Source organism: Adiantum capillus-veneris, chromosome 18, assembly GCF_014529385.1.
Source record: "Adiantum capillus-veneris isolate H3 chromosome 18, ASM1452938v2, whole genome shotgun sequence".
In the NCBI taxonomy this organism is placed as follows: domain Eukaryota; kingdom Viridiplantae; phylum Streptophyta; class Polypodiopsida; order Polypodiales; family Pteridaceae; genus Adiantum; species Adiantum capillus-veneris.
In genome coordinates, this window is record NC_140948.1 from 80,245,621 (window position 1) to 80,317,426 (window position 71,806).

At 44.3% G+C, this 71,806-nt stretch overlaps 2 protein-coding genes across 3 annotated transcripts; both read left to right on the forward strand.

Annotated features, from left to right (window-relative positions):
* Positions 1 to 3,205: 3,205 nt before the first annotated feature.
* Positions 3,206 to 41,640, forward strand: LOC147435932 (uncharacterized). 2 transcript variants are annotated; one of them, XM_086488834.1, is made up of 7 exons: positions 3,206 to 3,575; positions 39,242 to 39,316; positions 39,797 to 39,860; positions 39,952 to 40,153; positions 41,038 to 41,062; positions 41,245 to 41,298; positions 41,456 to 41,640. In XM_086488834.1, the coding sequence occupies exons 1-7, from the start codon at positions 3,295 to 3,297 to the stop codon at positions 41,553 to 41,555; spliced, it is 801 nt and encodes a 266-aa protein (XP_086344960.1). In that variant the 5' UTR covers positions 3,206 to 3,294; the 3' UTR covers positions 41,556 to 41,640. The 2 variants fall into 2 exon arrangements, 1 of the variants encoding a protein (XP_086344960.1); XR_015185133.1 differs by lacking the exon at positions 41,456 to 41,640 and having other exon boundaries at positions 3,214 to 3,575; positions 41,038 to 41,165; positions 41,240 to 41,438.
* Positions 41,641 to 65,729: 24,089 nt separating this feature from the next.
* LOC147435933 (uncharacterized) lies at positions 65,730 to 67,304 on the forward strand. Its single transcript, XM_086488835.1, has 3 exons — positions 65,730 to 66,730; positions 66,780 to 66,832; positions 67,041 to 67,304. Exons 1-3 carry the CDS (start codon positions 65,837 to 65,839, stop codon positions 67,186 to 67,188), a joined length of 1,095 nt encoding a protein of 364 aa, XP_086344961.1. The 5' UTR covers positions 65,730 to 65,836; the 3' UTR covers positions 67,189 to 67,304.
* Positions 67,305 to 71,806: the final 4,502 nt, after the last annotated feature.

The window sequence follows — 71,806 nt, forward strand, 5'->3', positions numbered from 1 at the left end:
TTACCATCGACAATGGGTACCTACTCCATAAGGGGAGAGTTTGTGTACCCACGGCACAAACATTCGGTGCCAAATTCTTTATGAATGTCATGAAAGTCCAAGTGCAGGGCACCCGAGTATTAGAAAGACTTATGCTCTTGTACGACGACAATTTTATTGGCCAAGTTTACATGGCTTTGTGTCTTGCATTGCAAAAAATGTCAAGTCAACAAAGCTGAGCGCTTGAAAGTAGGAGGACTCTTACATCCTTTGGAGATTCCCAATGGTAAATGGAAAAGTATCTCTATGGATTTTATTGTGGGTGTACCAACCACTGTATGAGGTCATGACTCAGTATGGGTGGTCGTAGACCGGTTGACTAAACTAGGTAAGTTTATTTCAACCAAATCGACAATTAAGACTCCAGAATTAGCCAACTTATTTGTGGATAACCTATACAAGTTGTATGGCTTGCCAAGTAATATTATCAGTGATCGTGATCCCAAGTTTAACACTCATTTTTGGAGGGTTTTGTTTAAATGATTGGGTACACAACTAAACCTCAGTACAGCCGATCATCCAAAAACGGATGATCAAACTGAACGAGTTAACCAAGTTCTAGAGGATATGCTACGCGCATACGTTAGCAAGAAACAAACAGACTGGGAAGAATATCTACCTCTTCTTGAGTTTGCTTACAACAGTGCTAAGCATGTCACGATTGGATTTAGTCCTTTCATACTCATGTATGGTTTTCAACCTAGGTCACCTGTACGGTGGGGTTGGTAATCGAAAAACTCCAATAGGTTAAGGATTTTCTCAAAGACCATATGGATATGCTGAAACTCGCTTGTTAGAATGTCTGACAAGCGCAAGATCGATATAAGAAGTATGCTGATAAGAAATGTCGGCAAGTTACCTTCACGGAAGGGGAAGAGGTCTTTTTACGTATGCTAGAGCATTCAAAAGGTCTAAAGACTGGGCCTACACCCAAATTATCTCCATGTTATTGTGGGCCATTCAAGATACTCAAGCGAGTTGGTGATAGGGCCTACAAACTTGAGTTACCTGGCACTCTTGTATCCATCCGGTATTTCATGTAAGTCATTTACGTAAACGCTTACATGGGGACGACGATGTTATCGACCATCAAATATTGGTTGATTTCACTGAACCTCCCACTCAACCGCATGAACCTGAACGCATTTTAGATTTTCATGAACTCCGTACTCGTCATCATGTATGTAGTCAAGCTTTAGTCAAGTGGAAAGATCGACCTGAGGAAGGTGCCACTTGGGAAAACATTAGTGTTCTTAAGAAGAAATTCCCCACTTTTGTTTTTGAGGACGAAAACGCTTCTCCAAGGGGGGAGTAATGTCAGGCCAAGGGCCAAACTGCGGGGTCACGGACTCGGCCAAGGGCCGGCTGCCAATGGGAAGGGGTTCAAAAGAGGCAAGAGCCTATAAAATGGGAGGTTGGGCGGATGAACCGTCATGTGGCAGTCCCGTGGTTTGAGAAAGAAGGACAAAGGTAGTAGTACCAATAGTAGTTCAAAGTCCAAAGCATCGACTCATGTAGCATAAGAAATTCAAGGAGAAAAGGATGTTGGCAAAAACGATCATGGTTTCTGCAACTATGGACATAATGACATTCTTTAGCTTTCTTTTAGCTTTTACCTCTTGTAGTGTATTCTTGTTGGAGATTTTTTGGCGTAGCATGGTCTTAGTCTTGCATACATTTGTTTGAGGGGAAGTATCTTGTAAATTATCTATGGGATTAGAGATGTTTCTTGTCTCTTGGATTGGGGATTTTATTTGCTCTTGAATTGGAGTGTACTCTTTGGTTATGTCACTTATCATAGACCAAACCCAAAGAGGATAAGTGTTAGGTTATGTGAGATTTAGCTTATGTTGTATGCTTCTTGGTGTATACCACAACTTGTCTACATGGACCTTCTCTGGCATTGAGTTATGTGCCTAGTCCTAGGTGTACTTGAGGACATATGAGGTGTGTGCCACACAAGGACAAGTTATAGAGGGCCAAGCTAAGTTGGAAACATTGTACTTGCCACAACAAAAGTTAACAATTGGCCACGAAGGTATGTTAGTAGGGTAGCCTCACTTGCCCGCCTATCTTTTGACGTAGGAGACCAACTACAAAAGTACAATTGAGAAAGGCGATCACTAGGCTTGAACACTAGCTCTCAACATCCGCTCTATCGCCTAGCATCACCATTTCAGTGAATAAAAAGAGTAGCTTAAGTATCATATACTTGTGTGACACAAAACGGTGGCCACATTTTGAAAATGGAACCGGGTGCCTATCTTAGGGTGATAAGGGCCTTAGGAATATTTGTAGTGCCTTCTCTAACCCTTTTTAAAGGTGTTACCAAGTAGAGTTTCATCTAGTGTTTACTCTCTCTCTTGGTGCATGTGTTGATTAAATGTATATTTAATCTCTAATGCCTATTATGGGTAAGTGATGAATGCCACTTTGGTCTTCCCACACCATAGCCTTCAAAGAGCTCCCAAGCATTCTTCTGACCAACCAATACACATGCAAGTAGCTACCCCACCAGGGCATATTCAATTCTTCATAAAGTAAGCATGATAGGTTGAGTTCGCTAACCCTTCTTGCTTACAATATCTATTGCTTTGCATAAACAAAGTCAAATTTTCAACAAGCTATGCCACTTTGCAACTAGAGTATGCAAGGTTTTGCAAGCTGAGTTACTAATCTAAGTCCCCCATTTCCTTGTACATAACAAGGTTTTGGAACATATGTTTCAAAAATTTGGAGTTTCATGAAGAGTTAAATCTTCTAGGCCACCCACCATGCTACTCTATACAAGTTAACAAGGCCACCCTCGTCACGATATGACATGGGTCCCTCCCTAGCGAGGATCTATGGCTACCATTACTCACACATGACGGGAAAAATCTGGGCCGTCAGATCTTTCAAGGGTGAACTAGGATTGAACTACGTGTAAACTAGGTGGGAGGGCACTAAGGGTAAACTAGGGAGTAAAGTGACGTAGGATTATGTGGGTAATCGACACCTTCCATGGCATGATGCACATGAGCCCCCCGCCGCCCTGCAACATGGGGTCCATGGGTTCAAATCCTTGGGGGGGAAGTGGATGGTGAACTAGGTGTGAAGGGCACCCCTAGTTCACTCAATGATCAAACGATGTAGATCGTTCCCACTTCGCGCCAAGAGCCCTAGCCCATGCTCGAGCAATTTCACACTCGTAATTTTAGCGAATGCTATGGGTGTGCCAAAAGATTAAACCATACCTGATGGGATAACGCGGTGATGGAGGTGGTGGCGTCAAGCTTGCATGTGTCTCCTTTAGCAGGTTCAACATGGCGAGCCACCGTACACGCAGATAAAAACCGCATTCCTGTGCGCGCCAGACAAGGGCCTGCTGTGAAAGCTAAATGGCCTTTTGCTTTGGTGTTGGGGGTTGCTGTGCTTCTTCATCCGGGGCCTGACTCTTCTGATGATTTGGCCCTTGCTTTTGACTGGTTTGGAAACTCCTCTTCTTCCATTCAGAAGGATCCCGTCGAGCCCTTCACCCTATACGGCAGCGTTTTGTAGGTATCGACCATAGAGAGAGAGAGAGAGAGAGAGAGAGAGAGAGAGAGAGAGAGAGAGAGAGTTCACGTGTGCTTCAAGCTTTATGCTAGCTTCTTGGCTCTTCTAATTTCTTGTATAACCAACCTGGCTACGGCTATTTGTGGCTCATTTGTCGACTTGCTTTTTAACAACAGCCTTCTCGGAAAAAATGTGCTAGGGGGACAAGGGAGATGAGCCCCTCTTTGCTGGGAATGGGGATAGGTAATGTGTTTATCATCTATTTGGACGGAGCTGGCAGTGCCGCCGTATCTTATAGCGCGTGCATATCTTAGGGAGCGTGTGGTTATGCCTGGCCTATGTGAGGTTGTAGGATCAAGGTGGGTGCAAGAGTGTAGAATTCATGGTGCACGTGTGTGTGTGTACACAAAGGGAGAGAGGCTCAATGTAGACTCAAAAGTAAGGCTTGATTGTTCAATAAGAAAATAGAGATGCCATAGAGTGACATCAAGGCTATTTCATCGGTTGAAACCTCACCCTACACATCTGTCATCATTATCCTAAGTGGAAAGTAGGCACATGCTATCACATGGCATATCACATGATCCTTGCCACATTGGCATTTTAGTAGACTAGAGAAGGTACACACGAACAACGTACAAAGCACAAGACAAATCCCATAAATCCAAACAACCCTCTCCTTGGGTGTTTGGACTATGACTAGTGACAAGTTCTTGGATCTGTTGAGCTGCTCTCACTGTCTTGTCCAACCATGCCATTGTAGGGAATTCAGGTAGAGGAGCGAGACAGTCTGGCAAGGGTAAGCCTCTAGTCGTTCGGCTTCGCCTGAAATCGTGTCGCTCCCTATTGCGTCTCTCTTTCTCTTCTTCGTACCTTTCAAGCCATCGGCTCTGAATTTAGTATACAGAACTTCATGATCTTTTCTCGCATGCCGTCGTTCATTTTGTTCGGCACCCAAGACCACTAGAACCCACAAGAACCCAAGACTTCAGTGTAAGGTCATCACTCGAAGCAGAATGGATACCAAGACTTCAGTGTAAGGTCATCACTCGAAGCGGAATGGATACTTCGCTTGGAGGTGATGAGCATGAGAGAGGCGAAGAAGAATTTTCCCCACCAGGAGGTTTTTCCGACCCTCCCCCTTCCCATCTACGTCAAGGATTGCACTAACTCGTATGAAGGAGTTGCCGCAGTTGTTTATGGACAAGAAGCTAGACCGAAAAGCAGAAATAGAGCGTGAACACGAAGAACAGATGGAAGTCATAGAGCGTCCATACACAGAAAGAGTGGCAGCCGTCCCCAAAGAGTTGGTCTAACGGTAAGGCTTTGGCCTCTCAACCTATGGGTTGTGGGTTCAAATCCCCCGTTGGGTCACACTCTAGAGGGACACCTTGTGCTCACCTGGTGTTCACGTTGCTAGGGCTCTTACCCTTGGACACTCGAGTGCATCCTCCTCCTGGGGTGGGTCACCCGAGGAGGAGGTTCCTAGCTGGTTGCTACGAGTTCTCTCCGCCGTTCCCAACATGTGGTGCATCAATTAGGTGGCCATGGTGATGCCTACGCGAGGCTCTTGCCCGATGGTACGCGGCCCTTGCCCGACCATGTAACATGGCTAATATTTGGAAGGGATAAGCACCTCCCCCTGTGGGCCCTATGGTGTGTCGAAAAAAAGAAAGAAAGAGTGACAGCCATACATCGCGAGAACAAAGAAAGACAAGCCAAATTGGATCGCGAGAACAAAGCAAGACAAGCAAAATTTGATCGCGCGAACAAAGCCATCAAAGAGGAGAGCGATCAACACATGAAAGAATTCTTGCAACTCTTTTCTCAAGTTCAGGCACAGATGCAAGAGATTCGAGAAAAGGAGACTCTCTCAGTCTCTTCTTCTCCAAAGCAAGACACACATGATTTGCATGATGATTTGAATGATAATGATGAGCATGATGATTTGCATGATCAAGATGTGATTTCTCACAAGCATGATGATTTGCATGAAGATGACGTGATTGTTCACAAGGATGATGTGTAAGGTGCAGCGGAATGAATGTTGTATTTTCTCAAGATTAGTGATCTTTATTGTTCAAGGTTCCTTTAAGTTCTTAGGGAAAGAGAGAGCTTTCCGTCTTATGGAGAGTGCTATGATCACGAACAAAGTGAGTGGATATTGAGCGTGCAAGTGAATGAGAGTGAGAGAAGGAGAGAGAAGAGATACGACACCCGAGAGTTTGTAAAACCCTCCTCCGAAGGCCCCACTCTCGTTGGCGAGAGTGGTCTACTTTGATTGCACAAAGGTGTACAATGCGTATGCAATGGACTGATGCAATGGGACTATGTCGATGACGACGACGACGACGACTTGATGGCTGAAATCTGTGATCTTCTAATCGCTGAATTTGGGGACTGTTTCGATGGCTGAAAATGACTTTTGGCTGCGCTTTTATGGCTGAAAATGGGGGAACATCTGCAACCGATCTGGGGCTGATCTGCTACTGTATCTAAGGCTGGAATCATTGTGGATCTGATGTGGTTTAGGGCTGAAAATCGAAACGCTGGCTGAAACTGTACCTTGCCAAAAACGCTAGGCTGATCTGCATCTTCAAAGCAAAAACGCTGATTGGGCTGCTGGTCTGCAATCCCAAAAACGCTAGGATGATCTGCATCTTCAATGCAAAAACGCTGATTGGGCTGCTGGTCTGCAATCCCAAAAACGCTAGTCCTTTGGGGTTGCTGCTGTAGGTCAAAAACGCTAAGGGCTGAGACTGATCAACAGGGGAACCAAGCGCCAGAAGGGGGAAACTGGATGGCGACATGATGCTAAGAAAACGCTAGGGGTGGGAACTTGCCCGGCGAGGATGGGATCCAAAACGCTGGGGGTGCTGGGGGGTACTGCTGAGAAGTTGCCTGTTGAGCGGGAAGCTTCTGCTGCCTCTTGTGCCAGAAAGTGCTAACTTGGGTTTGCTTATATATTAACTTAGCAAAATTGCCCTACCTACTTTTGTTGGAAAGTCACTTAAAAATAATAAGTGAAAATAACCAAAAAATAGGAAATTAGGCTAAATGCACTGGAAAATATTCCTAATTGATGCTAATGGATTCTGATGGGAATTCTGATGATCATGCTGTGTGCAACCGGAGGATATGCATCTACGCTAAGTGACTGGGCATGCACGGTCTACGAATAGACTCACAAAAGTGCAAGATCACTGCTAATCTAGACTGACTGGACTGGTTGAACCCTACTGTGGTATAGCTTGTCCGCAGACACATAGGGTTGGGATGTGTCACGTGACATCCCCTCCTTTTCAAAGTGAGGTACTGGTACCGAATTGTATGGCGTTGAGGGAGATTGCCAACAGCATTCGGAATCTTGGAAGGGACTCTTCGCCGGTCCACTCTGATGTGTGGGCCGTGCGCTACTTGAACTTCATAAAGGTCTGCAATGCTTGCTTCTTTGGGCCGCGTCGAAAGCGACTCAAAGTCTTTTGTTGTTCCTTTGATGATTTAACTTCGTCTAGAGTCTTGCTTCTTTCGTCTTCAAGAATCTCCATGGCTGAAAATTCCTGAAACCATCTTCAACACAAAACCATGAACATACCCATTCCATGTAAAGTGAAGGAAAAAAATCTTGTCTCCTCTAAAGACTGTGTATGCAATGTAGATGAACAAATAGACGGAGTGACAACCCGTTCATCAAACACATGCAAACAATGAGATCGAATCTTTTCTGTTTGATCGAAATCAATCAACTGTGGCAATCCCAATGGAAATGCCCATGCTTGGTGCTCATACTATCATGTGCTCTTTCGGAAAGTGTGTCATGCCAAGGAAGAGACATGAAATGCGACTTCCTTACATAAAAACTTTTCAGCTTTTCACGAAAAATCCGCATACATTCGTGCTCATCCATGAGAGAAACGTGCTCAACATACAATATGTCATGCCTAGGAAAAGGGATCACATAACGATGCTGACTAAAATACAGGAAACCGTCACGAATGAAACACTCGAACAATGCGTGCGTATCAATCATGCGAACACACAATACTTCCTGTGAGGGTTCTTTGGACCAAGGCTCGAGAGCCAAGATCGCTTCTTCAGGATCTATCGAATCTTCTTGTGGGGGATCTGTGGACCTCGACTCGAAAGCCAAGATCGATTCTTGGTGATTGATCGAATCTACAACGAGATTAGCTTCGCTAGAAAAAGCATCAACTAACAAATCATCCTTGTGAACAATCACATCTTGTTCATGCAATTCATCATGCTTGTCTTTATCATCCAAATCATGGTCAATCAAATCATCATCATGCTTCACACAATCATGCAAATCCTGTGTGTCCTGCTGTGGAGAAAAAAAGACTGAAGAGTCTCCTTATTTCGAATCCTTTCAACCTTGTCTTGCATATTAGCAATGAGAGATGGAGGAGGAGCAGTGTCTACTCCATGAAAGATAGTAGGAGAATCACTTTTGACATTGAGAGTTAAAGTGTTAGCCTCAAAGTCAATGAGAGCGTTAGTCTCACAAAACCATTGAATGCCCAAAATCATATCACATCTTGAGAGAGGAGAAACAACAAATCTTTTAGTGAAAGCAGTCTGTTGAATTGCAAACAATACATCAAGGCACTCCTCTGTGATGAGAGCGTCCATACCAGGACGAAAGCCAGAGACCTCGTTAGGAGATCTCGGACTAACTCGGGCTCTCTCAACAAGAGAGGAACTGATCACATCATGCATACTACTTGGGTCAAACAATATGACAAAACGGTGCCCCGACGTACGACCATAACATTTAATGAGAGAATCATCAATGGGAGGGTCCTGAGAAACTTGGGGCACACTCGTGTTATCATTCATTGCATTGACAGATGTAGTGGGTGCTGTGGGTTCTTTAGATTCATTCGATTCAAGCTTAGGACATGTTCTTTTTATGTGACCCTTAATGTGACAATGAAAACAACGACCTTCCTTAGAATAAGTGCTTTGTTCTTTCGAAGTGATGTATCCTCCTATACTTCCTTGTGCTACCTTTTCATCTGGAGTAAGCTTAGGTTTAGCAATTGTGTTAGTCTTATCCTTAGATTCATTGGAAGAATTCTATGATGCGAGACTGTTGGAAGATTGGTTAGAAGAGTTATTATTCTTACCATTCTTATTGTTCTAAGGAGTTTGCGAAGTCTGTGAGGTACTTGTGGAAGTCTTGTTCTCCTTAGGCTTTCCCTTGTTGTGCTTCATCTCCTGTGCGAGAGCAATCGCTACCGCCTTGTTGAGATCGATTGGATCGAGTACCTCGACATCGTACTTGATATACTCGTCCAATCCAAAGAGAAAAGCCTCTTTGCGCTCATCATCCGACATGCGAAGTTGGGTACCTAGCTGCAAAACACGATTAGAAAAAGACATAACCGGCATACCATTTTGCTTGAGAGCGCGTCAATCGTCCTTCAATCATGCAAGGTATTGAGGTGGCATAAACCGCGCCTTGAGCTTGTCTTGGAAATCAGCCCAACTAAAAGAGGGGTGTGAAATTGTCGGCTGCCTCTAGGTGCGCGGCTAGCTGTGCCTCTTGCCATGCGTGGTACCAATTAATGGCATCACCGGCAAGGTACATAGCTGCCGTCAAAACTTTGCTATTTTCTGTCTTCTTAGTTATCGCAAAATAAGCATTAAATTGATGCAACCAAGAATGAATAACTGTAGCATCCATCTTACCGTCATACTTACTTAAAGTCAACTTCTCTGTGACTGGATGGTTGGAATCCGCATCGTGGCTTGCGCCACTTGACGAACTTCTACGATCTTTGGGTGGTTCAGTCTTCGAGGCTAGGATGTGGGAAATAAATTCTTCATGACGAATCTCCCTTTGAGCCTCTCGTTCATCGCGCTCGCGTTCGAAAGCAAGCCAATTTTCTTCTTGTTTTGCGGCAAGAGCAATGCGCTCACGTTCCTGAGCAAGGCACTCACGGTCTTGAGCAAGGCGACTTGCTTCTTGTCTATCCATCATGGCCATCATCTGCTTGACCACTGCCTCCAGAGGGTTTGGCGTAGATGGCGAAGGGGGAGGGTTGAAGAAATCATCTCCGGGTGGGGACGAGTGTCCGTCGCCTCTCTCATGCTCATCACCTGTATGCGAAGTATCCATTCCGCTTCGGGTGACGACCATGCACTATAATCTTGGATCTTAAGCTCGCGAGGAACTTGGGTTCTTGAGGGTCTTGAGGTTCTTGAGGTCCTTGATTCGTGAGAATCTTGGGTTCTTGAGAGTCTTGAGGTTCTTGAGTCTTGAGGGTCTTGGGTTCTTGAGGTTTTCTTTCGCTTACAAATCGCGTTGGAGAAGGATCTTCTCTTCACCCGAGTTCTACTCCTTTCTGTGGGCGCACCCCTTGGCGGCCTTGCGCTCACACCAAGGTTGCTTTTTCCCACCTCACGTCGATTGGCCGGCCGCTAAGTGCACGGTCCGCTCTCAATGAGTGAAAAGAGACACAAGGGGCGGCTGGACAAGCCCTTCTTTCTTGGGATTCCTGTCACTCTTCAACAAAACACGATTAGGAATCGCCACGCCCAAGTAAACTTGGGTTCGTGCGATTGCAACAAGCAAAAAAATTCTTGTGACGTTCTTGTGGTTCTTTCCTTGAGTAATGCAGAACACTTCCAAAGCTCTGATACCAATGTAAGGTGCAGCGGAATGAATGTTGTATTTTCTCAAGATTAGTGATCTTTATTGCTCAAGGTTCCTTTTAGTTCTTAGGGAAAGAGAGAGCTTTCCGTCTTATGGAGAGTGCTATGATCACGAACAAAGTGAGTGGATATTGAGCGTGCAAGTGAATGAGAGTGAGAGAAGGAGAGAGAAGAGATACGACATCCGAGAGTTTGTAAAACCCTCCTCCGAAGGCCCCACTCTCGTCGGCGAGAGTGGTCTACTTTGATTGCACAAAGGTGTACAATGCGTATGCAATGGACTGATGCAATGAGACTATGCGGATGACGACGACGGTGATGACGACGACGACTTGATGGCTGAAATCTGTGATCTTCTAATCGCTGAATTCGGGGACTGTTTCGGTGGCTGAAAATGACTGTTTTGGCTTGCGTTTTTATGGCTGAAAATGACTGTTTTGGCTGCATTTTTATGGCTGAAAATGGGGGAACATCTGCAACCGATCTGGGGCTGATGTGCTATTGTATCTAAGGCTGAAATCGCTGTGGATCTGATGTGGTTTAGGGATGAAAACCAAAACGTTGGCTGAAACTGTACCTTGCCAAAAACGCTAGGCTGATCTGCATCTTCAAAGCAAAAACGCTGATTGGGCTGCTGGTCTGCAATCCCAAAAACGCTAGTCCTTTGGGGCTGCTGCTGTAGGTCAAAAACGCTAAGGGCTGAGGCTGATCTGCAGGGGAACCAAGTGCCAGAAGGGGGAAACTGGATGGCGACATGATGCTGAGAAAACGCTAGGGGTGGGAACTTGCCCGGCGAGGATGGGATCCAAAACGCTGGGGGTGCTAGGGGGTACTGCTGAGAAGTTGCCTGTTGAGCGGGAAGCTCCTGCTGCCTCTTGTGCCAGAAAGTGCTAACTTGGGTTTGCTTATATATTAACTTAGCAAAATTGCCCTACCTACTTTTGTTGGAAAGTCACTTAAAAATAATAAGTGAAAATAACCAAAAAATAGGAAATTAGGCTAAATGCAGTGGAAAATTCCCCTAATTGATGCTAATGGATTCTGATGGGAATTCCGATGATCATGCTGTGTGCAACCGGAGGATATGCGTCTATGCTAAGTGAATGGGCATGCACGGTCTACGAATAGACTCACAAAAGTGCCAGATCACTGCTAATCTAGATTGACTGAACCCTGTTGTGGTATTGCTTGTCCACGGACACATAGGGTTGGGATGTGTCACGTGACATGATGAGTTAGTTGATGCTTTTTCTAGCGAAGCTAACCTCGTTGCAGATTCGATCAATCACGAAGAACCGATCTTGGCTCTCGAGCCTAGGTCCAACGAACCCCTTCAGGAAGAACCGATCTCGACTCTTGGGCCTCGGTCCAAAGAACCATTACAGGAAGTATTATGTGTTCGCATGATTCATAGCACGCATTGTCCGAGTGTTTCATTCGTGATCGTTTCCTGTATTTTCATCAACGTCTTTATGTGATCCCTTTTACTATGCGTGACATATTGTACGTTGAGCATGTTTCACTCATGAATGAGCATGAATGTATGCGGATTGTTCATGAAAATTTGAAAAGTATGCATTCAAGGACGTCACATTCCATGTCTCTTCCTTGGCATGACATATTCGTAGGAAAAGCACATGAAAGTATGAGCACCAAGCATGGGCATTTCCGTTGTGAATTGCCATAGTTGATCGATTTAGATCAGTACGACAAGATTCGATCTCATTGTCTGCGAGTGTGTGGTGAACAATTTGGCACTCCGTTTCTTTGTTCATCTACATTGCATACACAATCTTTGAGGAAGACAAGATTTTTTCCACTCACTTTACATGGAATGGGTATGTTCACGTTTTTGTGTTGGAAGTGGTTTCAGGAATTTTCAGCCGTGGAGATTCTTGAAGAAGAAAGAAGCAGGCCTCTAGACGAAGTTGAAGTATCGAAGGAGCCACAGAAGACTTTGTGTCGCTTTCAGCGCGGCCCAAAAAAGCAAGCGTTGCAGACCTTTATGAAGTTCAAGTATCGCATGATCCACACCTCAAAGTGGGCCGGCGAAGAGTCCTTCCCAAGATTCCGGATGCTATTGGCGATCTCCCTCGACGCCATACAGTTCGGTACCAGTACCTCACTTTGAAAAGGAGGGGATGTCACGTGACACATCCAACCCTATGTGTCCGTGGACAAGCTACTTCATAACAAGGGTTCCGTCAGTCCAGTCAGTCTAGATTAGAAGTGTTCTGGCACTGTTGTGAGTTGTTCGCAGACCGTGCATGTCCAGACACTTAGTGTAGATGCATATCCTGAGTCCTCTGGTTGCACACAGCATGATCATAAGCATTCCCATCAGAATCCATCAGAATCCTTCAGGGAATTTTCCAGTGTATTTGACCTATTTTTCCTATTTTTGACATTTTCGCTTATTATTTTTAAGTGACTTTTGTTGGAAAGTAGGTAGGGCAAATTGAGTAAGTTTGTATATAAGCAAACCAAGGCTAGCACTATTTGGCAGAAGAGGCAGCAGGAGCACCTTGCTCAACAGACAACTTCTCAGCAAGACCAACCCCCGCGACAGCTTTGGCGTTTTCTCTCAACAGAAGGCCTAGCGTTTTTGCACCAGATCAGCCAACGTTTTTGCCCTTGCAGATTCCCGGCGGCTGTAGACAGCAGATCAGCCCTAGCGTTAGCAGATTTCCCCGAAACATCAGAATTCATCCCTATCGTTTTTGGTTTGCAGAACAACCCTAGCGTTTTTGCAGATCATCGCGACGAAACATCAAGAACCACCAGCGTTTTCAGCCCTTAGACATCGTAGATCAAGTCCCGAACCTCGCAGATCTCACCTTCCTGCAGCAGATCCTCGCCGCACGGTCTGATCCTGCAAGGTTTACAGTCTCAGCCCGGAAAACGCAGATTTCAGCATCTGCGTTTTCAGCACGTCGTCGTCGCATCGTCGCCATCGACATCGTCCGACATAGAGTCAGAATTCAGCAGATAAAGATTTGCAGATTTCAGCCCTTAGCGTTTCCAGATTTCAGCCCGTCTCGTCGTCATCCTCATCATCGTTGACATCGTCGGCAAGTCCAAGCATTGTAGAGATTTGTGCAATCATAAGTAGACCGCTCTCGCCATAGAGAGTGGGGCCTTCGGAGGAGGGTTTTACGTCGTCTCTGGTGTCGTATTCTCTTCTCTATCTCAGTTTCATGCACTTCCATTCACTGTGTCCATTCACTTTGTTTGTCCATTGCACTCTCTCACTAAAGGAACGGAAGGCTCTCCCTTCTGTAAGAAAAAGGAACCTCGAGCACTGTTCAGAGCACTCATCTTGAGCAAAGCTCAAACATTCATTCCGCTGCACCTTACACTTGATGAGACATTTGAAGTAGATATAATTGCAACATGGTCTGGTCTCAAGATGTACCCTTCGAACACTCTTTCAATACACAACCAAAGTTTTTTGGACGCCTATCTGCCAATTTCCACCTTTCGAGACATTACGTTTGTTGAACAGATTGAGAAGTACAGTGTAGGCCTACCTTTTCTACTGCAAGACTACTGTATAGGAAAAGTAGTCTCAAATATACGACAGCTTATGTCACATGCAAGAGTGGGCTATCGCCAAGAGATCTCCATGGTAAAGGACCGTTATGAGCAGTGTAGCAAATTGCTGTACTTCCCCGATACAGGGTGAAGATACTGCGTGAAGGTCCCGAATTGAGTGTGAAAACAATTCCTTGTCGTAAAAGAAGTGTCGATACACCTGCAAGTGTCCTGTCCAACAGGATCTGTGGTGTGTGTAGTGAAACCGTCTTGAGAAAATGGGCAAGCCCAGGAATTGTCATGAGAATGACCGGAAGCCTGTCAATGCACGAACCTAAAACCTAGTGTGGCCAGGTGGCTAAGCTGTGTAAAACTCAGGGGCCAGATGTAGCAATCTGCACCGTAAACGTCCTTCGAAACAAGGAAAGCCAGACTAAACAGTCTGCAGCGTAGAAGCTACCGTAAGTTGGAGCCGTCATCGATAGACCGCAGGGGCCACCACCGGATGGTGTCCTATCGGTAGGTAGGGTAATCCAAGATGAGGGGAAAGCCAGACTCAACAGTTTGCGCTGTGGAGGGAAGTGGCCAGACCAAGATGTCTGCGTCGTCTTCCCTGTATCTCCTACCTCCAATCCTCCAGTGCCAACCAAAACAGAATCTGCGCCAACAAAGCAACCAAACCGCAAATCGGTGTGGCGCTCAATGTTAATGAGCTGGGAGTGTCCTACTGCCCAGGCCAGGGATTAAGTCTGCTATAAGGTTATCGAGGGTGAGTGTAAGCAAATCTAAAGGTAGCAATCCAAATGATTAGGAGTGTAGAGGAGCGAGTGCACTACCATCCAAGCCAAGCTTCGAGTGAATCCGGATGTGGTCGCGGGATGCCTTATCTCCCGCATCTTGCGGGTAAACTCTTTAACAGAGTCCAAAGTACTGAAGTTTGTAGATCCAAGCAATGAACCTGTCCAACAAGAGATCCAAGATCCTCTCCCTAAGTCCATGTAGATGCTCCTGTGTAAGCAAGTGATCCAACGTTCAACGTTGGTGCAGCCAAAGTTGGTCCAAGCTAAAAGTGTGCAATGCTAGGCTAGGGCTGCAGGCAGGGTAAGTGCAAAAGGCTAGAGCAAGTATGAAATCCCTGGGCAGACTAGTGGCAGCGGGAATGTATGCCAGGTGCGGCTTTTTAGGCCAAGGAGGCTCCAGAATGGGCTAGTTGGGATGGCAGGTTTAAGTGTCCAAAGAGCTCTATCAGTGTCCTGGAATGAAGTGTTCGATGTTCTGTAGAAGCCGGTCCAGGCGACTCGTCAAACGGAGCCCCCATACGCAAGATACTGAAGCTCAAAGTTAGAAGGTTTTGCAGATGCCCAACGGACAGGGCAGTGGGGACAGATGGCTAGAGCGATGACAGCAGATAGATGTGTAAAGCTCGAATTATGGAGCATGCTTGACTTTCCGGATTGCGGATCGGAGTTCTGAATAGCAAGTTATGGCCTCTTGAAGTTTTGCCGGGAGCCAGTTATGGGCCAGGTTGATCGCATGGGGAGTCGTGCCACTTGGCGTTTTTTGAACCTCGACAAAGCTCAAGAAGGTGGTGAAAAATGCATGAAGCTAGCTGGAACTGACCGCTTGGCAAACGGATGCACGATGATCGAGTTATGGCCTGGTAAAGTTGGGAGTATTTGGTGATGGGGAGTATGCAGATGATTCTCTTGGTATTCTACACCCTTAATTTGTGGGCTCGGAGGAGTCAAAAAGGGGTGAGGTTTGCATGGTTTGGAGCCGACACGGTGGAGCTTTGGCACGGCTTGGCGGCTCGAGATTCGGGCCATTGGGCAGGACATGGGAGCCGGGGGAAGGAGGCACAAAAAAAGTTTTTTTTATATATGCCTTGTGGGGATTTTTGTGAGGCTTGAGGGGCCATGGAGCCAATGACTGCCACGTGGCCGGCATAAGCCCATATGCGCAAGACGGGATAATTCACGCAGGGTATTTAGGCCAAACCGTGGCCCATTTGGGGCGTGTACAAGGAGAGAGCTCCAAGGCTATGGCGGGGGCTGTCGGAAGCGCTCCGGACGTTGTGTGAGCGGGCTTGGCGGTATTTTGGTTGTGGACGCTGATGGCGGCGGGTGCGCCAACTGTGGGTGGCCGACGGCGGTTCTAGTGGCATCACATTGATGACGTGGCACGCGTAAGGGCTGTGTCCCGCGGTCCCTTAGGAGTCCAACTTTCGAAGCTTGAGGAGGAGGTTGCTAGTGCCTCCCCTATATAAGAGAGAAAGCAAGAGATGAGAGAGAGGGAGAGGATCTCCTGACAAGAGAGAGAGAGTGGAAGATTTAAAGTTGAAGGCCGGTCGGAGCGGCTCTAAAGGAAACCGGACAAAGCGGGTGCAGGGGAGCCCATGTGAGAGAGAGAAAGGGAGAGAGCCCAAAGGGCTGTCAAAGAGGGCAGGTCAAAGCAAGCCGAGAGGCAATTGAGAGAGAGAGAGAGAATTCAAAGGATCCAAGCCCAAGAGGGCAGTTAAGAGCCGACCAAGGTGGGCTGATGGACCAAATTCAAGGGTAAAAGGAGGTAAGGTTAGGAAAAGAAATAAATGAATAAAAAATAAAATTAAAAATGCCTAGGGGCACTAGCGATGTCGCTAGTGCACCTCCCCTCAAGGGTAGTCAAAGAGGGCAGTTAGAGAGCAGATGAAAGTAAGGCGGATCCCTCCTTCCAAAAAATGCCAAATTAAGGTGCTAGATGGGCCAATCAGAAAGCAATTTCCAAAGTTGAAGACCTCCCATTATAAAAGCCAATTTTTTTTGTCGCGTGACACATCCAACCCTATGTGTCCGTGGACAAGCTATAGCATGACCAGGGTTCAGTTCAGTCAAGTCAATCTAGAATAGGAAGTGATCTGGCACTTTTGTGAGTCTGTTCGCAGACTGTGCATGTCCAGGCAATTAGATTGATGCATATCCTCTAGTTGCACACAGCATGATCATCAGATTCCCATCAGAATCCATCAAGAGCATTTTTCAATGCACAGAACCTATTTTCCCTATTTTTGACATTTTTCATTTATTATTTTAAGTGACTTTTGTTGGAAACTGGGTAGGGCAATTTTGCTAAAGTAACATATAAGCAAACCTAGGGCTAGGCTAATCTGGCAGAAGAGGAGAAGGAGCATCATCAGCGTTTTCACACAAGATCACCTGACGATTTCAGCCCATGACCTTGGTGATCTTCAACAGCATTATACGGCGCTTTTGCAACCTCTGCACCGGTGTTATTGACCCAGCCAGGCTAGCGTTTTTACAGCCCTGCAGATCAGCGTTTACAGCCATACAGATCAGCATTTTTGGTACTCTCAGACCAGCGTTTTGCATGCAGTAAACCAGCGATTGAAAACTAGCAAAAGGCAGCGTTTTCAATGCAGCAGATTCAACGTTTTCAAGATAGCAAATTCAGCGAATAAAGGGCAGCAGATCCAACGTTTTTAAGACAGTAGATTCAGCCGTCATAGTCGACAGTTGCAGATTCGCAAGCATTCCCAAGCATTCAGTTTTCAGCCCTAGTCTCGTCATCGTTGGCACCACCGTCGGCCTCGACATAGCATCACTTAGTTTTGCATCAACATCTTGTACCAGATTGTGCAATCAATAGTAGACCACTTTCGCCATCGAGAGTGGGGCCCTCGGAGGAGGGTTTGACAGCTTCCCGGTGTCGTATTCTCTTCTCTCGTTCTCTCTCAGTCTTAGCACCTTCATTCACAGTGTTCATCACTTTGTTTGTGTCCATTGCACTCTCTCACTAAGGAACGGAAGGCTCTCCCTTCCGTAAGTAAAAGGAACCCTTGAGCACAGTTCGGAGTACTCATCTTGAGCAAAGTTCAACATTCACTTCTGTTGCACCTTACATTGGTATCAGAGCTTTGGCAGTGTTCTGTATCACTCATGGAAAGAACCATTCTTTTGCTTGTTGCAGTCGCACGTAACCCAAGTTCTCTTGGGCGTGTCGATTCCTAATGGTGTTTTTGAAGAGTGATAGGTAATCCAAGAAAGAAGGGCTTGTCCAGCCTCCCCTTGTGCCTCTTTTCACTCATTGAGAGCGGACCGTATTCCTGCTAAGAGTTATGGCATCTCTCTAGATTCGTCCACTTGATCTCAGTTTTTCTGTCACAAAGTGATGACGTGGCGGATAGCAAAAACCCTACTTTCTGCCAAAAACCCTAAAAAAACCTGCAAACCCTAATTTTTGCCACAGACTCTAATTTTCGGAAATCGCGGAAGCTAATTTTTTTATTTATTTTTTTAAGATGAGCGACGCGAATATTGCTTTTTCTCTACGCAATGAGAAAGAGAGAGAGAATGCTTTTGCTTTCAAGTTTTGACTCTCTGTGAGAGAGAGAGAGCAGTTGCTTTTGATTTGAAGCTTTTGGGCATCCCTTGTAACCTTAAAATTAGTGTTGAGGGCCTCACTTCTCAGAGCATCTGGACGCAGAGTCTGAGAGTGAATCCCGACCCACTCTCTTGTACTTTGGGCGCCAGTCTTTGGGGCCATTATCTCTAGGCACGGAACTCCGCCGGGCCAGTGCTAATCTATTGTGATCTGTGAATTGTTTTGAAGTGGTTATTTGGTGCTGTCGCGATTGATTCTTGACTTGGAGTGTCCAAGTCTGTTACAGTGGTATCAGAGCACGGCCGATTTCTCTTCTACGGGAAATCCGATCTCCAATTTTTGTTCCGCGGCACCTATGGCTTCACGCAAGGATCAGTTGACTCCCTTTGCATATGGAGATGCGGGCAGGGATCACAACGAAGATTCTGGCAGAGAGTATGGCCCGCCTCGGCCTACTCAAGCGGAGCGGCGAGAGATGGAGCGTCGCCAGTTGATCGGCGATGCAACGAAGATGATGCTCAATTTTGCGAAGGATCCAAAATTTGCAAATATATGAGCGAGACTTCTTTTCAGGAAGTGCATGAGCAGTGGTAGAAAACCACTACACCCACTCTCAAGAAACCTTATGCTCACAAGAAATATTCAGAGAAGGAATTAGAAGAGGTGGTTGATGCACGGATTGCTCAGCTTTTTGACGCGCAAAAGAAAGCCAAAAAGCACGGCAAAAAGCAGAAAAGGCACTGACTTCCCAGGATATTTGGGTCGTCAGTCGACTTTTGACAATGCAAAGAAACAGAAGAAGCGTGTTCGATTTGAAGGAGTACCCAGTTCTTCTTCTTCTTCTTCTTTTGACAGTTCTTCTAGCTCCTCAGATTCGAGCGAAGAAGACAGAAAAGGTAAAAAGCGAAGCAAAAAACAAAGTTCAGAAAGGGCAAGAAAAAGGCAAAGAAGGCTAAATCTCGCCCAGAGACTGACAGTTCTACTGAGGACTCGTCTACAGACAGCTCAGATTCTGATGATGGAAACTTTTATGCGAACAAGAAGAATTTTTACAAAGCTCGAAGATAACAGCAAGAAAGTCCGAGAGTTTAAGGAAGGTGGCCACTCGATGAAGTTTGATACTTTTTCAGGATACTCAGATGCTTCGAAGGCTTTTTCTTTTATATAGTAGTTTGATATCGCTTTCGCAGGAGGACGCTACTCAGAGCACTCCAAGATTCGGAGAGCTGCCTCTTACTTTAAGGGGAATGCTTATACTTGGTGGTCCACGCTTCTTTTAAACAAGACTGCGCCAGTTAAATGGCTGAAATTAAAAAAAAGCTTTTTATTTCTTCTTGGTTGACGCAAGAATATGAATGAGATATACGAGCTGCTTTGAACCATCTTCGGATGACCAAGAAAGATACAATCAATGCTTACTGTGAAAGATTCTGGAGCTCTTTTCTACCCGCCTCTTCATTCAAGAAGATCTCGTTCAGAGAACAGATTGAGCGGTTTACCTTGGGTCTATCTATAGAGATCCGAGATCACTGCTTGGAACAGAAGTCAGCTTCTACTCAGGAGTTGATGAGTCATGCGAAGCGGGGCTTTGCCATTCACTCTGGCAGTCTGACCTACCGCACAGATGAGGCCATGACACAACGAGCCGAACAGACTTCTGGGAATGAAAGTATAAAGAAAAAGAGCAACCCAGAGAAAAAGGATGCACGACCCAAGCTTACTCCCGAGGAGAGAGCTCGCTTCATCAGAGAGGGGAAGTGCTTTGGATGCAGGGAATGTGGACATACCTCCGCGAAGTGCCCTAAAAAGGCACAGAAAGAACAGAATGATAAAGACGACGACAGATCTGAGAGTTCGAGAGCAGTTGAGGAACGTGGCAGAAAAAGCAGATAGAAAAGCAGAACTGGTACCACATGTCGTGGGACGTGCACCGAATCTAATGAATGAAAGTACAAACTTTGCCGCTTTTGGGGCAAAGTGAAGGATCAGGAAGCTCTTTTGAAGGAGCCAAGGCCAACTTCTTTTCACTTGGAATTGGCTTCTCGATTTGGAAATTACGCCCGACAGACTGACGCCACAGGCAGAGGTAGTTCGACTGGCACCCGGGTGGGATGTTGCCATTACACCGAGCATTGGCAAACTTCGTTTGCAATGACAGGGGTGTTCAGGGCACGCGAGTGACGTTCTACTCAGGATCCCTTGGTACTACAAGAACTACGCCGTGGTTGACTACCGGGCCGAGAAAGCGACTTTGATAAATGAAGGGCTTAGAGATTGTACTTGATGAACTTCAGTTTCTTACTCATTCTTTTGGGAGAGAACTGAACGATGGATAAAGGTTGAACATGTTTTGACCTGATCAAAAGAACGCCAAGATTTTTCTCCACACTCATGCCGATTGCTTTTCAGAGGGCCTGAAGATCAAACAATTGATATGATACTTGGAAGCACGCCACCGAACCGGCCACCTTACTGTGTGAGCCGAGTACAGAATGAAAAGATTATGAACCCAGTGAAAGACCTCTTGGAAAAGGGTCTTGTCCAGCATAGTACTTCACCGTATTACTCTCCATTGTTGTTGGATTTGAAGAAAGACGGATCTTGGAGAATGTGCATTGAGTATAGAGCTCTCAACAAAATCACGAGCAAGAACAGATTTCCGATTCCTAGGATCGATGATATACTCGACAGGTTACAGGGATCCTCGTGCTTTAGCAAGATTGATCTGAAGAGTGGATATCATCAGATCCGAATCGCGACGGGAGACATCTACAAGACAGCCTTCCGGACTACTTTTGGATTATTTGAATTTTTTTGGTGATGCGTTTTGGCTTAACCAATGCTCCTTTGACATTTAACTGGATGATGGACAGGATTTTTCGAGAGTACAGGCTATTTGTTGGCACTTTCTTTGACGATATCATTGTTTTCTCCAAGAATGAGGCAGAACACAGAGATCATCTGCTTCAAGTCTTTCAGGCATTACAAGATCACAAGTTAGTGATTAATGCAAAGAAAAGTGAATTTTTCCTACCAGAGATACACTTTTTGGGACACATTGTGTTAGCAGGAGTGCAAATGGACCCGGCCAAGATAGAGACTATTCGTGATTGGCCCGATTTGAGGAATGTCCATGAAGTTAGAAGCTTCTTGGGACTGTGTTCGTACTACAGACGGTTCATACGAAAGTTTGCAGAGGTTGCTTCCCCTTTGCATATCTTGACACAGAAAGGAGTACCTTTCTCGTGGGGACCCACAGAGGTGACTGCCTTTCAGACATTGAAAGAGAAATGGACTACAGGACCTATTTTGACTTTGCCGGACTTGCAGAAGTCATTTAAAGTATATTGTGATGCTTGTGGTCGTAGTCTGGGTGCGGTCTTGATGCAAGAAGGCCATGTCATAGCTTACGAGAGCCGTTTGTTCTCTAGGCCGGAGATGACAGCACATATTTATGAGAAAAAGCTTTTGGCGGTTATCCATGCTCTTACTCAATGGCGGCATTACCTACTCGAAGCGGATTTTAGTGTCTTTACAGACCATCAGAGTTTGCGCTACTTCTTGCCACAGAAGGAGCTTTCGGAAAAGCAGATGCAGTTTGGCGAACATCTTGTCACAGTTTCACTTCCAGATTGTCCATGTGCAGGGGTAGAAGAATGTGGTGGCAGATGCTTTGTCTCGGAAGCCGTTGGTTCTGGCTATTTCCGCGATACATCATATGAGCTTCGAGGATATGGTCGATCAGTATGCCACAGATACAGATTTTGCAGATATTTTCACACGGATACGGGATGGGGAGACAGTAGATGGATACTCCCTTCGGGAAGGCTACTTGATGAGAAAGACTATGTTGTGCGTTACACAACCGTTGCGGGAAAAGGTTATGACTGAATGCCACTGTCCACCTTTTACGGGTCACCGCGGCATTGCTACCACCATGAAGGGGTAGAGAGATACTTCTTTTGGCCGAGACTCAAAAAGGATGCGGAAGAGTTTGTGCGCAGTATGCCAGAAGGTCAAGTTTGACAGGCATAAGGCATAGGAATTGTTAGAGCCTTTACCCATACCCACCCGCCCCTGGGAAAATATTGAAATCGATTTTCTCCCGAGAACACAGAATGATCATGATGATTTTCTGATTACATGGCACGATTGTCTCCGACAGAGACCCCAGATTTATGAGTTTGTTTTGGAAGGCAATTTGGGAGAACATTGGCAGGCGGTTGCAGTTCTCGTCATCGTTCCACTTGCAGACTGACGGGCAATCTGAGATTGCCAATTCAGTGGTTTGAGATTTATTGAAGTCTTGTATCTCGAATTAGAAGACTCAATGGGAAAAGAACTTGCCTTTGGTGGAATTTGCCTACAATAACAAGATACACTCTTCGACGGGGAAGACGCCACTTGAGATTGTTGAAAGTGCTGCGAAGGTTCCATCCTTGCTGAGCACGAAAGATTAGATATATGAAGCGGATGAATATTCACGAGATTTGGATACGGCTTTTGCCAAGATTCGCGAGACTTTGCAGAAGTCTCAAGAACGACAAAAAAAGGCAGCGGATCGCCATCGTCGCGACTTGGAACTGAAGGAGGATGATTGGATGCTCTTACGTTTTGAGAAGGCACGCCTAAGAAAGAAAAAGGGAAAAGAGAGGCTTTTTCCAAAGCTTAGTATGCGATACTACGGACCTTTCCAGATAACTGAAAAGATAAATGATGTCTCCTTCCGATTGAAACTGCTAGATACTTGGAGGATTCACAATGCATTGCATGTGAGTCTCTTGAAACCTGTTAAGGGTGATGTGCCTGATGATGGCGAGCCTGATGAGCAACCTGAAGTGGAAGAAAACGAGGAGATCCTTGTTCCTGAACAGATTTTGGCACATAACGATATGAAGAAAGGTAAAGTCCGAAGGCGGTTCTTGGTTAAGTTCAAGAACTTTCCTGCATTTGATGCGAAGTGGATGGAGGAGGAGGACCTAGCAGATACTCCTCGATTGTGAAACTTTACCTCGATGTTTTGGTTTAGCATAGTCTACTCCAAACGGAACCCATAAATTTAGCTTGGCCGGAGATCTGGTGCAGTGGGATGCACAAGAGGGGAGTTACTCCGCTCCCTTGTCAACAGATGCCTTGATTTTGATACTAAAGTCACTGATGTCTCTTTGAGCTTCAGGGATACTGAGAGTTGACGGTATTCTGCTGGATGACTTTATGAAATGGAATTCCTGATAATGATACTGATTTGTTCTTGACTTCTTTTGAGTGCAGGAACTGATAGCCGAAATGACTGCAGCATTTTGGTCTGATTGATCTCGAATAGACATGGTTGCAATAGGGGTTAGTCAATCGGACATCGATGAGGTCCCGATTGGACCTATATGTGATTGCTAGCTACATTGCCGATAAATCATGGTCTAAGATCTGAATGAATGTTGAATGTCATGTGATGTCCGTTGATGTCCTGTGATGTCGTGTGATGTGATTGTCGATTTTGTACATGTGCTAGATGTGTGTTCCTAGTATGTAGGTACTAACAATCAGTGTCTGCTAAGATGTTTTATGGCTTTTGTCGGTTTTGCAAGCGTAATCGCGGTCAATTACAAAGCTTTCAAGAGGGGGTATGTCACAAAGTGATGACCTGGCGGATATCAGAAACCCTAAAAAAACCTGCAAACCCTAATTTCTACCACATACCCTAATTTCTGAAAATCGCGGAGGCTTTAAAATAAATAAATAAATAATTTTATAATGATGAGCGATGCGAATCTTGCTTTTTCTCTACGCAATGAGAAAGAGAGAGAGAATGCTTTTGCTTTCAAGTTTTGACTCTCTGTGAGAGAGAGAGAGCAGTTGCATTTGATTTGAAGCTTTTGGGGCTCTGCTTTTGGGCATCCCTTGTAACCTTTAAATTAGTGGTGAGGGCCTCACTTCTCAGAGCATGTGGACGCAGAGTCTGAGAGTGAATCCCGACCCACTCTCTTGTACTTTGAATTGATTAAAAGAAATACCGAAAGGGGCGCCAGTCTTTGGGGCCAATATCTCTAGGCACGGAACTCTGCCGGGCCAGTGCAAATCTACTGTGATCTGTGAATTGTTTTGAAGTGGTTATTTGGTGCTGTCGCGATTGATTCTTGACTTGGAGTGTCCCAGTCTGTTACATTTTCCCCAGGGACAGGTGATAGAGAGTGAGGATTGTTTTGTGGCTGTGCCTGACCGGAGTAAGGTTGTTTTCTTGTGTCGGGTTATATTTAGCCATATTTAGCTCGGGGTTTTTGGCTTGTATCCATGGCAAGTAGTCTCGTGCAAGCTGGGAATATTTTTTCTATCCTTGCCAGATTTTCTCCATAGCCCTATTGGGCTTCCAGTGCCTTGCTCTCCCACTTTCCCAGTAATAGGCCCGTGAGGGCTGATTCTTGTATGGCCAACCAACATGTTTGTGAGTATTTATTTGTGGGCAGGGCTTAGGGAGAGAGTGTGTGCATTGCCTTGTACTGTAGGGCGTCCCCTTGTAACAGACTTGGACACCCCAAGTTGAGAATCTGGCATGACACACGAGAGAATCGCTTAAAAACACTTAACAAACTTTATCACATTTCAATAGAGTCGACACGGCCTGACGTAATTCTATGCCCAGAGGTCTTGGCCCCAAAGTCTGGCGCCCCTTTCGGTATTTATTTTTATATTAATGCTTGAGCAAAGTTACAATTTCCTCGGGCCCTCTCTGCTCAGTCCTCGTGAGCAAACTGGATGCAGGAGGCCCTCTCGGTACAAATTTAAAGGCCCATGGCCTCTTTAAAGCAGAAAAGCAAAATCATCATATCCCAAAAGCTGGCGCTCCAAGCCACCAATGCAATTTGCGGGAATTCCATACGGTGCCACGTCAGCAGTCAGCGTAAAACGCGAGGCTGCCCGTACGGCCTGCCACGCTAGCAGCCTCCCCGCGAGTTGCTTCTTTTTAATTGTCTAGTGGATCCCTTGGGCCTCGTCGGAAGGTAGCCATAAGTTGGACAACTTTAAAAGTCATTTTTCATCTGCTAGGTGGTCATGCCATGTCATCACTTTGTGACATACCCCCTCTTGGAAGAATTGTTATCGCCCTTGATTACAGTTGCAAATCAGACATAAGCCATAAGAAGACAATCACTGAACATCAAATCACATTCAAATCAAATCACATAGAATCCATCGAGATCTAGGACCATGATCTCTCGGCAACCTGTTTAACAATCGTATCTAGATTCACACCGGACCTCACTCATGTTGGATTAACTAATTCTTAGTGTGATCATGTCCATAGAATTTCAAGACCGACATGTTGCAGTCATTTGATCTTTCAAACCTGCACTCACCATAACCACATGAGTGAGCACACATAAATCAGATTCATTTCCGGGAATTCCCATTTCAAAGTACTTCATTCATAAAGTCATAAAGCAGAATACTGTCAGCACATCAGTATCCTTGAAATCCAATGGAAAATCCAACAGGAAATCAATGACTTCATTCCATCTGGGTAATCTGCGACAAAGGAGCGGAGTAACTCCCCTCTTGTGCAGTCCCGTCTGCACCATATTCAACCCTGCTGATCTGCGGGATCTCTCGGAATAGACGCAGCTAGACCAAAAGCCTCAAGGTAAAGTTCCAATATCTGAGGAGTATCCGCTAGGTCCTCCTCCTCCATCCATTTCGCATCCAATGCTGGATAGTTCTTGAATTTCACTAAGAACTGTCGTATCACATTACCTCTCACTTTACTTTCCTTGTGAGCGAGAGTCTGTTCAAGAACGAGTATCTCTTTGCTCTCTTCTACTTCAGGTTGTTCCTTAGGCTCCTTGTCGACTGACACTTCACCCTTAAAAGGTTTCAAGAGACTCACATGAAAAGCGTTGTGAATCTTCCAAGTATCTGGCAACTTCAGTCTGAAGGATACATCATTTATCTTTTCTTGAATCTGGAAAGGCCATAATATCTCCTACTTAGCTTTAGAAAAAGGTGCTCCTTTCCTAAGGCGTGCCTTCTCAAATCTAAGAGCACCCAATGATCTTCCTTCAAGTGCAAGTCGCGTCGATGTTTATCAACTGCCTTCTTATGCAGTGCTTGAGACTTCTCAAGAGCCTCACGAACCTTGGAAAAAGCAGTATCCAAATCTGATCCGCTTCAAAGATCTTGGCTTTGGTACTTAGAAATGGAGGAACCTTCTTAGCATCCTCGATTACTTCAAATGGCACCTTTCCCATCGATGAATGAACTGTGTCGTTGTAGGCAAATTCCACCAAGGGCAAGTATTTTTCCCATTGAGTCTTTGTTAGGTGCAGCGGAATGAATGTTTGCGCTTTGCTCAAGATGAGTGCTCCGAACTGTGCTCAAGGTTCCTTTTGTTCTTATGGAAGGGAGAGCCTTCCGTTCTTAATGAGAGAATGCCATGATCACAAACAAAGTGAATGGACACTGTGCGTGCAAGTATGAGACTGAGAGATAGAGAGAGAAGAGAGATACGACACCAGAGACGACGTAAAACCCTCCTCCGAAGGCCCCACTCTCGTTGGTGAGAGTGGTCTACTATTGATTGCACAAAGTGGTCCAAATGGAATGCATGAGATTGATGCAAGTCTAGGCTATGTCGACGATGATGACGGTGATGACGAAGTCGACCTAAGGGCTGAAATTTGCAATCTTTCTACTGTTGTCCGAAAACGCTATGGGCTGAAATCTGCGAATGTTCTATCTGCTGAATTCTAACTCTATGTCGGTGACGATGTCGTAGACGACGATGCGACGACGACGCGCTGAAAACGCAGATGCTGAAATCTGCGTTTTCTATGCTGAAACTGTAAAGCAGTGTAAACCTTGCGGAAACTGACCGTGCGGCAAGGAACTGCTGTGGGAAGGTGAGATTTGCGAGGTTCGGGGCTTGATCTGCGGGTCTGAAAACTGAAAACGCCGATGGCTCTTGAGTTTCCGTCGCGATGATCTACAAAAAGGTTGAGGTGGTGCTGCAAATAAAAAACGCTAGGGGTTGAAATTGGTCTTTCTGTCGCCGTGGTTCTGCAAATGCAAAAAATGCTAGGTTGATCTGCTGTGGTCTTGTCGCCAAGGATCTGCAAGAGCAAAACGCTGGCTGATCAGCGGTGGTCTTGTCCAAAAACGCTAGCAAAGCTGTTGTGAAGCAAAAATGCTAGAAGTCCTTGGGTTCTGTTGAGAAGTTGCCTGTTGAGCAAGGTGCTCTTGCTGCCTCTTCTGCCATTTAGTGCTAGCTCTAGTTTGCTTATATACAAACTTAACAAAATTGCCCTACCTACTTTTGTTGGGAAGTCACTTAAATTAATAAGTGAAAAATGTCAAAAATAGGAAAAATAGGCTAAAATCATTGGAAAATTCCCCTGACTGATTCTGATGGATTTTGATGGGAATGCTTATGATCATGTTGTGTGCAACCAGAGGATATGCATCTAATCTAAGTGACTGGGCATGCACGGTCTACGAATAGACTCACAAAAGTGTCAGATCACTTCTAAATCTAGACTGATTGGATTGACTGAACCTTGATCATGCTGTAGCTTGTCCACGGACACATAGGGTTGGATGTGTTACGTGACATCCCCTCCTTTTCAAAGTGAGGTACTGGTACCGAACTGTATGGTGTCGAGAGAGATCGCCAATAGCATCCGGAATCCTGGAAGGGACTCTTCGCCGGCCCACTCTGATGTGTGGGTCGTGCGGTACTTGAACTTCATAAAGGTTTGCAACGCTTGCCTCTTTGGGCCGTGCCGAAAGCGACACAAAGTCTTGCGTGGCTCCTTTGATGCTTCAACTTTGTCTAGAGTCATGCTTCTTCCTTCTTCAAGAATCTCGATGGCTGAAAATTCCTGAAACCATTTCCAACACAAAACCATGAGTATACCTATTCCATGTAAAGTGAGTGGAAAAAATCTTGTCTTCCTCAAAGACTGTGCATGCAATGTAGATGAACAAAGAGACGGAATGACAACCCGTTCATCAAACACATGCAAACAATGAGATCGAATCTTTTCTGTTTGATCGAAATCAATCAACTGTGGCAAATCACAATGGAAATGCCCATGCTTGGTGCTCATACTTTCATGTGCTCTTTCTACAACTGTGTCATGCCAAGGAAGAGACATGGAATGTAACTTCCTTACATACATACCTTTCAGCTTTTCATGAAAAATACGCATACATTCGTGCTCATCCATGAGAGAAACGTGCTCAACATACAATATGTCATGCCTTGGAAAAGGGATCACATAAAGACGCTGACTAAAATACAGGAATCGATCATGAATGAAACATTCGACAATGTGTGCGTATCAATCATGCGAACACATAATACTTCCTGTGAGGGTTCGTTGGACCTAGGCTCGAGAGCCAAGATCAGTTCTTCTTGAGTAATCGAATCGTGCTGTGGGGGTTCTTTGGACCTCGACTCGAAAGCCAAGATTGGTTCTTTGTGATTGATCGAATCTACAACGAGGTGAGCTTCGCTAAAAAAAGCATCCACTAACACATCATCCTTGTGAACAATCACATCTTCTTCATGCAACTCATCATGCTTGTGAGAAATCACATCTTGATCATGCAAATCATCATGCTCATGAGAAATCACATCTTGATCATGCAAATCATCATGCTTGTCTTTATCATCCAAATCATCATGCTGATCATTGTCAATCAAATCATCATCATGCAAATCATTGTCATTCAAATCATCATGTTGCTCACAATCATGCAAATCCTGTGTGTCATGCTTTGGAGAAGAAGAGACTGAGAGAGTCTCCGTCTCCTGAATCTCTTGCATCTATGCTGGCACTTGAGAAAAGAGTCGCAAGAAGTCTTGCATGCGTCGATCGCTCTGTTCTTGTCTTGCCTTTCTTTCTGCTTTGTCTTCTGCGTGTCTCCGTTTCATTTTTGCCATTCTTGGTGCATTTCTTGCTTCGCGTTCTAAATTCTGTTCCAAAAACATCAGCTCCAACTCCTCCATAGAAGTTAGTGCAATCGTTGTCGTAGATGGGGAAGGGTCAAAAAAACCTCCTGGTGGGTAAAATTCTTCTTCGCCTCTCTCATGCGCATCACCTCCAAGCGAAGTATCCATTCCGCTTTGAGTGATGGCCATTGTGAAGTCTTGGGTTCTTGTGGGTTCTTGTGGTCTTGGGTTCTCAAGTTCACGAGGAACTTGAGTTCTTGAGGGTCTTGGTTCTTGAGGTTTTCTTTCCTTGCAAACCGTGTTTGAGAAGGATCTTCTCTTCCCCGAGTTCTACTCCTTTCTGCGGGCGCACCCCTTGGCGGCCTTGCGCTCACACCAAGGTTGCTTTTTCCCACCTCACGTCGATTGGTTGGCCGCTAAGTGCACGGTCCGCTCTCAATGAGTGAAAAGAGACACAAGGGGAGGTTGGACAAGCCCTTCTTTCTTGGGATTTCTGTCACTCTTCAAAAAACACGATTAGGAATCGACATGCCCAAGCGAACTTGGGTTCGTGCAACCGCAACAAGCAAAAAAATTCTTGTGATTCTTGTGGTTCTTTCCTTGAGTGATACAGAACACCGTCAAAGCTGTGATACCAATGTTAGATGCAGCGGAATGAATGTTTGCGCTTTGCTCAAGATGAGTGCTCCGAACTGTGCTCAAGGTTCCTTTTGTTCTTATGGAAGGGAGAGCCTTCCGTTCTTAATGAGAGAATGCTATGATCACAAACAAAGTGAATGGACACCGTGCGTGCAAGTGTATGAGACTGAAAGATAGAGAGAGAAGAGAGATACGACACCAGAGACGTTGTAAAACCCTCCTCCGAAGGCCCCACTCTTGTCGGCGAGAGTGGTCTACTATTGACTGCACAAAGTGGTACAAATGGAATGGATGAGACTGATGCAAGTCTAGGCTATGTCGACGATGACGACGGTGATAACGAAGTCGACCTAAGGGCTGAAATCTGCAATCTTTCTACTGCTTTCCGAAAACGCTATGGGCTGAAATCTGCGAATGTTCTATCTCTTGAATTCTGACTCTATGTCGGTGACGATGTCGCTGACGACGATGTGACGACAACGTGCTGAAAACGCAGATGCTGAAATCTGCGTTTTCTGGGCTGAAACTGTAAACCTTGCGGAAACTGACCGTGCGGCGAGGAACTGCTGCGGGAAGGTGAGATCTGCGAGGTTCGGGGCTTGATCTGCGGGTACTAACTGCTGAAAACTGAAAACGCTGATGGTTCTTGAGTTTCCGTCGCGATGATCTACAAAAACGCTGAGGTGGTGCTGCAAATAAAAAACGCTAGGGGCTGAAATTGGTCTTTCTGTTGCCGTGGTTCTGCAAATGCAAAATAGCTAGGCTGATCTGCTGTGGTCTTGTTGCCAAGGATCTGCAAGAGCAAAACACTGGCTGATCAGCGGTGGTCTTGTCCAAAAACGCTAGCAAAGCTGTTGTGAAGCAAAAACGCTAGAAGTCCTTGGGTTCTGCTGAGAAGTTGCCTGTTGAGCAAGGTGCTCTTGTTGCCTCTTCTGCCATTTAGTGCTAGCTCTAGTTTGCTTATATACAAACTTAGCAAAATTGCCCTACCTACTTTTGTTGGGAAGTCACTTAAATTAATAAGTGAAAAATGTCAAAAATAGGAAAAATAGGCTAAAATTACTGGAAAATTCCCCTGACTGATTCTGATGGATTCTGATGGGAATGCTTATGATCATGTTGTGTGCAACCAGAGGATATGCATCTAATCTAAGTGACTGGGCATGCACGGTCTACGAATAGACTCACAAAAGTGCCAGATCACTTCTAAATCTAGACTGACTGGACTGACTGAACCTTGATCATGCTGTAGCTTGTCCACGGACACAGGGTTGGATGTGTCACGTGACAGTCTTCTGATCCGAAATGTAAGACTATAATAAATCCAAAACCTCTGAATTTGCTATTTCAGAGTGTCCGTTTGTGTGTGGGTGGAATGAGGACAAGAACTGCAACCACGTGCCAATGTTACCTCAAATTGCCCTCCAAAACAAACTTGTGAACCGGGGTCTCTGTCCGAAACTATGGACTCATGCATGCCATGTAACCTAAAAATCTGTGAAACAAACAGTCTCGCCAAATGATAAGGCTTTGCGGTCTTCTTTACCGGAATGAAGTGGGCCTGCTTGCTAAATTTGTCAATGACTGTCCAAATTCCATCATGCCCACTTTGGGTCTTGGGAAGATAAAAAATGAAATCCGTAGCAATGCTTTTCCAAAGGCAGGAGGTATGGGTAAAGGCTGTAGAAGTCTTGGTGCCAGTAAAAGTAACACTCAACTCTCTTCAACTATGCCGCAATGGCCCGAAAAGGTGAACAATGATACTCTGCTAAAACCTTCTCCCTCAAAGGCTGTGTAACACACAACATTGTTTTGCGCATCAAATAGCCGTCCCGTATGGAATAGCTTGCAACTGTTTTACCACTCTGTATCCGATGAAAGATGTCTGCAAAGTCAGGATATGTGGCATACTGATCTACCATATCCTCCAAGCTTCGATGATGTATTGCGGAAATAGCTAGAACCAAGGGCTTTTGAGACAATGCATCTGCCACTAAGTTCTTGTGTCCCTGAACATGTACTATCTGGAAGTGGAACTGTGACAATATGTTAGTCCACTGCATTTGATTTTTTGAGAGCTGCTTCTGCGACAAGAAGTAGCATAAACTATGATGATCTGTGAAGATGGTAAAATCAGATCCGAGTAGATAGTGTTGCCATTGCATAAGAGCATGGATAACTGCCAATAGCTCTTTCTCGTAGATCTGTGCAGCCAACTCAGAACGTGAAAACATCCTGCTCTCTTAAGCAATGACATGGCCTTCTTGTATCAAAATTTCTCCCAGACTGCGACCACAAGCATCACAATAAACTTTGAATGGCTTTTGCAAGTCTGGCAAGGCCAACACTTAGTCAACATTTTTTGAGAGTCTGAAAAGCGGTAATCTCTGTCGGTCCCCAAGTAAAAGGAGCCCCTTTCTGAGTGAGCATATGCAAAGGCGAAGCTGCCTCTGCAAATTTTTGAATGCTCTCGTAAGCAATGACATGGCCTTCTTGTATCAAAATTTCTCCCAAACTGCGACCAGAAGCATCACAATAAACTTTGAATGGCTTTTGCAAGTCTGGCAAGGCCAACACTTAGTCAACGTTTTTTGAGAGTCTGAAAAGCGGTAATCTCTGTCGGTCCCCAAGTAAAAGGAGCCCCTTTTTGAGTGAGCATATGCAAAGGCGAAGCTGCCTCTGCAAATTTTTGAATGAACCGCCGATAATATGAACACAAGCCTAGAAAGCTTCGAACTTCGTGAACATTCTTTAAATCAGGCTAATCACGAATAGTCTCAATTTTGGCCAGATCCATCTTTACCCCTTCTGCTGAGACGACGTGTCCCAATAAGTGTATCCCATGCAACAAAAATACGCTCTTTTTCGCATTCATTACCAATTTATGCTTTCGCAGTGCTTGAAAGACCTGCAACAGGTGGTGTCTGTGTTCTGTTTCATTCTTGGAGAAGACGATAATGTCGATACTCTCTGAAAGTCCTAGGAGCGTTCGTAAGGCCAAATGGCATAACCAAACATTCGTACAAACCAAAAGTTGTCCTGAAAGCTATCTTGTAGACATCCCCATGAGCAATTTGAATCTGATGATATCCACTCTTCATATCAATTTTGCTAAAACAAGAGGACCCCTGAAGTCTATTAAGTATATCATCGATCCTTGGAATAGGGAATTTATTCTTGATGGTGATATTATCGAGAGCTCTATAGTCAATGCACATTCTCCAAGATCCATCTTTCTTTCTTTAGTACTAGCAACACGGGTGACTAGAAAGGTGAAGTGCTAGGTTGGATGAGACCCTTTTCAAGAAGTTCTTATACTTGGCTTATTATTTCTTCATTTTGGGCTCGGCTAACTCGATAAGGTGGTCGGTTCTATGGTGTACTATCGGGAATCAAATCAATCATGTGATCCTCAGGACGAGGTGGTAACTCGTTTGGTAGGTCTTCATAGAAACAGTCAGCTTGTGCGTATGGAAATTATTGTCGTTCCTTTTCTAAATCATACATATTTGACCTATGTTCATCATTCAGTTCCTTCAAGAAGATTGAGTAAACAAAAAGATTGGATTTCATTAATTTGGAAATGGCCGAAGCCGATACAAGTGGGACGGACTCGCCCTTCAGATTTGCATCAAGTACAATCTCTCTTCCCTTCTCTTTCTTCAAAGTCACTTTCTTGGACCTATAATCGACCACGACACTGTTCTTGTGGAACCAAGTGATTCCTAGGAGGAGGTCACACCCTTCCAAAGGCATGATGTAAAATTCCTCGTGCCCTAAATACCCCTAACAATGCAAATAAAGTTTGCCAACGATAGGTGTAATGGCAACATCCCGTCCGGGTGCCGCTAGAACAGCCTCCGCATGTGGCCCCATTTGCTCGGACGTAATTCCAAGTCGAGCTGCCAATTCAAGTGAAATAAAGTTGGCCTTGGCTCCTCCATCAAAGAAGATGAGGGCTTCTTGATCTCATACTTTGCCCCATGCCCTGCAAAGTTCAGTGCATTCATCCATCTGATCTAGGTCGGTCTCCACATAATTTGGTACCAGTCCTACTTCCTTCTCTTTTGCGTTGTTCTCTGGCCTACAGTCCATATTTACATGGGACGGCGGGTCGGGGTCGGGAATGGGGACGAGGACGGGGACGGGACGGCAAAAGTCAGGAAACGGGGACGGGGGTCGGGACGGCAAAAAAAAATTTAGAGTTTTTTTTGCATTTTTTGACCTATACACATGCCACACACATAGAGCATCACTTTGACCACAAATTTACACTAAATAGACCAAAGAACATGAGTCATATAGACGCAAATGTGCTAATAAAACATCGAGAAATGAGGACCCAAAGGGTGGCTTTTATAGCCATTGGGGTGCTTCAAAGTTCAAACATATGGCTATTAGAGAGAAACTAGCATCTAGAAATGAGCAGGTTTTCAAATTTTAAAAAAAGTCCCCTCCCATCCCCTGCCGTCCCCTCCGTCCCCTGCCGTCCCCGAGACGTTTTGCCTGCGTTCCCACTTGGCAGCCATTTTTCCGTCCGTCCCCTACCGTCCCCACCTGTTCCCGTCCCGGAAATGGGCGTCCCCCGTCCCTAGGGTCCGTCCCCTCCGTCCCGTGTAACTATGCTACCGTCTGATTGTCCACTGCCAGCACCGTGTGGATATATGTCCTTGTTCCTCACAGTCAAAACGCTTCCCCGCTTTGAGGTACTCGGATTTCTGTTCCTCTATCAATCGGGACGTGTATCTTTCTTTTTCTTTTTTTTTCGAGAAAAAGATCCTTCTATTAGTTAATGAAAACTGCCCATAGGGCTACATCCACCTCTGCGAGAGAGGGCTACAACAAGCATGATGGGGAGACTCTCCCAATGAAAAAACAGCATATATACAATGAGGCTAAATCAAGAGATGGGAGGAGGGAAGAGCCACACAGGTGGACAGTAGTGCCATCTGAGCACCCCCTGGACTATGGTGTAGAAAGGCCCAGGGCGCCAGAGTCGAAGAAAAGCCTCGCGGCGCTCCCGCATGCGGTCGGAGCTGCCCTGTAGTCCCTCAAGCTGTCCTCTGAGAGTATGGATCAGCTCTAGCCAAAAGTCACGAACAGTCTCTGCTGGTGGCACAGGACGAGCCTCAAAGATGCGGAAACAGCGGGCCTGCCAGATGAACCAGAGAGCTAGGCCGCTGATGAGCTCCCAACACTCCTCTCTCTCACTGCACCACTCCTGTGGAGTAATCTCTGTAGCAGGCTGGAGTGTAGGTCGCCCCCCTTGTATCACTATCATCCTGCTAGTGGAAGATAGCTCAAACTGAAGTGCTGGGCCCGTGAGGGTGGACCAAGCCGCTGCCCCCCAAGTGTACTGTCGAGCCGTTGAGAGGGCAGGCATCAGCCGAAGAACACGTAGCCACACCTGCTGGGCCGAGGGACAGTCCCAAAGACAGTGACGCTGACTCTCCACCAACTGGTCACAGGCTGCACATTCGGCCGAGAGACCACTATGCACCAGCCAGCTCCCTACTGCTGTGGCTCTGTGTGCAACCAGCCACTGGAACAAGGTGACTCGCCTCGGCTGTCTGGAGTCCCACAGCCTCTGCCAAAAAGCTGCCAAGAACTCGACTGTGAGGCCCTCCTCCTGCCAATGATGTGCTGTAGCGGGGCGGGCCTCTCTCTGTGCTGCAAGTATATGACGTCCAAGCTGAACAGTGTACTGAAAGAAGGGGATTCCTGGGCGGTCGGCAGAAGAGAAGGGGTCCCTCCATAGCCTCTCACCAGGATCCCACTGTACTCGTGCCAGTGGACAACACTCCCAAGCCCATAGCCTCCAGTGTCCAGTCTCAAGAGCTGCTGGGTCAAGGTCTATGACGCAAGTCCTCCCACAGATGCCCACAACTCGGATCCTCTGGAAACAGCACTCTGCTACCTGCGGGGCCTCTACTGCAACTCGCTGTAATCGTCCCCTACCCTGAAGCTCGAAGAACAGGGTTGGGATAGTCTCTGAGCAAGCCCTGACTGAAATGAGAACCTCCAGTCGTGTGAAGGCTCCCATCCACCGGGGTGCTACTGGCTCGAGAGGCGTGAGCCACTCAGCTGGACCTGACTCTGAGATGTCCTGACACATGCTCTGCGCCCCTCTCATGCCCTGCAGCTGGACAGCCTGCACCTCCTCTGACAAACCTGTGAACTCTAGCCAGTCACCTAGAGAACGCGCTGGACCTGCCGCCATGGGAACCCAAGAAACATGAGGCCGACTCCCAACCAAGTGGCCTCTCTGAGTGCTAACCATGGGGTTCCAGACGAGGGGTTGCCGTAGGCGCTCCTCCGTGCACGTCGGCTGTCTCTGCTCTAGGCCACGCCGTAAGAGCTCCCAAGATCGAAGCAAACTCACAGCGAATCTGTCCTCCAGTCTCCTGCTCAAACCAACTCGACGCAGCTCTAAAAAGATCCATCTGGTCGAAGGTTGCCAAGGACCTCCTGACTGAGGCACCCTGGCACGAAGCCTCTGCAACAAGAATTCCTTCCAGGGCTCCTCGCCTGGAAGAAGTCCTCTGACGACAAACTTCCCAAGAAGGGCTCTGCTCTGCTGTGCAGGATCAATGATCCCAAGCCCTCCCTGAGAACAAGGAAGTGTGATGACCGACCAAGCCACCTTGGCTCGGGCAATCTGAGTATCGCGACCTGACCAAAGGAAGTTCCTGATCAGCCTCTCTACCTGGCTGATACAAGAACTCGAGAAGATCCAGCAAGAAGTGATGTACCACATAGTCGCCAACAACACCTGTATCTTTCTTTTTTTGAAACTTCCCTTTTCTTTTGTTATCATTTGTCGAATTTTGTCCGATCTGCGGCGTCAAAAGTTGATTGGTTGGATAAGTTAGGTTACCCGAATGCATAGCAAACCCTTGCTTAGCATGTCACATGAGTTATTATATGGACTTGGACTTTTGTATGGACTTTGACTCTATAGTAAGCAGTAATCTGGGATCTCTTTTGAAAGTCCACAATAAGATCGCTCGATTTGCTGCTTAAAGGTGATCTGTTTAAAAGAAGAGGCAAGTAGAAAAGCATCCCAAAATCTCTCGCAATAAATATCCAAAATATCTCCCTTGGTCATCAATGATTCCAAGCGGTAATCACATCACGTTCGTACTCGTGAGTGAGCCACGAGGAAATAAGAATTCGCTTGAACTTTAGCCACTTTGTCGGTGCTTCTTTTTGTAACAGAAGAGTGGACCACCTGGCACCATGCGTGTGCATTTCCTTTCAAATAGGATGCTGCCCTCCTAATCTTAGTGTTTTGAGTAGCGGCCTTCAAAAAAAGCTATGTCAAACTGTTGAATAAAAGCGAGGGCCTTGTGAGCATCTCGAAAACGTGAAAAGGTATCAAATTTTAGTGCTTGTCCACCCTCCTTAAATTCTTTGGTCTTCTTGCTCTTATCCTCGAGAAAGTAGTATTGATTGGCTCTATAAAAGTGCTTCCTCTTTGAATAAAACATGTGGTCATCAAAGTCCGAACTCTCAGAATAGGATGTATCCTCAGAATTATTAGAAGATTTTCGAGTTCTTCGGTGGGATTTTCTTTTTTTGGCCTTCTTGTTCTTACCGTGTGTCTGAGTCTTTCTTCGCTTCCTCCTTTTTCGGTCCTCATCACTTGAATCGGAGGAGCTATTTGAACTGTCAGAAGAGGACAAGGATGAACTGGAAACACCCTCAAAACGTACGCGCTTCTTTGGCTTTCGTGCATTTGCAAAAGAAGACTGACGACGGTGGTCTGCTGCTCAGTTGTGTCTCTTTGAATGCTTCGTGGCCCTCAATATTTGGTTGACTCGTCGTTCTATCACATCATCAAGTTCATCTTCAATGTATACCCTCGGTGTAGGTGGTTTCTTCAATGCCTACTTTAAAGGTGAGTTGATGGTTGTACACCACCAAGTATGCATTTTGTTGATCGGATGCCTCGTCAAAAATTTGCATACTGGAGATCCTTCAAATCTTGGAGCATCTGCTTAGCACAAGCATCAACCTGCTGTTGACGTTGCATCTCCATTCATTCATACTCCGTGGGCTGTGGTGGCCGGTACTCCTTCCGAATTGTCAGGATCTGTTCATTGCCCATCTGAATTTTCCGTGCTCGTACCCGACTTTGAATTGTCAGGATGTGTATCGCGACCAAAGGGATCGGATTCTCCGTAGGAGGAAAATCAATTGAGGTTTGATACCACTGTAACAGACTTGGACACCCTAAGTCGGGAATCTGGCACGACACACGAGAGAATCACTTACAAACACTTCACAAACTTTATCACAATTCAATAGAGTCGACATGGCCTGGTGTAATTCCATGCCTAGAGGTATTGGCCCCAAAGTCTGGGCCCCTTTCGGTATTTATTTTTATATTAATGCTTTAGCGAAGTTACAATTTCCGCGAGGCCTCTCTGCTCAATGCTCGTTAGCAAATTGGATGCAAGAGGCCCTCTTGGTACAAATTTAAAGGCCCATGGCCTCTCAAAAGCAGTACATGAAAAGCTTTAAACTCAATGCAAGAGGCCCTCTTGGTACAAATTTAAAGGCCCATGGCCTCTCAAAAGCAGTACATGAAAAGCTTCTAACTCAAAGCATCTTATCCCAAAAGCTGGCCCTCCAAGCCACCAGCGCGATTTGCGGGAATTCCATACGCTGCCACATCAGCAATCAGCGTAACACGCGGGGCTGTCCGTATGGCCTGCCACGTCAGCAGCCTCCACGCGAGTTGCTTCTTTTCAATTGTCTAGTGTTCCTTGGGCCCCGTCGGAAGGTAGCCACAAGTTGGAACAACATGCGCTAGGTGGCCATGCCACATCATCACTTTGTGACATCCCTAGTGGGCAGCCCTAGAGGTGATCAAGAGGGCAGGGGGGAGCATGTGCAATGGTTTTAGCAGCCCCCAACGTTTTTCTTCTGCAGCCCTTGCGGCTTTCTTCACCAGCAGTATGGCAGCACCACTGGCAGTTGTCATGGGCAGGAGGGAGTTCCTCCTTGCATTTTTCTTCTCAAGGCATCTATACCGAGACGATGTGATCGTCCAGATGCCGAGTACCACATCTGAGGTGAAGGTAGTGGAGAGGAGATGTTCCATGCTCTCTAGCTGGCAGGCTGGCAGCCATGCCTTGAGACACATCTCTCTCCCTTCAGATCAGTTCTCTTGCTAGGAGATCCATCAGAGCCTTTGCTTTCATAGGAGGCTAGGGTAAGCCACAAACAACCTTTCTACTTTCACAAACCAAGAGATTCTGCCAATCCCTTTGGAAGTCGATTCGATATGTTATTGCAACTTTTCAAGAGGTTGTGCCAATCCCTAATTATCACATCTAGCCACTTTGGCTGTGTATGCTTGTGGCTTCAATTTGTGAGGGTTTTAACTATAATCTCATGCTTTATTTGTCGCTATGCAGTTAAAGATTTTGTAGCTGTTAAAGTGCTTTGAATCTCCTCCCTCATCCTTTGTTGTTTGCTGTGCAGCAAAAAGTACCTCATTGAAAATATTGTGGAGGGAAAGGTTGTGTCTAGAAGGAAAGGTTTTACTTCTACCGCATGGTAAGATTTACTTTGTATTCTGACACATTTATCTCTTTGGTTCAAAAATAGATTTAGACAATTAAACGGTCTTGGAATTAGACACTCAATCTTGAAGGTTGTGCTGATTTAGATAGGCCATTTTTAGCTTTGATTAGTGTAAGCAGTACACATAATCATTAACTTTTCTTTGGGGTGGGAGGCATGACACAAAACTACTCAATGAAAGTTGCTTATATCACGCGCGTCATGTAATGGCCCTCACCCTTCTCTAATGTATACATAAAGTACATATTTTTATCCTATGATACATGTTTTGAAAAGTGACTGCCCCATGCACAAAAAATTCACGTCTATTTTCTCGCATGTTTCTGAGGGGGCTTTGTTGAATACTTTGTCATTCTTCCTTCAGTTCCCCACCTGTGCCCCTTATTATTGAGGTTTTGAAACTATGTTAGTCTTGTTAGGCTTTGTTTCTGGAATCTAATAAGTTGGGTGTAGTGTAAATGCTTTGGATGCTGACAAGGAGACGCCTGAGCTACAGGGAATCCTGGCTGGTTTGAAGGTTAGAAAATATTTTGAAATGAAGCTTTACTCTGTGATTTGATCCACTTTTTCCCTCTTATCTATGTGGGTGACTTTCCAATCTTCTGCAGGTAATTATTATAGGTGAACCTAAGTGCGCAAAGAGTGAGGGACAATCTAGAGAAGAAACCTGTTTCCCTTCTTGTAAGGTCGCATGTAGACGGGCCATTGAACAACACCTGGCTGAAGTCACAAAGGAAACAGGCTATGTACTTGATTCGAAGGACAAGGCTAAGGTGATAGAATCTTGTGGCAATCAGTGCGCAAATGAGTGTAAGTTGCGGTTGAAGAATGACTATCTGATTTCAGTGTGATTGGCTGTCCTCAGCATGTATAGAGAACGGGTTTTTTTCATTGGTGTGAGCGCACTGACGCTTTTAGATGTATTGGTTTCTGCTACACCATAAAGTGTGTTTTCTATAGGCGGGTCTTCATGTTTGTGTTTAACACCATACTTAGGTATGTCACCTACTAAAATGGCAACTGTCCATACCTAATCACTGTCTCTCTATTGGTTCTCTTGGAAAAATTATTAATTGGAGACATTCCTGTAGACCAAGGTCTAGAGTGAAATGAAAGATTTATCTTCCATGTTCTGGAGGAGGTGCAGGAGGAAGGGAATTTAATGCTTCTGCTGCTGCTTCTGGCTCTAGTCTACCTGGGCACCTCACCCCGTCGTCCTCTGCCGCTTTGGATGATCCGCTATCGCTTCTGCACGTCGTCCTCTATGAGATCCCCCAAGCTCCTGCACGAGGATGCTGTTGACCAGCGAGTTGGGGGCTGAAGTGGAGGAAACCCTCCAAATCGTACTTTCTTTAGTTTTTGTTGATTTTTCCATTCTAAACAAACTAGGGCACCCTGTATTGTTGTCATACATACTTTCAACAGATTCTTATATACGTCTTTATAGATTGACATGCAAGCCTCTTCCTGTGAATCACTGATGAATTCTCTACACGAAGAAAATAAGCACTCATTAAGCTGCCCAAAACAAGAACACTGCATGAAGAAACCTCCGTTTTTATAGATATTGTGAAAGACATGGTAACTATGATTGCTGAAGTCTGCTTATTGTTGTTGATGACACGTAAAAGTTTACAAGTATTGGTCTGCATTTTTGTTGATAATGTCCAGTACTTGGGTATCTGTTGCTGCAGGTTTGAAGCCGGGCAAGACAACGTCGTTCATTTATCCATTTCGACCAAGCAGATAGTCTTTTCGTGGATGAGGTTCTTCGAAGGTGCCACATGATTATGCTATGATCTCTTCCAGCAGCCATCCATAGGTGTATTATTTGGCTTCTATGCTCGACTTACAGTTTTACCATCATACTTCATGGAAACTTTTGTGTGTATTCAGTGAAGTCAAAGTAGCACATCAGATGTCTGCTCAAGAAGCGTATTGGCTCTGCTGTATAGGTGTGGATGCTTAACCTCTCTTTTGGCTCTTTTCTCCCTTTTATGGGTGATTTAGAGCTCTTTCATTGTAATAAGTCGATAATTCATAAGCTAGTATTCAGCTTATTCATGGAAATGTAAAATCTCCTTTGTCATCTCAACTTTTTCCTCTGGTCAGAGTGCTTGCATTTGTTCCTGGTGTAAAGTGGTTACCCTCTTCTGAACGTCCCTTACCTTGCAAGGCAATTCAGATGTTCAAGGAGTATATCAAGTACTGAAGATTGTATCCAATTCTTTGGGGTTTCTTCGGTTGTTAAACAGGAAATGTAAAATGCAAATGTCAAGTGGTCCAGTTTATATCAATGGACTCATCGGAAACTTGGAAAGTGGAAAGTTGAGATCATGTGAAAAGGGATAAAGGGCACTTGAGGTTCTTGATCGTCATGACGTGATGTCATGATGATGGATTTGGGATGTAAAATGTCTTTCAAAAATATGCATTCATAAAGAGTCTATAAATAGCCGACTTTTCACATCCTCTCTGTTTTGTTCTTTCATTACCTTTAGTTTCTCTGTTTTATTCACATTGTTTCTAATGCTTTAGGGTATAGTTCTTCTATTTATAGGTGAGCTATTATTAGACATATATTCACTTGGTTACAAAGGTAAACATGCTAGACTTAAAATCTGTTCGGTTTCAAGGGTTATCGGTTCAACTAGTCAAGTATCAGTATCTTATTTTGATGGTAAAGAATGCAATTGTGTGGACTGTTGCATATTTAGACTAGGTATCTTACTCTAATGGCAAGGCAAGCAATAGTTTGGTACAAACAACTTGTATTTATTCACCTTTTTGTTCTTAGATGCAACATTGCCAATGGCTTAGTATATGAAACCCAAGTGCATGGTGTGCAGTTTGGACTTGATTGAGAACCTTGAGCTCCCTTTTAACCTTAGATAAGCTCCTTGCATCTTGAGAGGTGAAAAAGGTTTTCAGATGTTTCCTTTTGGAGGAAAATTCCTGCAACTTTCTTTTGTTGGTATAACCCCAAGAATGGAGCGAAGCCTAATCCTCTGAACAGACAGAGTAAGGAAATAGTTGGCTATAAGAAGGGCACCATTCCAAAAGAATGGCATGCAATCCTTCAAAGAGAGATTGGAGCAAAATAGAGAAGGAAGTAAGCACTTAACCAAGTAATGATGTAACAATATCGACAAAGTAGCTTCAAATTGTTGCATTTATTCATTTATAGGCTCCATGTTCTGATTATAGTTATATGGAGTATGAGTAACTTGTCTAGGAGATTGAAACATGCATGAAAGGGTACATATGTGGACTTCATTACGATTTGAAATTTTGTTGTTGATCCTTGATGTCCTAGTCGTAATTAAGCGATGCCTTGTCATTGCAATGGAGAATACCTTGTGACTAGTATGTAAGGCTATCAGTAGGGACTTCTTTTTTCACCTTTTTGATAGCTAACATGCCCTTTGCTATTTGAAGCTTTTCCTTTGCAATCCTTTACCTTGTCATCCGTCAATCTTGTGCTTGTAGCTAGAACAAGGCCATTTGAACTGCAAAATTGATCGCCTTTTTAATTTTTATATGTGGCAAACTATGCTTGCATCAACTAGTTTTTTAGGATTGTGCCCACACCCCACACCCGCATGTTGCAAGGGTTGAACCATTGTAGACCCGCTTAGAGCTCCTTGCAACCTACCGCTAAGCCAACACCCCTTGACCTTTTGTGTGCATATTTAAATTGCCAAGAGATTTGAAGCTTAGTTTGTATTCCAAACTTCAATTTTGAAACTATTTGTTTCGCTTTACATCAAGTTTGTTCATCTAGAATAAAAAGTTTTGACCCTAAATTGTCAGTGAACGGTCCTTAGAATGCTTGTTTGATATGGATACTACCTTATGGGTTTCATATGAGAGTTTAAAAGCTACCAAACATGCAAAATGTGCTTGCTCATTGCATGGTGTCTCTCTATAAGTTGTTGAGGACTAACCATTCTTGTTAGCTTCCCAATATGCTTTTATCCATAACATCAACACAATCTTCTCATAAGGATCTCTATAGCAACGACTATGGTGACCTTCATATAGAATGTTTAGATCCCTTTTGAGTGATGTCTTTTGCATGGGACATGTTCTCGCTTTAAGCGATGGCTTCTTCTCTCTGGACCTTCTTCTACTATAGTGATCCATATCAACATTCCAGTCCTTGTCTACCTTAGTTTCTATCATTGTGTCCGCGTCCTTCTTCTTTGCTAACTTATACATTAATTTATGACTTTGTTTATTGCCTTCACTTTTTTCATTATGCGTCCCACTCTTCTGGGATCCATGGGATCGATTCCTTCATTTAGCCCAGTCAACTCCGCCTTCTCTTGGAGTGAGGGGAATGGTGAGAATCCCTTCATTCATTGGTTGTCCCTAACCTTAGAGCCACATCTGTATCATTACCAAGTTTCTGTTTAGTTTCAAAGTCGTGCTCTGATTCCTCATGAATTAGATTGACACGGTTTAGATCATCCATGAATCTGATAGCTAGTCGTTGACAACCTATACCACTTTTGGGTGGCATATTTGATGTTTGAGAACACCAACTAGGGGATAGGTCATGTGTCTAGAGAAACTTTAGCTCAAACCATCTTGATCTCCAAAATGGAATGAGCTGAACACATTTAGATAGCTATTCGAGGTTCGTAGTTAGAGTTAGTTCAGATCAGACCAGAGATCGGAGATTCATATCAAACTTAGGCACAAGTGAAAGACAAAACTGGTATTGAAAATAGAGAGACACTAGAATTGTATTAAGTAGAAAGTGTGTACAACTGGAGTCAGTGAGGAATGAGTTTCTAGCTTAGTGAGAGTTACAAAGTACAATAGCGAGTGGCTCAAGCTACAAAGTATTAAGCTTAGGGTTAGGGACGCAAAGATTGGATCTAGACTATAGGCTATCGGATATCGGATACCCAAAATGAAGTAATGGGTCCCATTTATAGTCTTGTCGACTAGTGTCTGACTGACTATGCACTGTATTCATTATTGTGGTAACTATCCTTGATTTATTGCTTTTGTAAGCCTCTAATCCAGCTAGCCACCAGCCGCCTACTAGGGGTGTTTCCCGCCGTCTACATATCTCGTCCCATTTGTTGAATTTTGCCAAAATTTCTTGAAGACCTCTGGTTTTAGCTAGTGTCCCTCTTGCTGACTTTCTTTTTATCTGGTCCCTTCTTTTTAGAGGTTTTTTGTGGTTCCTTAGAAGACTGAAACATTGGAACCAACATTATCCATGGCTTCTTGCTCCAGCTGGTCTTTACTGACCGTCTTCATCTTGACTTTGTATGGTGTCAATGAACTCCAAGTTTTGGTATGAGGGTCATACAATGTGCATTTGCCCCTGGTAAGCTTGGTCGTGCTAGCTTATGGCAATACTATGCAGTATGCATCCACCCCTGAGGTAATGATAGATTGCACTTGATGGGGGCTTCGAACACGATTTCAACCATCTCTCAGAATTGAGGTTCAGAGACTGCTTTGTTAGCTAGGTCCTTCTCAGGTATCTTTGATGTCTCTATTGTCAGTTGAAGGATCTCTTTGTGATTTCAATCAACCTTCTAAGTTGTACTTTCCATTGCCCCATCCGAAGTTGAAAATTTTGTAGATCAGCAATCAGCTCATTAACTTGCGTCTTCTTCAACACTTCTTGCATCACTTGGTTCCAAGCCAACCACTTTGTACTAGCTTCCTCATACCACACCTTGAGTCCATCCATGATCAATATGTAGCATTATTGATATGTTGGCTCAGTGTGTGCAGGATACATTGCTGGGAAGAAGCGAGGAAGCTTCGCTTAAGGAATCGCGGACAAATTTCAAAAAGTTCATAATCACCTAGTTCTCCAAATGCATCATCTTCCTTGTGATCCAAACCAGATGAAATAACTTTTCGAATTGGTCTCTTGCTCTCTGAATGTCATCCGAGTCCTTGGTCCTCGCTTGACGTTGCATTATTTTACCAATAATGCTCTGACTCGTTGGTCCAGAGCACCTCTAGTATATTCTTCATGCATTGATAGGTTGGTTTTGTGCCTAAGAGCATTTCCACTTGTAAACCTAGTGACTTGAGGTCGCTAGTGGCTACATCTTCTATGGTTGGGTTTATTGATTTGTCATTAGTGGTTAGACACCACTGTAGAACCCTCTCTAGTAGTTGGATATAGCTCGAATGTGGGGGTAATTTGCAAACTGTCTAATTGTGGTAACTGATGGATTTTTGTTGGATAGAAGGAGCTCAAGGTGGCTTGAAATAGAAGATGCCATGGTTACACAGTGAAGGAAATAGAGAGAGAAAAGTACACACACTCCTTTGTAAAGTGGACTCAATACACCAAAAGCATATAATACCTTTAGCTTAGAATATAGAATGTGTATATGTATAGCATAGACTTTAGGCTTTATTTATACACAAAGAGGAGTGGATATCTGACTGGCACTCCTTCTCTATTTAGCTTACACATAGCCATACTAAAGGCCTTACAGCCCATAAGCCAAATGTCCAAATATTACCCTATACATGTGTAGAGGTGATTCCTATAGTCGCTGAAGAAGGACAAGCCTATTAGGATGCCAATTGTAGAAGTGGAGGTTCTCACATGCCAATTGTCGTTGTTAGGTCAAAGGCCACAAACCCAACAAATCTCCCCTTGGACTTTGGACTAGACAAGTACAACTGCAAAGAACTCAACTGTCACGTAGACAAGACCACACAGGTTATGATTCTTTGAGCTCTGGTGCCACGAAGGCCAAAGACATCTCCCCTTGAACACAAGTCTCTCTGGACCAGCTGTCCAACACAGATTAAATTGTCCTCTAGATGACTTTAGTGGGGCTCACCCATATTTTTCCTACAAGTTGCCACTTTCACTTCCAAGTCGCGAGACTCCCGACTTCACTTCCTCCCCTTCTACAGTGCTGTTGTCTGGATGATGATGTTGCTGCTACATATGGAAGAGGGATGGACCATATTTCCATAGTGTATATGCTGTCTGGATCTCCAACAATCCTTTGATTGTCCAGGTTGGTAGCACTTCTTCTCGACACGTTTATTTGATGCAAATCCAAATACAAAAAAGGGAAATAAAAAACTACCTGCATGATTTGGTGATCCTCCCCTTCAGATGGTATTTTCTTTTCTCTCAAATTTTCTCTCACCCTGCTTGTACACGAGGAGCTTAGAATTAGGCAACTCATTTTCGGTTTGATTGGGTGGTGCTAACACGCGATGCTGGTCGCTAAAGGAGTGGCCCCTTTGATATTGAAATAGCAAGCTTCCCACCAACTTTGGGATTTCAACGAAAAAGAAGGCTTCAAAAATTGGTGAGGTTCACATGGCCCCTATGGAGATTGGACTCAGCTGTGTGTGGGTGTGTGAACACACTTTTGTACACAAGCTTTAAAAACAAAATCAGTTTTGTATGGAAACACTTTGGTGCTGTAAGAAAGCTACTGAAAACCACTGCAGGCGCGTGTGTGCGCGCGTGCGCGGGCTATGGCAGGGATGTGAGCAAGGCCACAACTCCAGCACACGATGATGTTGACGGGCTAGGTTGCAATGCTTGAAGGCGAGAAGTCTCAGCTCATGAGGGGAGAACCAATGGTGTTATGAAGTAGCCTCTTGGCCGCTCTTAGGTGCTAGCAGGCTGAACAAAGGTGGCAGCTGGTATAGTGAGCACTTCGATGGTTTGCTGAGGCCGGCGATTAGCGACTCGATCATGAGCAAGCCACAATCCCGTGCTTTGCAGAGCTACGAGCAAAGATAGTTACGACATCAGCTTGAGCCCAGGGTAGCATGGGTTGTTGATGGAGACTCGCGAGCTCAATCACAAAGAAATGAGGGGTTGTAGGAGCTGACAGGTGCAACTAGGTTCTATCTCCTTGGAAGAGAAAGTACAAAGTGAACTCACATGGTTTTTTGAGTCTTGATAGAGAGTTGTAATGTTGTACACATAGAGATAGAACCTAGTTGCACCTGCCCCAATTTTCAAACGAAAGAATCTATGCATAAATCCTTTCTAGCATGTAAGCATGTATATTATGTATATGTGCATATATTTGAACTTCAATGAGAAGACATAATCATTCATCAGCATGTACAAACTCCCATGGACCTTGCATTTGTATTGGGGCAAACACACAAGATACACTTTAGTGAACCTATGGAAAAACAAAGTGGTCTAGAGAGTTGTGCATCGAAGGAGTCATCTCTTATGTATGAGCTGCAAAATCACTTCTCTCCACCCTTTAAAGCCTTTTTTGAATCCCTTCTTGTTATAGATGTATGCTTTGTGGTTCATATCGTGACAGATGTTCAAATTCAAAGCTAGGACTTTTGAAAACTTATGCATGTTTTTTGTTGTGTATCGTATGAGTGATGGCTAAATTTTTTTGTGTCATTAGCTCTCAGCTCCTACAACCCCTCATCTCTTTGTGATTGAGCTCGCGAGTCTCCATCAACAACCCATGCTACCCTGTGCTCAAGCTGATGTCGTAACTATCTTTGCTCGTAGCTCTGCAAAGCACGGGATTGTGGCTTGCTCATGATCGAGTCGCTAATCGCCGGCCTCAGCAAACCATCGAAGTGCTCACTATACCAGCTGCCACCTTTGTTCTGCCTGCTAGCACCTAAGAGCGGCCAAGAGGCTACTTCATAACACCATTGGTTCTCCCCTCATGAGCTGAGACTTCTCGCCTTCAAGCATTGCAACCTAGCCCGTCAACATCATCGTGTGCTGGAGTTGTGGCCTTGCTCACATCCCTGCCATAGCCCGCGCGCGCGCACACACGCGCTTGCAGTGGTTTTCAGTAGATTTCTTACAGCACCAGAGAAAAATTGGGGCAGGTGCAACTAGGTTCTATCTCAACATTGCAACCACGCATGCAGCTAACTCCAATCTCTTTTGTGATTCTTTGGAAATACGGGGATTTCTTTTTGTGAGATTTTCTTTTCATGATTTTGTAATTTTGGCAATGTTTTCAAGCCTCTTGTCTACATCCAATGCAAATTTGATGTGTGCCTCACTGTCATGGTTTATGGTTTATGCCAACAATTTGATTCCAATGAGAATAATGCAATTTTGATGCTTCCTTTTGATGCTATTGTAAGTCACAATCTGAGAAATGAAATTAATACTTTTTTAAACTTTCTTTTGTGGGAAACATAAATTTTATGATATTTTCTTTGTGAGATTTTCATTTTATATGGATCTTATTTTGAACTTTTAAAGCACGTTACTTTGTTAAAATGTGGTATGCAGACTATCATATTAACCTTGCATATCCAATGATAGAAAAATAGAATTGATTGTGTACTATCATTAATACAATCAACTTAGATAGAGGGCATGTTTTGAAATGGGGGAAAAAAATCATTTTAGAGCAGCAAATGACTAAGCAAGGTAAGTTGAATACAATGAAAAAGGTGTTTGTGGGGAATGCCTAAGTGTAGGGAAACAAGCAAAGCTAAAATCTTATTAATTCCATGTTTACCACTCATAAAAATCGATGGCAACAACCAGAAAGAGAAGTGCCTTGCTTAATGCATGGCATTATGACCTCGTTCAAATGCCTTGCTTAATGCATGACATTATGACCTCGTTCAAATAGACTTTGTGTCTTTATTTTTGCAATACCCTAATGAGATTGAATTTTTTTTTAGGCCTAATGGTACATATAGATATTTCCCTTGGGTGAACCTTTGAAAGCTTTAAAAGAAAACCTCCACAATGCACCACTTTAACGAACTATCTCAATTGTAATGCACTCATGTTTCAATAATGTCTCCCAATGTTAAGCAAAAACTGAGTGCATGAAAATGTTCCTTGCAACATTAGATTACTGTGAGAAAACAAGTTGCACTCAATGTTTGAGGATATGCTAGTTAAGAAAAAAATTGAGTCGTTTATGTAGATTGTAAGCTGACCACCTCGATGAATTTGAATTCCCACGAGGGACATACTCAAGAGAGGTGAACAATTCACGATGTGAGGTAATATGCTTTGTAGCACCACTGTCAAAATACCACACATGTGAATCTGCAGCAACTGACATGCATGCATCATGGACAACAGGATTATAATTGCACTCTACACTAAAAGTCCATTCTGCATCAACATCAACATCACAACCTCCTTTCACAAAAGACTCAACAATAGCTGCATTTGTAGTGGAACTAGTATTAGTAGTGGAACCAATCTCTTTCTTCTTAGCCTCTTTGGCCTTCAGCTTAGGACATTGCTTGATCAAGGATCATTAGATTTGCAGTAATGTCAACTCATCTTCTTTTTGCCCTTATCACCAAAATTTCCAGCTGAATTGCTGCTAGCAGAAGCATTAGGAACAGATGATTTTCCACTCGCAGAAGAACCATGAGAAGTGGAAACATTATAGTTACCACCTTTTCTTTGAGCATCAATACAGGCCTGTTCAACTGCATGCTGTCTAGTCCTATTTTTTCTGGAAAGCGACTCTTGCAACAGTAATGTGCATAATGCATCAAACTTGACAACTTCAGGATTTCCTTGGGTCATAAGTCTCCAAGTACTAGCAAAAATCTGGTAAGAATCTGGCAAGGCATCAAGAAAAAGTTCAAGATGCCCCTAAGTTGCCAAATTTTGAGTGATGGTTATGATGATGGCGATAGCAATGGTTCTGAGAAGAGTTTGGATGAGGAGTTTGACATACCCTCTGTGAAGACTCGGGTGCAAGAAGAATTCAAGCAGGGAATAGGGCACCTGAAAGTGATCTTGGACCATGCATGTCAAAAAGAGCAAAAAATCTTGTGCAGAGATTGACTTATGACACTTATGTGGCTCGTCATTGTGCATTTATGGCAAAGATTACAAAGGAAGTAGAACCCATATGTTTTGAGGATGTTGTCAAGGATGAAAAATGGCGACAAGTTATGGATGAAGAGATGGCTACACTTGATGCAAATGGAACGTGGGAATTGGTGCCATTATCAAAAAATAAAAAGGAAATTGGATGTAAGTGGGTTTAAAAAATAAAGCATAATGCTGATGGCAATGTGAGCAGATACAAGGCTAGGCTTGTGACCAAAGGTTATGCACTGACTTATGGAATTGATTATGAGGAGACGTTTAGCCCCATAGCTAAGATGGCTACCGTTCGTGTGTTTATTGCAGTGGCTTCCACATTAAAATGGGTGTTGAAACAAATGGATGTAAAGAATGCATTTTTGAATGGATACTTGGAGAAAACTATGTATCTGGAGCAGCCATAAGGTTATGCAAATATGAGGCTGCGTGACCTTGTATGCAAAGTTAAAGAAAGCATTGTATGGGCTGAAGCAAGCACCTAGATCTTGGTATGAGAGGATTGTGGCATTCTTTATTTCATTGGGATTTGAGATGTCTGATGCAGACCATTCATTGTATATACAAAAGAATGAGACAGGAATTGTGGTCATATGTATCTATGCGGGATGATTTGATTGTTGGAAGTGACAATCTGGCTGAAGTAGAGGGCGTGTAGGCTCTACTTATGCAGGATTTTGACATGAAAGACTTGGAAGACTTGCGGTATTTCTTGGGCATTGAAATTATTCGAACAAAAGAAGGTCTATGGCTGTCACAAAAGCAATATGCTTTCGATATGTTGAAAAATTATGGTATGGATGATTGTAAGCCAATTGCAATGCCCTTAGATTAGAATTTGAAGTTGGGAAATGATGCAGGTCAAGTGCTTGATAATGCTACCATGTACAAGAAGATTGTGGGTAGCTTGATCTACTTGACTATCTCATGTCTAGGCTTGAGCTACACAATTGGATTGGTGAGCCAGTTTATGCAGTCTCCCACTAAACCACACTTGGATGCAGTGAGATGCACTTTGCGCTATGTGAGTGCTACTTTGGAGTATGCACTCTTTTACAGGGCTGATGTGGAGTTGCAGCTTTATGGCTACACATATGCAGATTGGGCTGGTAGTACATGTAATGGAAATGGCCTATGAACTTTGAGAGTAGTGGAATTAGGAAATTAGATGAAGCACTTTTGTGAGATTACTTTGTGAGCATAGAGGGTGAACTTAATTGATGGTAGCAACATAAACATGGTACTTAGTTAACTTGGCATGAATAATACTTTTGCAAGAGAGAGAGTTTAGAGAACATGACAATAGTTGAGGACCGGATTCATACGGAGCCTGACCCCCCTCCAATAGGAATTTGTATTATAGTTTCTCCCATCAAGAGAGACTTGGTACAATACAAATTTTGTGCTCCTTGTGACCTAGGTGATGCAATGAATATGGAAAGCTTCATGCATCACAAACATAACATAAACTTTGTAGAAAGCATTAACTATCCCGAGCCTCAGTCCCAAGGCCTCAAACACCTTCGAAGGTGGAGAGAGCTAGCGGGGAATGAGGGAAGGGAAGAGGAAGAAGAAACATTCCATAGGAGAAAGAAATAGTTCCTCACTTATTATCACTCTTCTTGCTAGCATACATAATAGCATAGTAATGAAGATGGAAAAGATGGAAAGCTTAAGCATTGAAGCATGGCTCTTGGTTGGATTTGCATTCCATAGCCAAGAGTGTTGGTGTAGGCTCTCACTAAGCTTGGAGAAGGAGGTGGAGTTCCTCAACTTTCACCAAGTGAGAATGATCCACAAAATGAGTGTGTGTGTGTGTGTGTGTGTGTGTGTGTGTGTGGTGTATATCCCCCCAACACCCCCCTTGCTTGCTTGGGGCGAGTTGTAGATTTTACACATGTTTCAAGCTCATTGGACCCCTCTCCCCCCTAGCCAGTCACATGCAACATGCATTCAAGTACATGGGTAGTCTTTCGACAAGTATCCTCCTTACCCCTTAGAGAGAGAGAGCTTTGATATCTAGATATTTGTTGGATGGAAATAATATCTCATTGGACCTCTCTTTAGCCCAACCAATAGCATTCAAGCACACCATGTGGATAAGAATAGGGAGAGACTGACATGTGTCCCATGTGCCCTTTGAGAAAAGGGATGCCCTTTGGGTGAGTGGGAGGTTAAGTCAAAGATTCCCCTAACTTTGAGACTTTCATGCATGGGAAGCTTCTCAAGCACCTTCCTCATTAAGTTTGTAGGGTCTCTTTTTGACTCAAGCACCTTACCCCCCATGCATAGGAAGCTTCTCAAGCACCTTCCTCATTAAGTTTGTAGGGTCTCTTTTTGACTCAAGCACCTTACCCCCCATGCATAGAAAGCTTCTCAAGCACCTTCCTCATTAAGTATGACAAGCACCTCAAGTACCTTAGTCATCAAGCATGACAAGCACCTTAGTTATCAAGCGCGCACCTTTGTCATCAAGCATGTCAAGCACCTCAAGTACCTTAGTCATCAAGCACGACAAGCACCTCAAGCTCAAGTCGGGTTTCCACTTCAAGCTCAGCCCTAGCTTGCCTAAGGTCAAAGGACTTTTAACACTAACCATTGGAGGTATTTAATGAAGCTAACCCTAAGGTCTTTTAAGCTCCATTAGATGCACGTTGCTCTTTGATAGACTACCTCCTTTTGGACCCATATTGAGATGCAACCATCTCTCCTTTTGGTCCCCTACTGAGATAAATCTAGAAGCACTTATTGCACATTGCTCTTTGGTAGACCATCTCCTTTTGGACCCGTATTGAGATGCAACCATCTCTCCTTTTGGTCCACTACTACTGAGATAGGTCTAAAACCACATGTCTCTATTCTAACTCTTGTTCCCGTTTATCCTCTCGCATTAAATGATCAGTTTAATATGAGAAAATCATTTGGGTAAGCTAGATATTAGATTTTATGACAGTACATACAACCGCATGTCTACCAACGTATTCATGTTCTCACTTGGGACTGCTGCTATCACATGGAGAAACAAGAAGCAACCTATGGTTTCTCTTTCAAGTACTGAGGCAAATTACAGGGGTGCTATAGTGGCAGCATGTGAGGTAGCATGGCTTGGATTGCTACTTCACGACTTTGGAGTACAGGTGTAGAGACCGGTTTTCATTTATTATGACAACCTTAGCAGCATACAGCTGGCACAAAACCCAGTGTTTCATGCCAGGATGAAGCTCATTGAGGTGTACTACCACTTCATCAGACAGAGGGTCTTAAGGCAACATTGACCTAGAGTACGTGGCGACAGATGAGCAGATTGCAGATATCTTCACAAAAGCCCTTGGAGCGGCAAAGCTACGACAATTTCGAGTCATGCTTGGCACACAAGAGATGTTGTTGAGCTTGAGGGGGAGTGTTGAGATGTTAAGCTCAACAAGTAAGACTCCTGGATGACTACCACCGACAATCATCATCACTAGCGCGCCTTGGTGGATATGTATATCTTTGTTAGTCATACTACAGTTGGACTATACCGAGATGGTTTACCTACCGGAGTGATGGCACTTGTGGCACCCACTCACCATCTATACCTCTTGTGTTGTGACATGCAAGTGTTGTGACCTCATCCTTTAGCCGTCTTTAAGGAGTAGATCTTGCCATGGGTGAGTAAAGGAAATTAGGAGGAGGAGAAGGGCCTTGCTTGTCACTACAATGCATGTGGGAGAAAGCGAATGATTTTGCTTGGTGTGTCAAGGGGAGGTGGGAGTGGCAAAGAAGGTAAGGAGCGTGGTTGGTGCCGCAATGGAGATATGAGTTGGTGGATGACCCTTGCTTGGAGTGGCAATGGGAGGTGGGAGGGGAGGAGAGAGGAGCTCTCTTGCTGCTACAATGGAGATGGCAATAGAGAGATAGTGTTGGACTAGAGGGTGAGTGTGATGGTTGCAACCAAGGAGGGCTTAGAAAAGGGGTTCTAGAGAGGGAAAATAACTTTTTAGGTATGGAATATTTTTGTGGAGGCTTTGGAGAGTAGAAAATGATGTTTCAAAAGTATTTAAAATTTTTTGAATTTTAGAATTTTTTGGTGCACGTTTTGACTTTTGGAGGTTAAAAATGCTTTTTTGACCATAAAATAGATTTAGGGAGTTTTAAGAAGATAAAATTTGATTTTTGAAAAAAATTAGAAATTTCAAATTTTAGGGATTTTTTCAAATCTGGGTAAAAAAGGAGGGAAACTTGGAAGTTCCAAGTGCCCCAACCCCTCACCTTATCACTACGTAAGAGGCCATTAATAAGTGTACGACTACGTTTTTCCCCTGTTATTTTGAGGACATAGAGGAGTGTCCACCACCCTCTTCTTATTGACTAGCTTCTAATTAACCTTAATTCCAAAGGGCCCCTGAGGGTTCATATTTTTCCTAATGAGTCCCATGTTTGGAGTTGATAGCTTGAGACTGACAACTGAGAATCAATTTTTTGGAGGGAATGCTTGTAAGTTGGCATTTCAAATCATTAGTCATACGGCTAGTTGGATTCCTGATAAGAGAATGAAGGATAAGAAAACAGAGGCGATGGCTACCTAACAAAGAATATGTCATTTTGGCTTTTTGTTGGCTCAAAGAAGTAGCACCTAAAATATACTATTTCACATTTTTATTTTCTCTCTCTAAGTTGATGTAGAACTCCTTATAGGACCCAAAAGTGAGTCCAAATTTCTCCTAATGGGGGCCAAGGCATGGTTAAAGGGCGATGAGAAATGAATAGTGTGATGATGGCGACAATACCTCTGCTATCCATACTGTGCATTCACTGCTACTTCTCTACCTCAATATTGTCGCCAGCTTTGATAGAATATTAAATTCTTGAGCAACATGATTGGAGGGAACACTGTCTACAAGCTTCAAAAAGAAATATAAATGTGCCTTCAAAAGGACTCCTACAATGTGTACAATGCAATTTTTTTTTGAGGACTAGAAATGATTATACCAACAAAATAGAAAAAAATACAATGTCCTCAAGGTAGGGCTGAGGATAGTCCCAAAAGAAAAATGTTACATCAGGGGAATAATTGGAGATAGAAGGATAGTCTTAAGGTGGAATACATAGTCTGGAGAGAATCTTTCCATTTATTCTAGTGAATAGATATGTGAATGTCATGCTCGGAAGAATTGGAGATAGAAGGATAGTCTTGAGGCTGAATACATCTTTCGAGAGAATATTTCCATTTATTCTAGTGAATGTATCTCTGAATGTCATGTCGAGAAAGAGATGAGGAAATACACTTTTCTCCAATACAGTCTTTGATGTTCTCTTGAGATAAAAGAGAGTATGAAAGAAGCATCAATTGGTGATCCATACATAGCTTGCTTCGTGCTTGTCCATACATGCCGGATATATGAGCCTCTTAACTCATTCCACAAACAAATATCCATATTTGAACATGTCCCCAATAGGATCTCCTCCCAAGAGAATTGCCTTAGGGGAGCCACACCATAATGTAGGAGCTGCAGCAAGTGTTTGTTCATTGGGAAGCTAAAGAATGAGTGTGTCAGAGTTTCCTCCTCCCTGTGACAACTTTGACAGAGCTCCTTTGTAATGGAATTTGCCTATTCAATTTGAGAGTAGTGGAATTTAATGAGAGTACTTCCAAGAAATGATTTTGTGAGCATAGCGGGTTGACATAATTGAAGATAGCAACATAATCATAGCAATTAGTTAACTTGGCATAGACAATACTTTGCAAGAGAGAGAATTTAGAGAACATGACAACAGTTGAGGACCGGATTTATGTGGAGCCGGTCCCCCCTCCAATAGGCATTTGTATTATGATTTCTCCCATAAAGAGAGACTTGTTACAATACATTCTTTGTGTTCCTTGTGACCTAGGTGAAGCAATGAAGATGGAAAGCTTCATGCATCACCATCATAGCATAACCTAAACTTGAAGAAAGCTTTAACAATACCAAGCCTCAGTCCCAAGACCTCAAACACCTTCGAAGGTGGAGAGAGCTAGCAGGGAATGAGGGTAGGGAAGAGGAAGAAGAAACATTTCATACGAGAAAGAGCTAGTTCCTCACTTATCATAACTCTTGTGCTAGCATACATAATAGCATAGTAATGAAGAAGAAATAGATGGCAAGCTCAAGCATTGAAGCATGGCTCTTGGATGGATTTGCACTCCATAGCCAAGACTGTTGGTGTAGGCTCTCAACCTCTACTTGCTTGGAGAAAGAGAGGGAGCTCTTGCACTTTGCATAGTACACAATGAGAGTGTTTGTGAGTGTGTGTGGGTGAGTATACCCCCTAAGCACCCCCCTAGCTTGCTTGGGTCGACCCCCCCTTGTAGATTATGCTTGAAGCTCATTGGACCCCTCCAGGCCTAGCCAATCACAAGCAGGAGCCATTACAAGCAACAGGGATAGCCTTGGGACAAGTGTCCCCCTTTCCCCTTTGAGAGAGAGGACTTGATAAATGAAAAATCAATTAATTAAATATCCTTTATTATCATTGGACCCCTTGGGTGGCCAACCAATAGGTTTCAGGCACACCATGAGGGCAACATGAGGAGGAACTTGACAAGTGTCCTTGCTGCCTCTTCAAGCTGGGGCTTCCCTTGTGTGTGTGTGTGTGTGTGTGTGTGTGTGTGTGTGTGTGTGTGTGTGTGTGTTCTCTCTCATCCCCCCCCCTTGTAGGCTCGCCCCCCTCCTTGTAGGGATCTTTTTGACTTTGGATGAGCAAGCCCCTTAGTCATCAAGCATGACTAAGCACTTGAAGTAGGGGGTGTTCCCACAAGCATCTCAGGCAAGCTTCTCAAGGCACCTCAAGCACCTTAATCATGCACCAAGTCAAGCACCTCAAGCATGGAGCCAATCAAGCACCTCAAGCATCTTAATCAAGCACCTCAAGCACGACAAGCACCTCGAGTTTGGACCGGGTTCCCACCTCAAGCTCAGCCCTAGCTTACCTAAGGTTAAAGGACTTTTACACACATTATTGGAGGTCTTCAATGAAGCTAACCCTAAGGTCTTATGCTCCATTGGTTAGCCTTGCTCTTGATAGACCATCTCCCATTTGGGCCTCTTTACTATTGGCCTCGTGTTGAGATAGATCTATAAGCACATATCTATATCTTAACACTTGTTCCCGTTTATTCTCCCACATTAAGTGATCAATTTAATATGAGAAAATCATTTGGGTTGGTTAGATATTAGATTTTATGACATTACCTCTCTCTTGAAATCATAGTCGTCCTCAACTATGAGGTAGAAGAGATAAAGCCTTAGTCATTAGTCAATTGTACTTAGCAAGTAGAGGATCCCTTTTTTACCCTACGACATCTTTCCAAGATGGATGACTAATTCATTTGGTGCTTGGGAGACATAGCTGCCGCAAGCATGTCTGCTCTTTAGTCCATTTCATTTTCCCAAAGTAGAGTGACAAATTCTACTTGGTGTTTGAGAGACGTCGTCATCACAAACATGATTCTAAGCATGCATACTAGTTAAATTTGTGCACAATTAAAAAGAGGACTAGTCTTATAAGACAAAAACATGAGTCATTTAAAAGAAATTTGTACATTTGCTTACTCTAATGTAGCATTGTAAGCATTGACAAGGTTCATACTATCCTTAAGTTGTACTCCTTGCATCCATCTAGCATCTTCAAAAGGATAATTTTTGAACTTAATAAGATACCGTCGGATTATCTTACCATGTCGTAGTACCTTGTCTTCATGCCGAAGGACAGCTTCGGGTTGTAGCACCTCTTCTTGGTCTTCAACTTCGGGAGGGTCTTCAATAATTGGTTCAGTTGGTGGCTCTCCTTTGTAGGGCTTAAGTAGGCTTACATGAAAGGCATTGTGTATAAGCCAATGGTTGGGCAACTTGAGTTGATAAGCCGTCTCATTGATGGGCTTCAAGATTTGGAAAGGACCATAGTATCTTTTTGCTAGTTTAGCATAATACTTTTGATTGCCCGTAGGATTTTTGCCCGTCGTTTGCCTTAATCTAGCCTTAGGAAACTTGAGTAAGACCCAATCATTTTCTTTGAACATTAAGGCTCTTCTGTGCTTATCAGCAGTAGCTTTTTGCCTTTGTTGAGAGATGGCTATAGCCTCCCTAATCTTTTGAAAAGATTCTTGTAGGTCACGGCTATACTCATCGGCGACGAAGATCTTCCCATGTACTTTGAGTAGCAAGGGACTTTTAGGTCTTCCCTCTATGATCTCGAAAGGTGCTTTCCCCGTAGAAGTATGGATAGTATTATTGTAGGCATACTCTACTAGAGGTAAATACTTTTCCCATTGTGAGCGTTGATCTACTTCGGTAACATAAGTCTTGAGTAGATCGAGTATCGTAAGATTGGCTATCTCACTTTGGCCATCCGTTTGTGGGTGATAGGCCGAAGAGAAATTCAATCTTGTTCCTAGATTTTCAAAGAGACCTTTCTAGAAATTACTGGTCATTCTAGGATCTCTATCTGACATGATGGATGTGGGTAATCGATGGTGCTTGAAAATCTGAGATATAAAGAGAGTTGCCATTTGATGTGCCTTAATAGTCTTTTTGACAGGAATAAAATGTGCTTGCTTGCTAAACCTGTCAACTATTGTCCATATTCCTGTATTCCCATGGATAGACTTGGATAATCCAAAGATGAAATCGATGGATATACTCTCCCATGGTGAATTTGGAATAGGCAATGGTTGGATTAATCCAGGTTACTTCCCTCTATCATACTTGGTCTTTTGGCATACTACACATTTTGAAACATACTCTTGTATGTCCACTTTCATGGTAGGCCAATAGAAATACGTCTCTACTCCTCGGAGAGTAGGTTGAATACCTCTATGCCCTGCATATGGAGGAGCATGGGATTCATACATAACCTTCTCACGAAGGGAATGGGTAACACATAGCCTATTTCCGTGGAGAAGATAACCATCCTGCAAGGTGAATGGTTCCTCTTTCTTTCCCAAAGCAAGGGCTGACATTATGTCTCTAAAGTCAGGGTCAGTAGCATACTCATCTATCATAGAGGATAGATCATTGTGAGTAGCTATAGACACCGCATTAACTTTTGGTCGTCGTGAAAGTGCATCGGCAACTTGATTGTGCTTACCAGCTATGTGAGCAATATGGAAATTAAATTGCGAAAGAAAATTTGCCCACCTCATTTGTTTGTCGGAAAGCTTGGTTTGCGTCATGAAATACTTGAGACTTTGGTGGTCGGTTCGTAGGATAAATGGAGTCCCCAATAGGTAGTGCTTCCATGTGTCTAGGGCATGTAGAACAACTAAAAGCTCTTTCTCATAAATGCCCAAGACTCGTTCATCACTATTGAACCTTCCGCTCTCATATGCTATGGCATGCCCTTCTTGAAGCAAAACCGCTCCAAGGCAATCACCACAAGCATCACATTGGACCTCAAATGGCTTTGAGAGATCCGGAAGCACGAGGACTGGTTGGGAAGTAAGCTTCTCTTTGAGTTTTTCAAAAGCATTTTGCTCCTTAGCAGTCCATACAAACTTAACGTTCTTCTTTGTTAAGTTGTGTAGTGGTCCTGCTACTTGAGAGAATTTTGCTATGAAGCGTCTATAGTATGCACACATACCAATAAAGCTTCTTAGCTCATGTAGATTCCTTGGGTTAGGCCATGATTTTATTACCTCTAACTTTGATGGATCCATACGAATACCATCGTGAGAGATAATATGACCTAGATATTGAATCTCTTGAAGGAAGAATTCACTTTTCTTTTGGTTGAGAAAAAGTTTGTTCTCCCTCAAGGCTTGAAATCACTTGGAGATGTTGCTTATGTTCCTCCAAAGACTTGGAGTAGATGATGATATCATCAAAGAACACTCTAGTGAATTTACGATATGGTCTAAAATTTTTCTCCATGAGACGATTGAAAGTAGCTGGTGCATTAGTCAAGCCAAAAGGCATGACTAGATATTCATAAAGACCAAATGTTGTGCGAAACGCGGTCTTTAGGATATCTTCATCCACTATCCTTATTTGATGATAGCCACTCTAAAGGTCAATCCTATTGAAGTAGGTAGAGCCTTGTAGCTTATCAAACAGATCTTCTACCCGAGGCACGGGAAATATGTTTTTGATAGTGATATGGTTTAGTGCTCGATAGTCCACACACATACGGTATGTACCATCTTTCTTTTGCACTAAAAGGACTGGAGAACAAAAGGGAGAGGAACTAGGCTTCATGATGGAAACTCGTAGAGTTTTCCATGTCTTTGGGGCTTCTCCATTGCCACGAAGGCTAGCCCACCATTGACGAGCTGATTTTTGGAAGTTCATAGCTACATGGCGTAGCTTGGAGGACTCTATGAAGCCCTCGTCCCCAAAGGCCGCATCAAATTGCTGGATGAAGGCCAACACTTTGTCGGTAGCACCAAAGGTGCCATCATAGGTGAGAAAAGAGATACTCTTTCCTCCCTCCTTGAACTTCTTTAGCTTTTGTGACCTTCGCCATGCAGGAAATGATTTGCGATGTCCTCCCCTCTTGTATTCTCTAGGAGAATAGCCATAACTTTCATCGAAAGAGGAGGAAGGTGAAGAAGAAGGAGAAGAGGGTGACCTCTTCCTAGCCCTTTTCTTCCTTTGTTTCCTCTCTTGCCTTTCAGAGTGATGAGGAGAAGGACTATGGGTTGCTCTTTTCCTCTTGGGAGGAGTAGGCGATCGTCTAGACCGCCGTCTTCGTGGAGCCACATCTTCAGAAGAACTTAGACTGTCATTGCTTTCTTTCTCTTTGGATTCCTCCTCTCGAATGGGAGAGAGTCTTCTTTTGGGGGTCTCTTCAAGAGGCCTCCTAAGCTCTCTCTCCTCTGGGAGAGGAAGGGAAATTCCATAAGCACGAAGTTTTTGAGTAACTTCGGCTTGCAAAACAGGGTTGCCCATAGCTTGTTGCAACCTAAAGACGAGATAATTCACAAACATGGGAGCATCATCATTAGCACCTTCATGTGCAAAATCAAAGCTATCAATGTTCATTCTACTCTCTTGATTATTGTCAGCCATGTTAACAAAATTTATGTTTATATTTAGTGTATGCTTTGGCAATACAAAACCTTAGTTGCCACTCCTCTGAGCCTTTGAAAATCGGCTCTTAAGTATCTACACCCACAGCTCAAAGTGGTTAATTATAGAGAGTAGAGGAGTAGGTCTAACATAGCAGAGTTGCCAAGGGATAGCTCCTTTCGGACTTCTTATGGCTCAATAATGGTAAAGCCGTAGGCAAGTCTAAAATGACTCCATTATTAAGTCCAAAGCTCCCGAGGTGTGCACCATCCCCCACATAGTGGGCTTAACAAAACCGATATTAGATCCCAGTTCCACTTACTCTATTATAATTAACAACATCAACCATTTATAAGCTACTTAAGGACCTCTCTTCTTAAGCAAGAAAAGAGAAACCAAATGCTCTGATACCAATGTAATGAAATTTGCCTATTCAATTTGAGAGTAGCGGAATTTAATGAGAGTACTTTCAAGAAATGATTTTGTGAGCATAGCGGGTTGACATAATTGAAGATAGAAACATAATCATAGCAATTAGTTAACTTGGCATAGACAATACTTTTGCAAGAGAGAGAATTTAGAGAACATGACAACAGTTGAGGACCGGATTTATGTGGAGCCGGTCCCCCCTCCAATAGGCATTTGTATGATGATTTCTCCCATAAAGAGAGACTTGTTACAATACATTCTTTGTGTTCCTTGTGACCTAGGTGAAGCAATGAAGATGGAAAGCTTCATGCATCACCATCATAGCATAACCTAAACTTGAAGAAATCTTTAACAATACCAAGCCTCAGTCCCAAGACCTCAAACACCTTCGAAGGTGGAGAGAGCTAGCAGGGAATGAGGGTAGGGAAGAGGAAGAAGAAACATTTCATACGAGAAAGAGCTAGTTCCTCACTTATCATAACTCTTGTGCTAGCATACATAATAGCATAGTAATGAAGAAGAAATAGATGGCAAGCTCAAGCATTGAAGCATGGCTCTTGGATGGATTTGCACTCCATAGCCAAGACTGTTGGTGTAGGCTCTCAACCTCTACTTGCTTGGAGAAAGAGAGGGAGCTCTTGCACTTTGCATAGTACACAATGAGAGTGTTTGTGAGTGTGTGTGGGTGAGTATACCCCCTAAGCACCCACATAGCTTGCTTGGGTCGACCTCCCCTTGTAGCTCATACTTGAAGCTTATTGGACCCCTCCAGGCCTAGCCAATCACAAGCAAGAGCCATTACAAGCAACAGGGATAGCCTTGGGACAAGTGTCCCCCTTTCCCCTTTGAGAGAGAGGACTTGATAAATGCAAAATCAATTAATTAAATATCCTTTATTATCATTGGACCCCTTGGGTGGCCAACCAATAGGTTTCAGGCACACCATGAGGGCAACATGAGGAGGAACTTGACAAGTGTCCTTGCTGCCTCTTCAAGCTGGGGCTTCCCTTGTGTGTGTGTGTGTGTGTGTGTGTGTGTGTGTGTTGTCTCTCATCCCCCCCCCCCCTTGTAGGCTCGCCCCCCTCCTTGTAGGGATCTTTTTGACTTTGGATGAGCAAGCCCTTTAGTCATCAAGCATGACTAAGAACTTGAAGTAGGGGGTGTTCCCACAAGCATCTCAGGCAAGCTTCTCAAGGCACCTCAAGCACCTTAATCATGCACCAAGTCAAGCACCTCAAGCATCTTAATCAAGCACCTCAAGCATGACAAGCACCTCGATTTTGGGCCGGGTTCCCACCTGAAGCTCAGCCCTAGCTTACCTAAGGTCAAAGGACTTTTACACACATTATTGGAGGTCTTCAATGAAGCTAACCCTAAGGTCTTATGCTCCATTGTTTAGCCTTGCTCTTGATAGACCATCTCCCATTTGGGCCCCTTTACTATTGGCCCCGTGTTGAGATAGATATATAAGCACATATCTATATCTTAACACTTGTTCCCGTTTATTCTCCCACATTAAGTGATCAATTTAATATGAGAAAATCATTTGGGTTGGTTAGATATTAGATTTTATGACATCCTTTGTATTTTGTTAGGCTTAGACCCAGTCCATAGACCATCATGAATGAGAAGCCAAAGAGTAAAACTGTGTTTGATTGGAGTAGGAAAGGTCCATAGACATTTGAACCTATAGATCCACTGCTTTTTGCTCCAAGAAACCTTCCATCTTCCATTAAGCTACAACTATAAGTCTCTACCCACCTCTTTTTCTTGCACAAATCCACAATAGCAATAGCATGTAGGGATTTAGCTTTATGAGTTCCAATAAGATTTATTGTTATGGTTGATAGGAATCTGAGGAGGAGAAATGAGCAATCTTAAAATTCTCTTTGTGATCAACAACAATACTCGCATCATCCTTCTTGAGATGCGAAGAAAATCTTTAGCTTTTTTCTTTTGAGCAATTTAAACATATCCTTATTAGGTTGTCAATCTTGCCATCTCAAAAACCTCTAGTCCAAGCTAGGGCACTTGTAGCAGCTAGGAGCTCTTCCTACCTAAGGGACTCTTCCATGTGGTCAATCAACACTTGAGGGGGAGGATTTGATAGGGACAAATTATTCTCTAAGAAATAGATTTTGTCTATATTTTGCTACACAATCTTATGTTCGTAGCTTTTCTTTTCAAATCATTGAAGAGAGTTTGAATTTTCCTAACAACATTGTCCCACGCCGTAAAGGTTGAAGAATCCTTGTCAAAGGACTCCTTCAAAATATCCTTGACCTTGGTCTTGACAATTCTAACTTAGGTAAATATTTGTCTAGGTGAGGCCATCTTGACCTGTATTCACAGTCGGATTGATCAAGGATGGTAATGATCTCGGGTCAATAACCCTTATATAACATGCATTCATGAGGTAATTAAATAACCCCTTTTTCAACATGTTTGAATGAATAAAATGACCCCTTAAGGGAAGGGAGGGCTATTGTAACCTTGATCAAGGGGGGAAACATGGACAATTCTAGATTCAATACCAAAGACATTGTCTATATTTTGCCAGACATTAGAAACATTGAAATTCTGCATAGCTGAAGGGATGTGAGGAAGATCCGCTAGCCACTGACGTTTTGGTTTTGATACAAATGTGGGGGTAAAGATTGACCTGCTACTACCATCGCAAATGTTGGCAATATCCCAGCTCCTAAGGCCAGGTGTTGAGGATGAGAGCTCGTATCAACAAAGGTCCTGTGCTAAAGTGCCTCTAAGATGTGCAACTGGGGCATTGAGTGAAGAGGGGAAGAAGCTCGAATCTGGGAAAGGAGGAGGGAGGCATCGCTCCCTGTCCAAGAGCAGGAGCAATGAGCTGTGTGCCAAGCATCTGGGGATAGGTCGTGAAAGCATCCCTCAGAGCATCCTGCAGAGATGTGTCCCCCACCCCTTATGGAGGAGGGAGAAAGCATCGCGTCAGACGGGAAGGGAAGGAGGGCGATGAGCGGGGAGTGAAAGGGCATTTAAAGCTGATAGTACGGCGACCTAGACGCCTGGCATCTCAGGGTGCATGCACAATATTGGATCTCGCCTGAATGTCGGACGGAGGTAACATGGCCATGGCCATGGCAGCATAGGAGGGTTGCTGGGGGAATTGTTGATGTTGACTTCTGATGTTGAAGGCATTAACAGAGGGACCGCGTAGAGACAACTACAAAAGGTGCTATATTAAACAAAGGACTGCTCTGCTTCAAGGGGTTAGCACCATAGGCAAAATGGTTATCCCCTACAAAGGCCAGAGGAGTAGAGTTAGGGTTAGCAAGAGGATGAGAAGGGACTAAACCATTTCTAAGAGCTTTTTGTAGCTCCATTGTTCCAAAGGGGAGGGGGAGAGAAAAGACGAAAGGGGGCCTAGTTAGGGCATGGTTAAAGGGTGTTGAAGAATGAACTATGCATTCACTGCCGCTCCTCTACCTCACTCTTGTCGCCAGCTCCAACGGAATATTGAATTCTCGGGCGACATGATTGGAGCGAACATTGTCTGCAAGCTTCCCGAAGAATATAAATGTGCCTTCAAAAGGACTCCTACAATGTGTACAGCGCATCTTATCTTAATTGAGTGACAAGAGGAGGAATAAGTCAAGAGAGCAAGGTAGAACACACAGAGAGAGAGAGAGAGAGAGAGAGAGAAGAGGAGAAAGGGAGACTGCCACGCCACCATGGGCGGGCGGGTGGAGGCGCACGCTGTGATTGGAGGAAGGGCGAAAGGGCAGAGGCCCGCGGCGGGCCCACCGCCGCCCCGGCGAGTTTTACTTGTCGGACGCGAAGGTTATATTTATTTTAATGGATGTCAATTCGTGCAGACCCTTTTGTCGGCGCGTCTCCCTTACCTTCTCCAGGGTCTAGGCTAGGCGTTCTTCTGTCCCTCTTTTCTTGTTCCCGAGCCCCCCCGCCCTTTCTCTCTCCGCTTTCACACACACACACACACACACTCCGTCCCCCTCGCCGAACTACCCCATTCCCCACCCATCTGCACCTCCCTCCCCCACACCTCACAGGCGCCGCTCTCTTCCCCCCCTTCCCAAACACACTCACAGACGCCCCCTCCTCCGGGAGTCCCCCCCCCCTTCCCCCCCGCCCTCACACACACACACACACACACACACACACACACACACACACACTTACACATCGCTTCCCCCAGGCCCCCCAGCTATGGCTCGACCAAGCTTCGGGGGCTCCGACTCCTTCCCCACCTCCCCCTCCAGCCCCTGTGCGTCCGAAATATTCCAACTTTCCCCTCCCACTGGCCCTGATCGCACGCCGCCTCCCTCCAATCCCCCTCGCAGGAAGCGCCCCTGCTCTGGTGATGGCGTTCGCATCAAGCCCTTTCGTGGTGTTCGCATGCGCAGCTGGGGTAAGTGGGTCTCAGAAATCCGGCAGCCGAAGAAGCGTTCGCGTATTTGGCTTGGCTCATATTCAACCCCTGAAGCGGCAGCACAAGCTTATGATATGGCCCTCTATTGCTTGCGGGGTCCCTTGGCATCTCTCAATTTCCCTACTCTGATTCCTCAAGAGGAGCCCCCCAACCTCTCGCCGAGGTCTGTTCAGCAGAAGGCGATCGCGGTCGGCTTGGCAGCAGATAAGAAGGGCGGTGTGCCGCCCAACAACAGCATACCACCAGCAAAGGCTAAGACTACTCTTAGCAGATCAAATTCGCAAGATTCTTCTGCATCGAGCCACTCGCATGCAAACATGGATGTCAATCAGGCAGGTGCAATATCGACACCTACAGCAGATGTGGACGTGAGGGCTATCTACATACATGATAATGGGTTGGCATCACACAATCTGCAGTTGCCGACGCCGAACAATCAGCAGTCATGTCATCAACTTGCATGTGCGGAGGAAAGCCACGTGGTTCATGTGGATGGCATCGACATGAGGACTATGTACGTGCAGAGCGACATGGAGGCAAGACAGAGCCGCCCATTAGGCTTCAATCTGAATGAGGTGGCGCCCGAGGAGGATTCCGACGAAGAGGGGGATGAACAGCCTGTGTTTGGTAGTGGTAACTTTGGTGATTCAGATGGGGATGGGAGGGTGGAAGTGAGCTACTGTGGGCCGTTGCTGAACGGTTTGGAGAGACCATTCACAGAGTTTTTGGCGCCGAGGAGCTCGTCGGCGAGTAGGTAGCATGCTATGGAAACGGTGAATTTTTTGTTTTACTCTGGTAGATTGATATTTCTTGTATCTCTTGGATGAGCATCCTCTCATCAGAGTTGTCAATTGGCAAGGATAAGAAGGTTATACTAGTTGCTTATGGGGGGGGTGTCTGTGTGTATGTGAGAGAGGGAGAGGGAGAGGGAGAGGGAGAGGGAGGTTGCTTTTACATATTCACCTTTGTTCTTTGCAACAGTGAAAAGTGGTGGAATTATGCCTTGCATGTTTCTCCTTTAATGACAAAAGGAAATCCTTTACAAGCAGTCACGGTTTGCATATGTGAATGTATGCCATGGATTGGTATAAAATTCTTCATCAGCCTCTCAGCAGAGGATTGCCCATGAGGCAAGAGTCACACACGGATTTGACACCTTTTATTTTTTGCTGCCTTCAAAACGGTAGCCTTAAGTGCAACCTCGTGATCTTGCAGACTTTCTCCGGTGGGCCGGTCCACATTTTTATTTCTTCAACCGTATCCTTTACAGAAGGAAAAATTGTCTTTTGCTCACGGCCTTAGCTAAGAGTAAGAGTGGCCTCTTTATTGAGGAAGATGTCAGAGATGCATAAAGCACTCTCTCATTCATTGGTGGGTTTGCGCTATTGGTGGGTTTGCGCTCCCACGTAAAAGAGTGTTGTTTCTTCGGGTTGCTTCGATGCCATCTTTTTTTGAAATAAATGTAGAGATGCATACAGCACTGTCTTGTTGTTGGGTGCGCTCTAATATATAAAGAAACGTCGCTCTCATCGATAAGTGCGTCCAACGTAAGAGTGTTGTTTCTATGGTTTGCTTCGACCTCGTCGTGCTCTTCGAAAGGATGATGTAAATTTGAGATAGAGAGAAAGATCATAAGTCTTTCACAAGAGCTATGCTATCCCAAGTGGGGTGATAGTAGCTTGCAAAGTTGTCCAAAATGGCTTATTGACTTTCTGTGTGGTGATAGTAGCTTTTCAGATTGGCTTATTGCTTTGATGCATAATGGGGCAAATTGTTAGAGGAAGTTTCACTATGCGGGTGGATGTTTTCCTCTTCATTCTTCATCCTCCATTGCTAATGTAGGCGAAGAATGTATCTTGATGTATATTTACCATCTACTTGTCTACTTGAGAGAGAGCGTCGCTCGATATGGCAGCTAATCAGTGATTAGTGTTGTGATGACAATGTTGAAATTTACTCTCATTGGACATCTTAAACGATTTCATTCTCTCTACTACCGACCAATTTGTAAGTAACCAGAGATTGGCTAGTGTTTGTGCTACTGATATTGTATGTATCCATTGCTTACGTGAGATATTGCAATCAAACCCCGGTAATGAACTTACCAATTTCATGATTGAATTAGTGTGTGTAACTGGTATTGTATGTATCCATTGCTTATGTAAGATGTCGCAATTCGCAATGTCATGGATGAAAACAAACGCTTACTTGTCAACCAGGACCATCACGCCTTTTCTTCTTTGGAAATTCTCTCCCTTTCACTCAATCTATCGAAGCGAGAAGCACTCATATTTCTTGCTCAATAGTCCTACCATAATGAGGCTTTGGCATAATCACCATATTCCTTTGATCATTGTGCCCAACCTCCTTGTCCTTGTACTCCCACAAAGCGTACTTTATAGTCTCCTTTTAGGCATTTACCTAGAGGACACTAAAGGTTGTCATCACAACACTTGCATACACCCTCCACTTGCATGTTCTCTTCACTTCACAAATTTTAATAGAGAATCTTTCATAGTTGGTCGTTTTTCTTTTCTTTCCTTTCTTTCTTTCTTGTTTTTTTTTTGTGGGGGGGGGGGGGGGTTTACAAAAAGATTTAGAAATTTCATGATGTAAGAAAACGTTGTCTTTTTTAGTGTCTTTCATACAATGCATAACATCATGAGCTTTTGTTCAAGAGGCACCGCATACGCCGGCCCCCTACCCCCAATCGTAGGCCAGCCCCTTGCCCCCAATTGTACCTAGCTAGGTATGCGATGCCTCCCCCACAGAAGCTCATGATGTTGAGGTAAGTCGCAATGTGGAAATTATTGTGAGAATTTGTTGAAAACTTCTTCTTTTTTTTTGGGGGGGGGGGGGGGGGGGGGGGGGGGGGGGGGGGGGGGGTGCAACACATTAGTATGTCAACATAACACTTTTTGGCACATCTTGGCATACAAAAGTGTACTTGTTAGTTGGAGAACTTAAAAATACTTTCAGAAGGCGGAAATTCCAAATATTAATTTAAGGACCGTCCAAACTAGTCAAGTAGGTTGAGGATAAGCATCGGAGGTAAGGTGTTAATTTGCTGAGGCCATGCTTGAGGGTAATTCTCAAAGGAGAACAAGCAAGGCAATGTATGTACAAAGCCAATTAATAGGCATAAGGCCAAGTAGCTCTCTGAGGACAAACTCCTCACTTATGCACTATGTTAATGGACTATATGTCTCTTATGGACAGAGAGCACCCTTCATATAGGATCTATGGAGATTAGTCATGAGGATAGTAGAGAAAGTGTAATGTCATATTTAGGAAAGAATTAGTGGATGTGCTTCTATGAGGGGATTAACATATACACACACATACGTACATACATAGAGAGAGAGAGAGAGAGAGAGAGAGAGAGAGAGAGAGAGAGAGAGAGATGGATGGATGATGGATGTATGCACTTTCAAATTTTTGATCCATCATAAGAATAATGTGAAATGGGATCTTATAAGATATTTTTGGGCCCAAACCAAAGATTGGGTGCCCTACATGATTCAGTGATGGTTGGTAACAAACAATATCTTCAAACTAAAAAAAAACACATCGACAAACATTTGGATAATTGGAAAAGATTAGTAGGGGTGATTGGTGTCTACAAAAGTGTGTTTTAGTTCATTAAGAGCAAGAAGAGGAGATATTTCATATAATATCTGAGAAAAATAGTACAAAAATGAGAAATATACTCAAATTTATGAAATGGCACATATACAATTGTGTATGATGTCTCTTAAACTTTGGGTACAAGAAATTTGCTAAAGTCAATTAAAGCAAATATATGTGTTGAAGATATATGTTGTTCCAAAACAACTTTTGGTTACTATCTTAGGAACAAAAGAGATATTTTAGATCTAGAGTGGGGATAAGGCCAACACATGCCACGACCGTCGTCGGCTGTGCGTGATAGAGTTTTCAAGCCCCAAGTCTGCAAGTTTGCTAAGATGGAACAAAGGGGATTGATAAGGTTGTGGTCACGCGAGGCTTAGTTATCAGTTATAGATAACTATGCCAAATATGCCCATACAAAGCATTAAATGAACAACTAAGCATGTTGCATGGTCCCACAAGGCTTTGTTATTCATTCAACCTCCCTACAATGCCTTGAACTTCACAACTATGCCAAAATCGACATGATAGGCATAATTATTTTTGTAATGATTTGTGTGGTATGTGACCAAGGATGAGGTTATTAGTTCAAATAACTAATAACTAAGCCTTGTGTGACCACCACCTAAGTGTATGTGGTGAGCATGTCCACTACTATGATAGTAAATAAATCTAAACTATGGAGGAATCTTTGTAGATGCTTTGTTAGTCTCTTTCGTTTCTTCCTCCTTGTGCACCTGTCCTAGTTTTTCAGAAGGACGGAGTTTCTTCGAGGGCAGGAACAAATGGTTTGTTTACGGCATGTGGGCTTGTGGATTTACATGAGATATACGAGGTTTGTGAGGATTGATGCGGGAAGGTTGCTGTTGTTTTCACGAAGGAAAGGAGGTGTCGCCATGGGAGGTGGGGAGGACGGGGTGCTGGGGAGAAGGCCGAAAGTACTAATAACTCTAAGATCAGGAGATGTTGCTGAAAGTTGTGGTGCGATAGAGGGGGGTGGTGATGGTTGGTAAGGGGGGAACCTTTTTAATAAATGGGATTTATTTTCATGTTTGCCATTATGTATGTGCATGTGTGCATACGGTTTTGGACCTAGCTTTATTTTCGCGAATCTTCACGGATGCCAGGGGGATTAGAAGAGGAAAAGCCAGTGCAAATGGTAGGTGTCAAGCAAGGGGTAGGTGGGATAGCAACCAGGCGACGCGCGAGCACGGCAGGCCTCGTCAATAAGTGACAAGGGGTCCTCGTCAAGGGATCGACAATGGGGGCGTGTGATTTGGTCCGTCGGATCTATGCAGCATTTTTTTTTTTTTTTGGGGGGGGGGGGGGGGGGGATTTTATTCACGTCGGCTAGCCTGCTGTGCATCGACGTGTGTTAGCTAAGATGGATAGGGCTCGGGACTGTTGAGGGGGAGGTTGTGCTACCGCAATGCAGGGGAACCCTAATTTTTTTCCTTAATGGGATGCGATCAACGACGGATTAAACCCCCGCCGTCATTCCCTTGACTTCCTCACTGTCACATATAGTAGTGGCAAGGAGGGAGAAGGCGGGGGTGTTCGGCGAGGATTGCCAGTTTTCTATTGTTTGTACGTGTGTGTGTGTGTGTGTATATGTATAGTGTTCCTTAAACCTTCGATTATGGTAAGTGTATGGTCTTAATGTTGAGAACAAAAGAATTTGAATAATAAGGTATGTTCTATGTTGGATTTCGAGTGGGTCCCCGGCCAACACATGCCAGGCCCGCCGGCCGGGTAGCCGCCCAGCCGGCGACCTTATTACGCTTTATAATTATAAAAAACTGTTATTGGATTACTACAGAATCTTTGGCCCACCGCCCTTCATGTGACTGCTACGCTGTGGTTGGTCACAATGATGGACAATTTAGGCACGCCACGTGTAAAAACAATCCAGCGTGGCACCTGGTTGCAGCACCACCGCCGCGGGCCGAGGCAGCCGGTGGCACGGTGCATGGATGATGGAACTGGGTGATGAGAGAAGAGAACCAACGTGATCCCACGTGGACTGACGCAAGCATAAAACTTGCATGCAATGGGAGGCTCACACGTGACAGGCGCACGCGCGATGGCAAAAGTGCGAAAGGGTCGGTGCGTATTTG

Excerpts from the sequence above, each read along its gene's own strand:
- LOC147435932 (XM_086488834.1), top strand. The coding sequence starts at position 3,295 with ATGGAGGTGGTGGCGTCAAGCTTGCATGTGTCTCCTTTAGCAGGTTCA. Across the intron at positions 40,154-41,037 it reads CAATCAGTGCGCAAATGAGT|GTTTGAAGCCGGGCAAGACA; the intron begins GTAAGTTGCGGT and ends CTGTTGCTGCAG. Across the intron at positions 41,299-41,455 it reads GTATTGGCTCTGCTGTATAG|AGTGCTTGCATTTGTTCCTG; the intron begins GTGTGGATGCTT and ends TCCTCTGGTCAG.
- LOC147435933 (XM_086488835.1), top strand. The coding sequence starts at position 65,837 with ATGGCTCGACCAAGCTTCGGGGGCTCCGACTCCTTCCCCACCTCCCCC. Across the intron at positions 66,731-66,779 it reads ATGGGGATGGGAGGGTGGAA|AGTTTTTGGCGCCGAGGAGC; the intron begins GTGAGCTACTGT and ends GACCATTCACAG. Across the intron at positions 66,833-67,040 it reads GGTAGCATGCTATGGAAACG|TGAAAAGTGGTGGAATTATG; the intron begins GTGAATTTTTTG and ends TCTTTGCAACAG.